Source organism: Lathamus discolor, chromosome 1, assembly GCF_037157495.1.
Source record: "Lathamus discolor isolate bLatDis1 chromosome 1, bLatDis1.hap1, whole genome shotgun sequence".
NCBI classification, from domain to species: Eukaryota; Metazoa; Chordata; class Aves; order Psittaciformes; family Psittacidae; genus Lathamus; species Lathamus discolor.
This window is the reverse complement of record NC_088884.1, coordinates 154,495,033-154,567,121: the sequence shown is the minus strand read 5'-3', so window position 1 is coordinate 154,567,121 and position 72,089 is coordinate 154,495,033. Positions and strand designations below refer to the sequence as shown.

At 40.6% G+C, this 72,089-nt stretch overlaps 1 protein-coding gene across 1 annotated transcript; it reads left to right on the top strand.

Moving 5' to 3' along the window:
- Window positions 1–36,573: 36,573 nt before the first annotated feature.
- LOC136006559 (uncharacterized) lies at window positions 36,574–62,959 on the top strand. The gene is given in 4 exon segments (XM_065664580.1): window positions 36,574–36,677; window positions 36,679–37,018; window positions 38,431–38,502; window positions 62,699–62,959. Coding segments are annotated over 4 exon segments (777 nt in total).
- The last annotated feature ends 9,130 nt before the right edge of the window (window positions 62,960–72,089 follow it).

Genomic DNA, 72,089 nt, shown 5'->3' with positions numbered 1-72,089 from the left:
CCAGATAAAGTTGAATTTCAATCAAGCAAGTGCCTAACCAAAGAGAAACACCAGGCGCTCTTACCCAGCATCGCCCTGGCAACGTGGGAAATGGGAAATAAAGCACATCGATTCCAGTGCCAGAGATCCAGGCAGAGCAGCAGGGAATGGATGGCTCTAACGGGAAGTGAACAAAATCTGATCACCCATATTTTTCTGTAGCTACACCATTCCTGCTCACTGCACTTTCAGAACACTTCTGACTGTTGCAGCAGCAGCTCTGTACTCTCTCAGTACACCCCTCTCAACCACTTTTGGACTTAGCAGGTTCTAAGTAATATTCCCTTTCCCATCAGCATGTGTGACAATGCTGAAGGTGCTTCTGGCTATGCAGCTGGTCAGGGCAGCTTGTGCTTGGACACGGAACTGTTCGAACAAGTCCAGAGAAGGGCCACGAAGATGATCAGGGGACTGAAGCACCTCTTGTATGAAGACAGACTGAGAAAGTTGGGGCTGTTCAGCCTGGAGAAGAGAAGGCTGAGTGGAGACCTCATAGCAGCCTTCCAGTATCTGAAGGGGGCCTATAAGGATGCTGTGGGTGGACTCTTTGTCCAGGACAAGGGGTAATGTGTTAAAACTTAAACAGGGGAAGTTTAGATTGGATGTAAGGAGGAAATTCTTTCCTGTTAGGGTGGTGGGGCACTGGAATGGGTTGCCCAAGGAAGTTGTGAATGCTCCATCCATGGCGGTGGTCAAGGCTGGGGTGGACAGAGCCTTGGGTGACATGGTTTAGTGTGAGGTGTCCCTGCCCATGGCAGGGGGTTGGAACTAGATGATCTTGAGGTCCTTTCCAACCCTAACTATTCTATGATTCTATGATCATCTGTTCCCTGTTATTTAGATCATTGCCTGATTTGTGCCAACTTTACATGCTGTGTTTCACCACTCACAGGTTGGGAGTCAACTAAAACACTTTGCAGGTCTATCACTTGGATTGCCCTAGACCCCGAGAGATAAAAAAGCTCCTACAAATAAAATGGTGTCTCCTATTTACCTAAATACATGGCTTAAAAAACCCCACAAGACAACAACTACCAAAAAAACCCAACCCCAAACCCACTAAGAATTAAAAGGAAAATAATGGTGTCTTGAGCATTTTGCATGCAAGTATGTTTGCTTCAAGGACCATTCCTCAGTTCTTTAATTTCACTTCCAGCAGTTCCATTTCACCTCCAACCTTTCATTGTAATTTCCTTTTCAATATTTTATAGCTTCAAGAAAGTAGAAATATCATTTATTTTCTCAGGTCTATTTGTGATCATTACGTCCCAACTTGAACTCCCCATTTGCAGTATGTACACTGATAAGGCTGGAGTTGCCCCTCACAGGGTCACCATAGAAATACGATTAATTTGCTCAAAATAAACTTCCTAAAATATATCCCTGGGAAGAGATGAGAACATTTTTCATGTTGAAAAAAAGATTGTATTTTTAGCCTGTTTCATGAAAATTGAGTTTAATCAGCTGTCACTGCAAACAGTTTCAACTCCAGTTAAACTGAAGGTGCTGGAATTACCCTGGTATGTGGTTTTCCATAAGCGTGATGCTAATTAGACCAAAATATATCTGCATTTCATAAAGTTATAGTATTTTGACTAATGACAGGTTGCATTAAAGTACTTGTGTGGTTTGATTTGCATTTACTCATTAATTTTGGATTCTAGGAGTAAGATTTTCAGGATGGCACCACTAGAGGGACTGGTTAGGTGAATGAGAAACTGCCTAGCAGGTTATACCTACCTCTGTGGGAAGAGGAGGGCTGGCCAGAGAGCCAAGGGACACTCACTTCTTTTCCTTTCTTTCTTTTTCTTTCTTTCTTTTTCTTTCTTTCTTTCTTTCTTTCTTTTTTAATGAAAGAAGCTAACAAACCTCCTCTGCAGTTATATGCAACACAGCAAAGAAATAAATGAGCTTGGTATTAAGGAATGGTAACACTGGAGGAGCATCCCCAAGCAGGGTGCTGTGAATAAATGGTTTCATCATTTCCTATCACTTCAGTAAAAAGTCAAGCCTTGTCTTTCCAGGTGTACAGGTAATGGAATATCTGATTCAGCAGGAAAGATTTGTATCAGTGATACTAAGAAATTTATTCCTATTTCCTTCTGCCAAGTATTTAATAGCTGAGTGAACTGCCCCAGTCTATGATGCTCGCAGAAACTTTGCCATTTATTATTCAGCAGCTTAAAATGGCAGTGAACAGAAAAGCTGTGTTACTGAAAGAGCAGGGCAGTTACTGTGTTACTGCCCTGAACTGACACAATGATCTGCTTGCCATGGCTCCATCCTACCAAACCACACTCCCAAGTCATTTTGGAAATTATTATTTTGATTCTGCATATTATACCTCACTGCATTTGGCAAAAAAATTTGGTGCCACAAAAAAAGACTCTATTCTTTATAACAGGAACGTAATTTCTGAGCACCAAGATGCATTTTCTTGGTTAAATTATTAAGTTATTGTATTCTAAATTATGAAGCTATTTTTCAAGTAGGCTAGATAAAGCAGTAGAGAACGATGTGCTTTAAGGAAGAATATTCCACCAACAGTACCAAGAACAAAATTTCTCCGGGTGTATTTTATCTGCAGAGATTTTAATAAGCTAGTAGTGAATCCTAATATTTGAGGTTGAAAAGGCCCAAAAGGCAGTGCTGCATAATATGCTTATTTAAAAAATAGTGGGACTGTAAGGTCCTTTGAGATCCTGACTGAAAGTCTTCTGAGTCCCAAAATATGTACATTTTAATTTGGTATGTTCTTTTAGCACTTCTGTTAAACATTTTCATTAAGTAAATTGCACACTAATTATTTTAATTGTAGCTGAAATCACTGAAAGGTGAAATTTCCACAACCCTTACAATTATTCACATTTTTAACTGTTATTTCTTTTTCACAGGATCACAAAATACAGACACAAAATACTGTTGCACAATTTAATTCATCAAGCTCCAATGAGAAATGAGACCAAATTTGTAAAAACAAATTAACAAGTATAGAGTTTGACAAGATCCTGGCAACGGTAAATAAATTCTTGTTATAAAAGCAGGCTCTGCACATAGTGGTAGAATGAGAGATAAGAGGCATTTTGGACAGAAGAATACACTTTTCATCCAAAAGGGCCATCCAGCAGTGGGAAAGACTAATTTTTCCACCCTCATGAGACATTGGGTTTCAAATTTGTACTAATATCAGGTATCACACACACAGTTTTCAGAACCTGATTGGATATGTATCTTGTGCACTAATTTACTGTCTTTACAACCTAACCTCTAAAATCCATCAGTTGGTTAGAGCTTCTTCTGACTTCCCTGGGCCTTGGCTCATGCACTTAAAAATCCCCCAAGCCTTGACCTGCAAAACTCTCCTACTCCTGCTTCAAATTCATGCCTGTAAGTTGTTTCGGTTAAATTACTGGGAAAATGTGTCTATGGTTAACAAGAAATTTGCTATACAAGACCTTTGGAATAGACTAGAGGCTGTCATTGTTTTTTGTTTTTGTACAGTACTTAGCATGTGCTTGGCACCAAATACAATATATTACTAGTATTAACCTGCATAGCTGTTTCTTAAGTATGAGAAGAACTATTAGAATAATGCATTTTCATAAATTTCTTTGTTGGTTCTACTTAAAACAAGAGAGAAAGGAAAGTGAGAGGTTATGATGTTTCCCATGGACAGAAACTGCTTCGCTTTAGGCATGGCCTGTATCACTTCAGAGTGCTTTATCTCAGTCATTCCCCTTAATGATGACTTGAGACAGCCAGCTGTGTGGACAAAAATGTACACTAGATAGTAAAACCAATGTAGAGTTTGGGGAAGAAGATATAGAGAATTCTTGAACTCTACAAAACACAAGTATTTGTAATTCTACCCAGTGAAACGCAGAACCAATTAGGGCACTATATGTGACAATTCCAATCTGTCCAAGTTTTGGCAATCCTGCCATAAAGGAGTAATGACAACTGCATGGCACATACTTGCTTTTGCCTGAGGACAAATGCCTTTTTCTTTTTAGACATGTTCTTTTAATCTAGTGAAACCTGCCTAGGCTTTGCCAGTCTGTGTGGCTTTGCTGTTGACTATGGCATTCTTGACTGAGGGTGCCAAAGCACAATAATTTGTTTTTTGATTTCCCTGCTGCACTACCAACACGTGTTACTTGGACTGATATAATCTTGCACCAACATGCAGCTGGAACAAGAACTTGGCCTAGACAACCAAGTAAAGGAAACCAAAGTCCTTGGCAAAGCAGCTAGAAGAGTTAGAGGTGCATTTCCTGGTTTCTAGCATCCAATCTTATTGTCTCCAGCATGCACCCAACGATTAGTAGAGATCATTCTTAGCCAGGTTTTGCACGAAATCACAATGGGTTCTAGACTTCAGAATCTAGACACTGAAAGGTGATCCTTAACCTATGTTTCTGATAGGACCATGACAAAACATGCGACGAGACAAGGCATCCAGGTTATATATTTGTCTTCATAATCATAGAACAGTTAGGGTTGAAAAAGACCGTAAGATATGGCTCCAACCCCCCTGCCATGAGCAGGGACACTTCACATTAAACCATGTCACCCAAGGCTTCATCCAACCTGGCCTTGAACACTGCCAGGGATGGAGCATTCAAAGCTTCTTTGGGCAACCCATTCCAGTGCCTCACCACCCTAACAGGAAAGAACTTCCTTATGTCCAATCTAAACTTCCCCTGTTTAAGTTTTAACCTGTTACCCCTTGTCCTGCCACTACAGTCCCTAATGAAGAGTCCCTGCTCAGCATCGTTATAGGCCCCCTTCAGATACTGGAAGGCTGCTATAAGGTCTCCACACAACCTTCTCTTCTCCAGGCTGAACAGCCCCGACTCTCTAAGCCTATCTTCATACAGGAGGTGCTCCAGTCCCCTGATCATCCTCATGGCCCTTCTCTGGACTTGTTCCAGCAGTCCCATGTCCTTTTTATGTTGAGGACACCAGAACTGCACACAATACTCCAAGTGAGGTCTCACAAGAGGAGCGTAGAGGGGCGGGATCACCTCCTTCGACCTGCTGGTCACGCTCCTTTTGATGCAGCCCAGGATACGGTTGGCTTTCTGGGCTGCGAGCGCACACTGCCGGCTCATGTTCATTTTCTCATCAACCGACACCCCAGGTCCTTTTCTGTAGAGCTGCTCTGAATCTCTTCTTTGCCCAGCCTGTAGCTGTGCCTGGGATTGCTCCAACCCAGGTGTGGGACCTTGCACTTGGCATGGTTAAACTTCATAAGGTTGGCATCAGCCCACCTCACAAGCACGTCGAGGTCCCTCTGGATGGCATCCCTTCCCTCCAGCATATCAACCGAACCACACAGCTTGGTGTCATCGGCAAACTTGCTGAGGGTGCACTTAATCCCACTGTCCATGTCAGCGATGAAGATGTAGAACAAGACAGGCCCCAACACCGATCCCTGAGGGACACCACTCACTACTGTTCTCCAGCTGGACATTGAGCCATTGACCACAACTCTTTGCATTAACTCTTTGGTTAATTCAGAAGCAACTCTCCTACTACCCAGCATTGCAGCCAGGCTTCCCCTGTTGCTCCCCCCTGCATTCCCAAGTGCAGTTACCAGGGTGCTGAACATGGATGTCACTGCACACATCCAGCCTACAGCCTCGTGATCAGGCAGAGCTCTATTCCTCACCCCCTCTCAGGGAAAGGTTTTTCGACTCCAAATTCATCAAATGAAAGGTAATGAGCCCTACCTCCATCACCAGAAGTGACATAGACTGGAAAGGCATTGCTTCTACTTGTATTTTATGTGGGTGAAAGAATACACCATCAAGTATCTAAATGCCAGTGTGAGTGAGGAGTTCAGACACAATTTGTACCTACTGCTTTCTGTTAGCTATCTGTAGGCAGACCTGAGCTTATAAGACCAAATTGGGTTAGACCAAAGAATCACCCATTAAAGACTAAAAAGCAACATCTATCAAGAACTGCATAAGCAGTGCATCAGTAATATGTTTGAGATCACTACATAGGCATTCTGAGTCACTCTGGTCCTTTGTGTCTCTGTACTGAGGACTTTGTGAAAAGGATCTGTACGTCAGCTATAGATATAGAAACAGTTGGCACTCCTATGTCTCTACACATCTTGGGTTTATCCTTGAAATACATAAACCACATGACTGTATATTTTGCTCACAAGAGTAAATACTCATTGTGCTCTACCAGCAAACAAAATAACGAGGCTTAGAGTAGCCCTAAGTCAATATGTCCTTGTTGCAAATGGGAAGGCTGGTGAACAAACGCCCATGTGTTGTTGGAGAGAAATGTTCAGCCAAGACCCCGTGGGTTGGAGGAACAATTTTAAAGAAATTGGTTCTACTCTCTCATCCTCTCTAAAAATACATGAAATTGTTCCTGCTGTTAAATTACCATTTGCTGGTACCTGGCAGACTCCTAATTGATTTGAGAAAACTAATTCAGTGCACTGAATTATTTGCAAGTGAAGTATCTGAAATACCTTTATTAATATTTTTGATTTAAAATGATTATTTTATTCAGATGTCTCTGATAAGAACTTGTTATAGTTCAGAAAAGTAACTTCAAGGAAGCCTGAATAAAACCAATCCCTAATGCAAAAGTGGCTCAGTGAGTTATCATGCCAATGATAAGCTTGTCCTAGTGTAACTCTGCTTATTTCATTGACACTGCTTAAACTTATCCTGACAGTTCAGAGTTATTTCCAGCTGGGGAAAAGAAAGTCACCAGGATTTGGAAGCAGCCTCTTTTTCCTGCTAAACCAACTTGACCTTTCCTAGGAAAGTTCAGAATTTGCCAGTTAGTGAAATTTTAATCAGACTTCCACCACTGATCTCTGCATGAATTCAGGTTTTGCTGCCTTCCCTCCCGAGCTGTGACCTTTTCTGCTGGCAGAGGCCAAATCTTACCCACCTTCACACCTTTCACACGCCATTTCAACCCAGCCTTTTCCCACTTGTCGCCATATATTATAAATAATATGTCCTGAGAAACAAGAACTAACATCTCACCAATGCATCAGACCCTGGCTTGTACTCAGTATTTCAGAACTCAAGTGTAATAAAATGATAAGAGATTATAAAATTGTGGATGGGGTGACTGGGGTGAGTCATACTATCCCCACACTATATGGTTTGTAAGGCTTATATAATTTATATTGCTTCCTATTTATAGCCTTTAGCAATGACTCATGAAGCATGAGAGCCCTAAGCTGCCTGAAGCCCTTTACTACCAACAGTCTGAGTACCATCCATTCTAACCTGAGGCAAGTCTGACATTCAGCCTCACACAGCAAGGGTTAAAAATAGCAACCTTCAGCTCCAGAGAGCAGTGTGATTTTGTAGCTTCAGCTGCTCCATGTAGGAGGAGTGAAACAGGAAATTAATATGCTACAGTCTTGACATGGCTTCTTTTCTGTCTTTTTATAAGCATCTTATGGACACTCCACCTGGGCCAGATTAATCTCTCCCTGACAAATAGTCTTCCTTCTCAGTTTCTCTCAACTGGATGATGTCTCACTAGACATATTTAAATAATTTAACAAAACAAACCAAAACACCCAAACAAACCAAATGCCAAAAATACCCACACCACCCCATTCTCCCCAGCTCTCAGATCTGCAAAATTTGGTTAATCCAAAGTCAATCCCCTCCAGCTGAGTATGTATGTGTATGATACATTTTGGGTCTGCATACGTAGGAGCCCCAAAGAGGAGTCTCTCAATATTATATATATATATAGAATATATCATTACCTTTGGCCGTAAAAAATCTGTTCTTGCTAGCCCAGATCTACCTGGGAAGATGAAATGAGACAGTCTTCCTGACACGTTCTGTGACTATGTGACACCTTTCCAACCTTGCATCAGCCTCTGCTGCCTCAGACATGGACACTTTTGTGTTTCCTGCAAAAAACCCTTCCCTCCTGCCACAAGACATTCTATCACCTCCAGCAGCAGCATAGACTGACGCCTTTGAATTAGCTGATGATGCCAGCCTGGTTTTCCAAAGTCGATTTTCAAACAAGCCCTTTTGTGTTTTCTCTTCATTTTGATCCACTTCCTTAGTGCTCTGTTACCGTCCTCTTAGTCCACCTGAGCACTCTCCTTAGCTGAATAGAAACAGATCAATAAATTAATCAGAGCAAGCTTGACACAAATGACATCTTTTAGATTTCTGTCAAAATTCTGTGTAGTTTTGTTGACTTTGAGATTAAGCTATAAGTGAAGATTCAATTATAGTACTTCTATGAGAATGCTGGTAATGAAAACCAACTGAACTTCTAATTTAACTAATATTGTGCTGGCGTAGAAAAAAACCCCACATAATTCTATTAAGCTGGAATAGGTAAGCATGTCACAGTTCAATGTCACAGTCTGTGGTACATTTACGTGTGGCATAAGCTAGCAAGTGGTGAAGCTTGAGCAATGAAATTTGCAGACTTGTCTCAAAACTAAGGGGATACCCGCCTTCAGTTCTTGCTGTTTCTGGAAGTTTTCCTCCATGTTTTTCGTTCATGCCCCACGTTCAATTGTAACACTAAATGATGTTAAAACACAGACTTCCACAAGAACACTGGTTATTGCCTTCTGCAGTTCACAGCATTGATGCATCAATCTGACTTTGGGTGAGGATCCCTCTCCTCCTATGCCTTTTTGTGAAAGGCCTTATAAGCTGATGTTACTATAACAGGAGAATGAGACTTGGTTTGTTGAAGACAGACACGTAGGAAGTGAAACTACAGGTCACAAGATGCAGTCCTTGATGTAAGGTCCTCCCATTAATCCAAAGGCTGTGTGAATGTGCACTATGGCTGAGAAAAGCAGGCAACAGTGGGAAGGAGGCTGGATACTCTTCAAGAAGGAGATCTCAGAGGTGCAGGAGCAGGTCATCCCCATGTGCCAAAGGATGAGCCTGTGGGGAAGCCTGTTTTGGTTGAACAGAGAGCTTTGTCTGGAACTCAGGAAAAAAAGGAGTGTTTATGATCTTTGGAAGAAGGGGCAGACAATTTAGGAGGACTACAAGAGTGACATGAGTTGTGCAGGGAGGAAATTCGAGAGAGGATCAAAACCCAACTACAATTTAATCTGGCTACTGCCATAAAAGGCAGTAAAAATATTTTTATAACTACATTAGCAACTAAAGGAGAGCTAAGGATGACCTACATCCTTTACTGGATGTGGGGGAAACACAGTGACAAAGGATGAAGAAAAGTCTGGAGAAGAGGAGGCTGAGGGGACGCCTTATTGATCTCTACGACTACCTGAAAGGACGTTGTAGTGAGGTGGATGTTGGTGTCTTCTGCCAAATAACAAGCAACAGGATCACAAGAAACAGCCTCAAGTTGCACCAGGAGAGGTTCAGACTGCATATTGGGAAAAAATGCTTCACCAAAAGGATTGTCAAGCACTGGAAGAGGCTGCTCAGGGAAGTGGTTGAGTCACTATCCCTGGAGGTATTTAAAAGACTTGTAGATATGGCACTTACTTACATGGCTTAGTGATGGACTTGACAGTGCTGGGTTAATAGTTGGACTCCATAAACTTAAAGGTCTTTTGCAACCTAGATGATTTTATGATTCTAAGAATTTGATGCACAGAGGGCCTGTTAAATGGAAGACAGTAATGAAGACTTCATATTAGAAATGGAATACGAAATAAGGAAATAACTTAAACGTTTGTCTTTGATCCTTTTTGTTGTATCTCAACCTGACAAGTTGAAAAGAGAAAAAAGCATACCTTAGAACATGGAGCAGAAGCCATAAAAGTTTTAAAACCCATCAGTAATCAAATACTTTTTGTAGATATGACATTTCAAAAGCAAAGAAATACCCCCATAGTCCAGGGCTGTCTCTGGTTTTTGTTCATCTATAGATCCATATCCCAACAGACCATGTCATTTATACAATTAGGAAATTCTCTTCCCCAACAAAATGCTGAAGTGTCTGATTTAGGAAACCTGTGACTGATGTGCAGTCCTTGTCAGGCATAACAAAATTGGTTTTTATTAGCTGTTGATTAAAGATAGTCTTTGAGAGAGGAACTTCCCCCTCTCATTTCAGTTATCTGTATTATCTGATTTTAATTACTGGCGTCAAGAACCGTTATATTTGCAGCCACTGTCCCACCTGGTCCTTAGCGTACACAGCTACTCACTGCCCCAAATTGCTGAAGATCATGTGGGAAACAGAATGGATGGACAGCAAAAAATAGCATTTTCTCATCTTAAAGTGTAATCCTGGGAAAAGGATGATATATCTGCATTCATGACAGGTGAGTTCTGCTATCAATATATTCCTTTGGTTTTCCACCAAAACTGTTTAATTCCACTTCCCAATACCAATCCCTGAGGAACACCACTCATCACTGGTCTACACTTGGACATTAGGTCATTGACTGCAGCTCTCTGAGACCATCCAGTCAATTCCTTATCCACTGAGTAGACCATCCATCAAATCCATCTCTCAGATTTAGAGAGAAGAATGTTGTGTGGGACAGTGTCAAATGCTTTGCACAAGTCCAGGTAGACGATATCAGTCACTCTTCCATCATTCACCTGTGTCGTAACCCCATCACAGTAGGCCACCATATTTTTCAGGCACCATTTGCCCAAGTGACAGGTAAATTCTGCCCTTATCTCTAGCTGACTGCAGGTACAGGCAGGTAATACTGTGTGGCACAACCCACAGCTGTTCACCCAGAATGAAAATAGGTGAAATTTTCTAAGCAGACAGCAATCTGCTATGCTATGGAAGAATTTTATATGGCTTTAGTAAGGCAGAGCCATGTTTTAAAAATTGGGGAAAGATAGGAGTAGAAAGCTGAAGAAGGAAAGCATCTCTAGAAAGAAAGCAGTTCTGGAAAGCAATCAATGGAGTAGATCAAATTTTCAACAGACTTTAAACCTGACATATTTTGTGAGTCTTTTAAAGAATATTTCCCTTCAGTCAACCAAAAGCCTGTTCTTGCAATCAACGGAGAAATCTATATTCCTGCAAACTGGCACCAACTAAGCAGCACAGATATGTTGAAAGACAGGGTAATTTTCACCAGTGTTTGAGCATTGAACCTCCCTACCTTTCCCAAAACACTCTCTGGTACATCGTGGATGCCAGACTGATTTATGGTGACTCCTGACAACTGGGTGGGTGGAAGAGGTTACTCCACATTCTTTTCGAGTTAATATTTCAGACATACCAGGGAAAAAAATGTGAAAAGGGAGGAACTAAAGAGTTTTGAACCAAGAGAAATCAGAGAATTGTCCTGAAGAAAGGTAACTGGTCATCTGTCTGGGACAAAATGCTCCTTGAAGCGAAGTGTCAAACCGTAGGAAGGCAGAGATATATTTTTGTCTGAACATGTGTATAGAAATATATATCTAAACATGTACAGACATATACACAGAACTGAACATGTATATTACAGAATCCACAGAATCACGGAATCCCAAGGGTTGGAAGGGACCTAAAAAGATCATCTAGTCCAACCCCCCTGCAAGAGCAGGGTAACCTACAGTACATCACACAGGAACTTGTCCAGGCGGGCCTTGAATATCTCCAGTGTAGGAGACTCCACAACCCCCCTGGGCAACCTGTTCCAGTGCTCTGTCACTCTTACAGTAAAGAAGTTCTTCCTGATGTTAACGTGGAACTTCCTATGCTCCAGTTTACACCCATTGCCCCTTGTCCTATCACTGGATATCACTGAAAAAAGCCTAGCTCCATCATCCTGACACCTACCCTTCACATATTGATGAAAACGCTTCACAGTATTATCTCGAATGAATGGAGTGACTTGAATGTCGTATGCAAGCCTACAAACCAGTCTCTATTAGACACAAGGAACTGAAACAACATTTTTACCTGATGTCTACAGATAGTTGATTTTTGTACCTTCCACTGAAATAGCTGATACCAGCCTCCATCTGACTGCTAGATCAGATGTCTCTTGGGTTCAATCTGCTGTGCAGTTCCTGTGCAAAGCAGAATGTTATTTAACAAAGCTAAGATGGAATGAAAGTCAGGGAGTAATGATGAAAACACAGGAAATGTTGATAATTATTGACCATTTAAACTAGCAAAACCCCTACAAAATTTAACTTCAGCTGATACCCATCTTTTCATATAAAGATGTATTTTATTACTTAGTAGACATCTGCAGTTAAGAGTGGAAGTAAAAAAAATATGTCACACACCTCAGGTGTGTGAAATGCTTCTTTAATGCATCCCTGTGGGATTACATTGGACAGAGCTGTAAAGTCCCAGGGAAGAAGTAGAGCTGATAGATAAACTACAGGGGATGAGGGGAGTCCTAAACCTTGTCTAGCACTTTCTCTGGCTCCTTACTCTGAAGGGTGTAAAGTAGGGTAATGCTTTTTGATTAGCTAGTTTTGAAATCCACTTCAGTCAGTCGCTAACATATTTGATACAGAAAATTTCAGCCTCTGTTTATAATACCTCCAGCTGCAACACAAAAATACCTAAAGCTGGGCAGTCTTTTAAAGGCTTTTATAAAGCTGAGAACATATCTTCAGAAGTCCAATTAGAAAAGAGCTACATCACTAAACAAGGTAATGTGTCAGCCCTTAGTATCTTCGAGTGGTGCAAGCATCTTCCCAGGCATCAGAGCACTGTGTTCCGTGAAAAGCCAGGAACTGCACGGAACAGGGTCAACTTCCCTGCAATTTGCTCTGCTGTATCCCACACCCCCTAGACATTGTTCAGGAGTGCTACAAATCTGGATGCAGCACTTAATATTGCTGTCTTCTCCTCTTGTACATCCAAGGGTACAGTGGTTAAACAAGCTCCCAGGAAGCGGGACAGCAAAGGCAGATGGAAGAACTTGTATCTTCTCACACAGCAACTGATTTCAGGTGCAAAAAGGTACACCATAGCCCTTGGGAGAGCTTAAGCAAGCTTATTTTTAGTGGAAGGGATGGTATTAATTGGGTTGTTTTTTTTTATTCCCACTATATCGAGACATTTATAAACCACTATAGTGTACAAACCAAACAAGTCACCCTCATGGACTGGCAGCAAAAAAGAAAACAAGGACTAAATAAGTGGTCTGTATTTCAGAAGCCAGGAATTGAGGAGAAGCTGCTGAGTGCTTTTCAAAGTGTTAAGTACATCTGCTTCTTAAAACTAGTTATTAGTGCAGACTGTCATCATTAACCAAGGAAACTCCAACGCACTTACACCTTACCCAAGTGCTGCAGCCTTATGTGCTTAACAAGGCTGCAAGTCCTACCCTTCATTAAAATGTAGAAGACAGCCAGGTTATTCTATGCTGCATCCATGTTTTTGTTGATTGCAGAAGATGCTGCTGAGTGCACAGCACTCTTACAAAGTCAGGACATCTATTTTTGTTCATAAATATTAATTCAAGGCACTCAACCTCAAATATTTGAAAGTCTTGGCTTTTTTTTATTGTTCATCATTGCACAATGATATTTTAATTGGAAATTGATAATTGCCAGAACATTAATTCTGTTTTACTGTCTTGGAATCAATATGAGTTTATCTGCATGCAAAGAAGAGCTGCAAGTGCTTGGCTGCATCTTAAAATGGGCAAATGTCTCATTATATTGTATGTAAACATTATACAAAATACATATTTTACATGTAGATATCTACTGTACTATATAGAGATGTTTCCATAGGGCTGGAGCTCTAAGAGTAACTGAATTTTCCCCTATCTCAGCCTTTTATAAAATCAAAGTAAAGCAGAGGCTCTAATTAGTTTCAAATGAGAATGAAAAGTCTGTCAGGCTTGACAAGAGCATTTTGCAAAAACCTGATGAAATCTGAAGGTGACTGATATTATGCTGACAACAAACTGTTTCAGTGGGATCACTTCATTTCTGAAGGATTAAATTATCCCTGTAAGAAAGCCCAGTTTTGACAAAAACAAAGCAGAAAAATCAACAAAGTTGAGTAGCTTCTAGCAAGGACTCCCTACTGAACCATCCTTTGAAGCCCTGCAGTTCTGGAGGAATTAGCAATGCCTGGGGTGTACCAGTGTATACAAATGTTTGCTAAAGCAAGGGGTCTAAGATAGGTGTCTTGCAAAACTGATCCAAAACATTTCATTGGCATTATTTCAGGCTTTGCGTCTGGGTGGAAAGAAAAACAGAGTTTAGATTTGGGTTGGTTTTTTTGTTTTTTTTTTTTCCACCAGGTTGCTTTTCTGAATCTCCTCCTATCCTAAAATATTCAGGTTTTCTTGTATTTAAATGCATGTGACTGCTAACATGTAAATAGACACAGCAACGGCTTCAAAAAGGAGGAGTTATTCCTCCCCCTCTCCAGTGCTGAACTTTTATCAACTAAGAAATGCTTTTTTCCTTTTGAAAGAGGGTATAGAACATTTCAGTGGGCCAAGGAGCTATGGCTGATGCATTCTCCTGACATTCTCTATCAAGTTCCTCGTCTTACTAGGCTAAGCAGTGGATTACCCCTACAAAAGTAGCAGCTTCTGGAGGGACAATCAGGAGAAAGATACTAAACTCTCCTGTCCCAGATGATTAAGACGTTCTCTTAAGAGACAGAGAAGAATCACTCCAAGTCTTTGCAGCACGACTAATGAAGACTGATTTCTTGCAGCTACAGTACAATTCCCCAGCTCCACACCCATCCCTCCTCCTCCCCTGCAGTAACCTCAGCTCCCCTTCATGTCCTCAGCTGCCTCTGCGGGGAAGGCAAAGACACATGCCATGTGCTGCTGGAGCTAGAGCTGGGTTAGCCAGCCAGCTGCCTGCTGCCAACATCATTTGTGAGATGAAGCCAACAACCCCATGTCTGCATGTGGAGGGGCTATCGGGAGAACCTGGAATCCAGAAACCTTTGACAATCCCCTTTCTATCAGATTTGATTGGAGCCAATCAATGAGTTAGGAATATTACTGCTGAGAGAGACATTTCTGAGGCAACACATGGGTAACTCTTCTTTCCTTACTAAAGTCAGTGGGAGAAATAAAACAACACATTATGCACAACCTTAATAAAATGCCTTCTGGAAGCTAGAAGAACCAGGATGTCTGTATAGCATTTCTGAGCAAAAGTTCAAGCATCAATCTGCTAGCACTGCTGCTCTCTTTCTCAATCTTATTCTCCCTCTGCAATAGTAATTTCTAGTAAAAGGCTTACAGGTCTTACTGATGCTGAGTGCTGCACAAGCTGAGCTTCAAATGCTGGACTCTTACTTATAAAACCGTAGAATAGTTAGGGTTGGAAAGGACCTTAAGATCATCCAGTTCCAACCCCTGTGCCATGGGCAGGGACACCTCACATTAGACCATGTCACCCAAGGCTCTGTCCAGCCTGGCTTTGAACATCGCCAGGGATGGAGCATTCACAACTTCTTTGGGCAACCTGTTCCAGTGTCAAGATGCTTAGATTTGAAAAACATATGTTTCAGCAGGCCATTCACATATGACAAAGAGGAAAGAAAAATCCATGCTGGCAGTGAATTAATCGTGCAATGAAGTATTTCTTGAGGAAAGGCAGCCATCGCTTTCATAACAAGTCAGACCTGATGCAAGTAAAGACGTGGACAAAATATACCTCCAGCTTCACTTCTAATTCCAAGTTCTCCTCTCTGTTTTTACAATGAAAAAGTAAAAAACACCAAGCCTGAAAGCAGAGCCGTACCATAGTTTACTCATGGAAAGAAAAAACAGTTGACTGCTTTCAGAAGTTCTTTCACAGCTGACATATGGACTACAACGTTTTAAGGAAATGCTAAAGAGTATACTTTGGGAAAAGTGTTGAGACTTTGGTTTTAGTAGTGAAAGCATAAAAGGACTCTGTTTCAGAGCAGCACTCTGAGAAAGTACAGCTCTTGCATAGATTGTATTCTAACTTCAATGCCCCTGAGATGCACTCTAAGGGGGTTATTGAGAAGTGCCAGGACACCAGCTTGTATGTAAGGAGCTGCCCAAATACGAAGTACAGTTCATAGTGCCAGGAAAGAGCGAAAGAGGCAGGGGTGAGGCCAGCAGGACCCTGCAGCCAGAGAAAGAACTAGGCTGATAAAATCCTGGTTCTGAGCCTTCTCTGGCACCCCTCACCTGCCCTGTAGAGTTACCCAACAGTCCTCTTGTCCTGGGTTCAGCTGTAGCAGTCATTTTTCTCCTTCTTAGTAGCTAGTGCAGTGCTGTGTTTTGATTTTTTTGGCCTGGGAACAGTGCTGATAACACCGATGTTTTCAGTTGCTGCTCAAATGTTTGGTCTGGCCAAGGACTTTCTGAGCCTCATGCTCTGCCAGGGAGGAGGGGAGACCAGGAGAAAGCAGAGACAGGACACCTGACCGAAACTGACCAAAGAGGCATTCCATACCACAGCACGTCATGCCCAGGATGTAATGGGGAGTTACCCAGAAGGGCAGGGACTGCAGGGTTGGATGGGGTATCGGTCAGGGCTCGGCTGGGGGGAGTGGAGCGAGTTATTAGTCGGCTGGTGCTGAGGTGTTGTATTCTTTCCTCTTGTTATTTCCTTTATCATTATTATCATTGGTGGTAGCAGCAGTGGTTTGTGTTATACCTTAGTTACTAAACTGTTTTTATCTCAACCCGTGGGAGTTGCATTCTTTTCGATTCTCCTCTCCGTCCCTCCGGGAGTAGAGGGAGGGAAAGAAGGTGGGGGATGAGCTGTGTGGATCGGTTTAAACCACGACACCTCTGCATCTTGAGCAAACTATAAGGAATGTGCTTTAAAGCAGCTTCATGCCCCCTGGGTAACAAATCGCACAGATTTCAAGCTACCATATAACTTTCAGTAACAGGTCACATTTTTAGTCCTAATAGTTCCTGATCTAGTAAATACTCATTTGGCCACAGGCTCACTAGTCACAGACTCACTAACCAAGCTGTAAAAAAGGCCACTGGACTAAATTACATGATCATTATTAACATAATTAACAATTAATTATTTAGTAACATGCAATTTAATTAGTTAATTGGGCAGAAACAACCCAGGAGCTCTGGAGTCAGACCTGGGAGTCACCATGAAAAAGCCCAAGTCAAAATGTAATGCGGGTAGGAACAGAGGTGCTTTTATGGGTGCTGTGGAAACATAAAAAAGAAGTATGAAATAACCTGCAGGTCGAGTTTTAACCTACCCCACTAAATTCAGGAGATTTACTTATTGTTATTTTGTGACTCATAACTCAATCCCAAGACCTAAATTTGAATTTTAACTGGAAACAGCCATTCAGAAAAATTGTATTGAAGTCCTGACAAATTCTCAGAGGTGAAAAGCTGGCCTTGCTTCTACAGGATGATTTCTTTATCACTTGTCAAGACCAGTTAATAAGATATGTTTAAAATACCTAAAACTAAGTCTTAAGTTAATGAGTGCAAGTAACATCACAAACCTTTATAAATTCATTAAAGTATTAAATATAGATTTTCTACAGATTACTAAATTATTAAAGTTCCCATTTGTAAATATTATTAAAAAATTTATACAAAAACTGATTTTCTATTTGGTTTTAGAAGAACAGATTTAAGTTTTCCCATGAAATAATCCTCATGTGAATTCTTCTGAGGAAAAAGAGCCTCATAATACCTATTTTCAGATGAGGGATGAGATAAGCTATTTGATATGCAAATATAACTGATTTCATTTAATTGTTCCTGAGGGAAGAAAATTTGTATGCAAACCACTTGCCAACTAGTAGTGAATTCTACCTTCTAGGTTTTTTCCTCTCAAAACATTATTTATAACTGCACTTTCCTAATAGAAGAGCTTTCAGTCCTACAGGGCACTGTACTGAACACGTCCTTTTCCCAGAGGAGTCAGCAGAAGCCAAGAGCAGAGAGACATGGTCATGGAAGTTGTCTGCTGCTCCATTGCAGAGAGAAGTGCTGGATACCATAGAAATTCAGTAAAGCAAAAGCAAATTTCCCCCCACATAGTGCTGTAAGAAGTATTTCATAGCCTACCATTAGAAAATTCTCTTCAAACTGGCATGCCATGACCAGAACAATCATGCTAATCTATCTATATGAAACATCCTTTCCTGATACTTAAGTTCCTTGTTGTTCCCGTGCCAAGTGGTAGAAACACATAACTCGCTGGCACAGCCAGGCACTCAAGCAAGACAAATAATCCATTATCAAGCAGCTTAAATTTCATCTCTACCTTTTACCCTGTGGGAAAAATCTGTAGGGTGTCTTGTAAGGGAAGGCATTTTAAAAATCACATTGTCACAAACACAAAAACCATACCATCTATTTTCAAAGAGGCTGGTCTCCAGCTAGCACAGCTGGGGTTTAAGCTACATCACAAAGAGCTTTTGCTGAGCTCTCTTGTCCTGTCATACATCTCTGTGATTTCTTTTTCAAACCAATGCATTCTTGTCTCTGGTTAGTTAATTTATCCATTTTATATTTATGTACGAATCTGCATCTCCTCTAATTATCTAATAACTTCATGCAATGTAAACACTTTACTAACCCCTCAAAAAGGCAGATTTACAGTATACTTTTACATAAACCTTAACCATTAGTTCAGAAAAGGGAGACATCTTAGTGTAGTCCAAGCTAGGGACACCCACTCAGCCTTCTGAACAGTTTGCCACAGAGCTTTGCTGCGTCACACGCTTTCATGCCAGGCGGCATGTAGACAGACAGCAAATGGCTTCTAAAGCTCAGAACAGAGAATTTAAGGAGCATGTTGTGCTTACCAGTCCTGTGGCTTTAATGACCTGTTCTCCTCAGGTGCATATTATGCTCTTCTGAAGAGGTGATTCATTTGCATTCAGCTGTTCACATGCCCACCCCAGGCACATCCAGGCCTGTTCCCACGCACCCTTCAACTAGCACTCACACTATGTTGTCTTGAAAGGCAATGGGGTTCAAGTATGACTCACAGCCTAATGGAGTAATTCTAGCTTCAAGAAAACCCTGATGTGTTTGGGGGTGTAGTGAATTTAATGCTAGAGAAACCACCCTAGCACATCCCTGACAAGTCCGTCCCTCCAACTGCTGACAGTGATGAAAGCATACACTTTTTGATGCTTTCTGGACTGAAGTCCTAGTACAAGTACAAGGGTGTACAAAATGTTATTCAATGACTTGTGATAAATTCAAGATCTGTTTTAAAATAAACTTTTAAAGAGGCTACAAGAGAACAGCTAATTAGGAGACTTATTTTTCTTTCATATTGTTACCCACAGTACCCTTCTAGAAAAAAAAGTGCTTTCTAGACAGGTAAGAGTAATAGTGCAACTAATTCAGTATTTTCTAAATAATAAATAACATCAAGCACCTCTACAAGACATCAATTGATAAAGGAGGGAGCGGGAATACAACTCAAGACGTCAACACTCCCAACTCAAATCATCACACTGCTGTTCTCAGCCAAACCCCCAGAAATTCTAGTACCAATAGAGTGATCTACGGATTAAAGTGCTTGTCAACAAAAACCATTATTATGCCAATAAATATTGCTGAATAAGAGACGGAAGTTGATATTCAGCTGTTAGTGGGAAAAACAAAACACCTGCATGTCTGTCTCAGGCTTTATCATCGATTTCAGGAGTGATTTTTGCATTATTTATCAGTTTTCCTTTCTATATGCAGAGGTTTGGAAACCAGTTGAAGACATTATATGAAGTTTAAAGTTTCATGAGGGGAACAGAACATACAAGAAGTACTGATGTAAAGAAACAGTGGAAATTACGTTAGCTAATGTTCAGCAAAACAAATCAAGGAACAAAAGCATAGCAGTTAGGTAGTTAAAACTGAAAGAAATAATTGAATCCTGTAGCTAAGAAAGAACTTATGTGTAAGATCAGCCTTCTACTTGAAGCCACTTCCTTGACTCTTAGGCTTTCTTCTAAAACAGTAGCTGTCAGGACATCATCACTTGAAGAAGGTACTTACTTGCTCATCAGACAATAATTATAACTCGCCAGCATTTTAGGGCTGTCCAGTTTAATGTGCCAGGTAACATTTCAATTCGTATATGCTAACTCAAAACAAGTTTCTCAAAATGGTTTTATATATTTTTAGCTTTCCACCGTGTTGCCAGTCTTTTGGTTCAGTCTAGTTAAAAACTATAAATATAACCTAAAAACCCACATGACCCAGTTACTGACCCAATCTTGAAGCTGACGAATCAACCTGATCTGAAAACCGACAATCATACTGACCAACTCACACAGTTTTGTGGAGATTATTGGTATGAGTTGTTACTAGGGCTAAATATTAATTACTTGTAAAGTGTTTTAAAAGTCAATAAAACATTTCTGAGCTCTATAGTTATAGGGTTTTCTAACTGTTCTTTCAGAACTATCGTATAACAAAACAGTACAAGTCTTGCAACTAAGTCTAAGCACTTTGATATTGCTAGATAAATATCAAATACGTCCTTGTTAGTCTGAGCCCACTACATTTTAAAAGGTATTTTGTTCCAGCAATAGCAAAGTAGTCAGTGGATTTTATCATGGATTTCACTATAAGCAATCGAAATGGAATTTGATACCTTACTTATGTGGGGGTTTCATTATTGGCAACAGCAAACTCTGCCTTTTGGTTGTACCCCATTACTTGTACTAAGTTATTTCACTTCCCATAGTTTCTGGGTCATCACTCCTGAGGCAGGAGCACAACCAGCAGGAATTTTGTCTAGAGCATTTGAATCTCTGTAGAATATTCAGGACCTGCAGACAAGTCTACAGCATTAGCCTAAGGGGCATCTGGGAGATATGGCCAAAAAAACAGAACTAAAGACAGATACTACTACAGTATAACTCAGGTCAGGGGCAGATCTGAGCTTAAATTGGGTTCCTGCATCCATGGTCAGTGATGAGGAGAGGTCCCAGGTGAGGATCACTAGGGCTATTAATACACATTCATGCTCTCAGGGTGTTCAGAGTGAGAAGCCAATGGATGAGGAGGCAGATTGGCTGTAGAGCTCAGGGCTTTGTGGAGAATTTGATGTGCCTGTGTAGTAAACCTAGAGCAAAAAGTCATACTATGCGGAGATTCCAAATGAGAAAGTAGGACTGGAACCTAGACAGCAGAGATGCCAAAACCCATGAAAGAAAGATGTTGTACTGCAGATCAAAAAAGGGATTTGAAAAACCCAATAGTACAGCTAAAAAAGTGAATGGAGTTTGATATGCAAAGTCCCCCAAGGGAAGAAGTAGGACTAAGGCTGAAATGCAGAGGTAAAGCTGCAGTACTCAGCAGAAGCTCAGACAGGAGTAAGTCTGGGCTGTGAAACTGTGCTCTCCCCCAAAGTATGGATGTTTCTTATCTCTTTGTGCTGTTAGGGGTCTAGTAATGTGTCATATTCTTTCTCCAGGGATGGTCCCCAGCCAAACTACCAAATCACCCCTCTCAGGTGACAGAGAGCAGAGTAATACATGCATAGACTGCACTTTATGATAAACGAGATGGTCAACATCATTTCACATTCTAAATTTTCACATTTTAGTATTTATTTTTTTTTTAGGCCAGACATCACCCTTTATCAAAACAAAGCAATGCAAGATATTCAATGGTTATGAAATTCCAAAACTGAAGTTGCCATACCTCTTATTCTGGTTATCTTCATCCCATGAGTTCCTGCTTTATGATACATGGATAATTAACACAGTGACACAAAACATCTTTTTACCCACTTTATGTTCCATCAAACACACAGATGGGACTTTTCTGCTGACTCTTCAGTATTGTTCATAATAGAAGGTATATGGCAAAAAATACAATAAGAAAGTTATACTCTAGACCAAATTGCAACTAAGGAAAAGCCAGGAAAGTAAACTTGTCCACTGCAGTAGTTTGCATATATGGGCTGAGCAACTCAGTCATGTCTATTTGTCTTCAGTTTGCCTTTACATCGTGTGCCTAAGATCCCTCTCTGTAAAACAGGAAATAAGGGAATGATATTATTGCAGATGTACAAGTGAATGCTTATCCAAATGCTTCTTTTACTTCCTAGTCTAGATTTAGTCATTAATGAGGAAAAATTGAAGCATACTGACTGAGCATTACCTGTCTTCTGCTCTGATTCAAGCAGGAACCTGGGGAAAAGGATCTTTATGTAACATATGTAGCTAAAGCACATAAAAGAAAACCTATTCACCAAGACCTGAACAGAGATTGCACAGGTAATTTTGTTCTCAGCATTTTCTGCCTCTGCGTGTTTGACTCCACTATCTGCATAATGTTCCTTTGGCCATTTCTTAGAGTGTATGATGTATCTAAAGTTAATATGCTCTTCTAGGTACTTAGATGCTTACAGCAGGATTAATGCAACTCCAGCTGAGGCTAGTGAGCCCTTCCCGCATGCATACTAAAGTTACAAGATGGCTTGTTTGAAGAAAAGTTTTACGAACACGTGAAAGCTATTTAGACCTCACTTTGTGTATATATATATAACTTATATAAATATATTTTATAATTTATAATCTATATTATATAAGAATATATTTAGATATATATGTATTCTTATATATTTTTGTATATGTAACAGTTACCATCTTCAAAATACTTTCAGAAAAGTAACTGTGAAACATTTTTGAAGTATCTTGCTGTTCCTAAGAACATGAAGAATTTTTTTAATTTGCAAATGGAGATTGAATTCAACAGACCTAGAATCATAGAATAGAATATTTGGGGTTGGAAAGGACCTTAAGATTATCCAGTTCCATCTCCCCTGCCATAGGCAGGGATCTGCTCATTTTAAAAAAGTAAGAATTATAAGTCTACAGTATTGAGAGCTAAATATTACTTCTTGCCTTGCAAAAACTTCCCACTAACTTCTGAGTCTGAGTAGCCTATCAAATTAATACACACTTCATATATAGGCTTCATTAATCTACACAGAATATGTTGTTCATCAATATTAAAAGTACCTTAAGAAGGAGAGAGGGCAGACACTGAGAGGGGTTGTGTCTCATCAATTGCTGTGCAGCAGGTCAACATCATTAAATGATTATGGCATGGAACAGACCATTTGTACAATGAAGCTATTCCTAATCCCTTCAATTTAGGGACTAAGAATGAAATGCAATTTTTATATTACTTATCCTTATCTCTACTGGGTTTAATTTTACATTCCTTCCTCCATCTATTTTCCTCTGCTCTCCTCAGCAGTTGTAATTTCTGGCTGGAAAATCATATCTGCAGGTGATTCAGCTTTTTTCATTTTCCTCTCTCTTTCTTGCCTCCCTGTTCCCTTTCCTTCACAATACTTTTCAGCTTTCCTTTTTGTTTGCTTGTTTTGTTTTTTTGCCCCTCTCTTTTCCAGCTTCTCAGACTCAATTTCTGCTAAAATATCCAATTCAGTCTCATGAAATACAGGTTATTTAATTATTTTTTAAAACACTGGATTGATTTAGAATTTCTGGCCGAGTTTTTTGGTTGTGGTAAATCAGCAAAGTTTTTTAATCCTGTTGAAATTCCCTAAGTTTGCAATTTTTTTGCTGGACCTATCCAATTCTGTCCAGATTTGTCCAAGAAAAATGAACTAGATTTTAATAAAAGTTTAACATTCTTTGGCCAATGTTGCTCTTGGCTGACCATTTGCAGAAGGAAAAAGATTTTCTCTTTATGTAGTGAGTAACTTTACAGATGACACTGTAGCAGCCCCGGGTAATCTGGAATGGAAATGTGACATGATAAATCTTGCATCAAAAACAGTTTGTCTGTAGGAAGAGCTGCTGTGAATCCACAAAGACTTAGAGAGGGGAAAGTGGAAGCTTGTTACAGGCACCTGCATGTTAATTCATCAGTCTCAATTGGGACTAACTTCTTTAGCCCTCTAGAGCTGTCATCAGAAGGGAAGGAAAAAAAGAATCCCCTGGGTGTTTGTCCTTTTTCTTTCTAGTAATTGCCCTGAAACTTTCATAGGGCAAAACTGGGCCTCCTGAAGCCAAATGATAAAGGCACTCACTCAGGTACTGACCATGGCAGGGAAGAGCATGATTAGTGCCTTGTTGGACTGAAAATACTTGAGATAATGTAAAAGGTGAGGAGGGGGGAAGGAAAGGAAGGTTTCTGAGGATGGTGTGCTAATACTAATTCAATTTTTTGTTATTTTCACAATGAAGTTGTCTTCTCACTATGCAAATGAGGAAGGTAAGGGCTAGCTCTCTAACACACCAGCAACCAAGTTGTCTAGCAAATATTACATCTGAAAACCAAGTCTTTTCATCTTGTTTATTTCACTTTATTTCTGGCACAAAGGAGAAATAATTGGGTGGTTTTGAGTTCAGAGTGCACCTATCTATATTTACAGTGTATCTATACCTGAAAAATATATTCCAATGAGCTTCAGCTTTCATCAGACTACATCAACAAACAGTAGTACTACTCTGTGTGTGTGTGTATGTGGGATGCAAGGTATCATTGTGGTGGCATTTTCTTAGATGATATAGTATGAGTTCTTCAACTTGGACAATACAAAAATCTCCCACAGCTGCATAGCATTATTTAAAAGAGTAAATTTTCATTTTTAGTTAATGTTGCCACAGTTAGACTCTTTGATTTGACAAGATCCATTTTAAACGAAGCTTTTTGTATATTCCATTCCTATGCAAAATGAATTATACTGAGATGACAGCTCTCTCTCCCTGCCTTCTACACCCACTGTCACAACAGATGGATGGGTGATGGGGTCTCTCCAGAGGAGATTGTGTCCTTCCTTCTGGCGTGGCTGTTGTACCCTGTCTTATCTGAGTGGGCAGTCAGCATCTGACCCCTTCCTGGGGTGTTTCTGTCACAAGATGATACTGATTACACATGGTTTATATCTTTGCTGTAATCTTGTTTACAAAACATGCATGTATGTATGAACGCAAGAGAAAAACACAAGGCTTCCTCCCTTACAGTTTTCTTGTGATCCATCTGAAGGCAAAGTGATGCAGGAAGGAAGCAAGGGAAGAGGAGAGGAGGGAAAGTCTTTTGGTTTTGCTTTGGGTAAGCTTCATCAGTAAGACAGGAACCTACAGTCACTCATAACCTGCTGCAACACCGTCAGCCCCATAGACTAGTCTGGACTTCTGCTCTGACAAAGGCAGATGGCCAGACTGCACAGGCTAACTCATTGCTCCATACAAGCTCTGGTTGGTACCCCCTTACCCTTTGAAAATAACAGGTACAACGTGATAGCTTAAAACCCAAGGCAGAGGATGACTTTCCCTACTGTGCGTCAGTCCGTAAGTGTGATGAAATGTGGCCAGCTAAATATGTCCAGATGGACATCTCTCCTTTGATGCAGAAATCACTAAAATGCAGCAACATGTGGTAGTCTAGGTTAGAATAAACTCTCACATAGAACATTAGTGCAGAGCAGAAAGTTGAAAAAATTATTCTCCATACTTGTAACTAAAATAAAGGAAGAAGCCATTAAAGAGACAGCGTAAAAGTTGCTACTTCATGGATCTTTAATACAAGGCATGTAAAACTCTGAAAACAAGGAGTTTTGTCATCTTTCATCCAATATGCTAGTGGTAACATATAAAATGCTTCCAACATAACAAAGTTCTCCTTTCAACTGAATTCTAAGGGAATGTTATTGATCAAATACTCTATCTAATATTATATGCTTATCATTTTCAGGCTAGACTACAGAGGGATTATACACTGCAGCAACTTGCACCAGTACAAGCCCTGAGATAAGCCAGGTCCCAGCAGCTAGCTAGTCCCCACTTGACGCCGCAGTTAAGCTGCAGTGGCTTTGAAGAGGCTATTGCATCTGTGTCGGGTATTTCCACTGGTGCAATGGCTGTGCTTCAGGCTTTCCCTGAATGCCATGGAAACACACCAGTTGGTCCCAGGAAAACTCCTGTATGTGGGAAGTTTTGAAAAATTATGGTCAGTTTGCTGAAAAACCATTAAAAAATAATAAATATAAAGAGAAGTACAGCTGAGGAATCTGGGAGATGTCTTCCTAACTGGGCTTTATTAATGTTAGTTTGCTGCTGTGGTTATTTGCATACATTTACTGAGCACACCAGAGCTATTTTCCTTGCTCTGTATTTGTCTTATAAAACTCCAAAGTATAGAACAGTCACTTGTGCTTGCCAGGGAAGAAATGGTGGTGTGATGTAATTTAAGGATAGGCAAGGTGGCTTAATAAATGCTTATGCTTTATCTTTAATAGGTGGGTTTAGGCTATTATATTATATTTATCCTATGCTTAGGCTAAGCATCTTTGTTTTGTAATAACTTTTTTATTTTACACCTTTCCTTTCCCAGTGTAGCAGTAATAGCTCATGTGGTGTTTACCTGTCATACAACTATGCAGCTCCACACGGGGACAGGGAAGTCTTTGTTCAAAATAGTCAATGCATTTGGGGGAAGAATAAACTGGAAGCCTGTTTTTCTAAGGCTGATTTATTCCAACAGGGAGATCCTCATACAGGGTGAAGCAGCACTGTGCTGATCACAGCACAGCTACTTTGGTGAGGGATAAAAATTCCCTCCAAAGTGTGTGTGATTTTCTCCTTGGGCTGATGCAATTATCACCACTGTGCCTGAGCAAGGGTTTGCTTCTGTCTCCTCTCTTTAGAGCCTAGCGACCCAACAGTGCACTGTTTATCTCTTTGCTTCTGTTGAAGGTGAGCCATGCTCATGTGGCAAGCTGGATTTGTGGCTGGGTGAATTTGTGCCATAGGATCATCAGATGACAGTGAGATCACAGTGGCCATGGCACTGCTGAAGCCTTGCTGCCTGCACCGTAGCCTCTGGGTTCACCCTGTTTGTCCAACCTCAGCCCACGATGTACTGCTGGCACTTAGGCTGCGAGCACCTCCAAGCCTGGGTTTGCCTCTGCATACCAGCAGCATGCTTTCCTCCCCACAGCACAGCATGTTGAGGAGGTAGGAGTTACGCTGACTTGTGTTTCCCTGCCAGCAGTGGCTTATTGTGCTGTATTGATCTGGCTTGCTTCTTACTCAGGGCAGCAGGAAAACCCAGTGCTGCAACTCCTGCTCAGTTTATCATTTAAAATACATGGTCCATTTGACTAGCACTGCGTTTGTGTTTGTAGGTTAGACACAGCTCCTCTGGGTCAGTTTTACATCTTCAGCTGTAAATGTAGGTCAACTGGCTCCTATGCAGTGTGTTCCTCATCCTTTAAAGCACAGGTCCTCACACGCAACTTCACAGTACATTGCATTTGCCCATCTTTTATAAAAGCTCATTTTGCTAGAGTAGTAAGTGGTTCAGCAGCTTATGACATTAGCTTATGACTAGCTTATGATATTAGCAGGCATACCAGCACAGCAGTAGTCTAGGTATTGCACACTCATAATGAGGGTGTTTTCTACTGTTTCACTTAAGGCTTTTCCTGCTAGTTTTTTGATAAGGAGACACTGATCTCAGCTCTACCAATGAAATTAATTATCAGGTGTGATGGTTGATGCCTATAAATCAAAGCAAGTCCTCCAGCTTTTGTGCTGTGCTCAGTCTCTCTTCTGAGATTTTTTCATTCCTGCAGACTCGAGACCATCAGAGGCTTGAAGTTTACATGTGAAAAGGATGCCCACAACCAGCCAGCTGGGTTCAGTTATACTGCTGAAGGACTTGCCATTTCCTGTATCATATGCATTTGCTACATTGTTTAAATAAGTCGGAAAGCAGTTTACATATCATAGAATCATAAAATCATAGAATAGTTAGGGTTAGAAAGGACCTTAAGATCATCCACTAAATCATGCCACCCACTAAACCATGTCACCCAAGGCTCTCTCCAATGAACACTGCCAGGGATGGAGCATTCACAACTTCCCTGGGCAACCCATTCCAGTGCCTCACCACCCTAACAGGATTCTTCCTTATATCCAATCTAAACTTCCCCTGTTTAAGTTTGAATCCATTACCCTTGTCCTGTCATTACAGTCCCTAATGAGGAGTCCCTCCCCAGCATTTTTGTAGGCCCCATTTAACCTTAGGTATGATGCTTAATATACAGTGATTTGTTCATTTTTTTTTCGCAATTCCTAAGAAACGGAGGTTTATGCAATCCTGATGTAAAACGTTTTCTATAAAAGACAGCATAAACCAGCCAATGGGTTCATAAATCAGAAACATTTGCCAGGGTTGTTGCCAGGAGCTTATGTGGCATCCGGGCCTCAGGTACTCAGGGAAACAGCTATCTTATAGGCTAGGGCTATCTTATCTGTCCTGTAGTGCGCTGACAGCTGTCCATCTCAGTGGTCAAGCAGGAAGAGGACAGGCACGTGCTATGGTTTGGTAACATCTTGGTTGGTGTCCAGCTGTAATAGGAGAATCAACAAAAAGAGCAGCCTTTCCTGTCATCATAAACAGCCCTTGCCTTCCTGCATGGAGCTCCCCCAGCATCACACCAAGCTGCACATCCATCATCTCCCTGCCAGCCAGGGACACCCATTCTCCATGACAACCATGTCACCAACCCCACTGTGTCTTGAGCCACCACTGGAGCTCTGAACACTGTGCAATTGTGATCACTGCGCCACCAGGGTTGTTGCCAGGAGCTCATGTGACACCCAGCCAATGGCTACCACCACTGCTCTGCACTCCTCTGGGGCCACCACGAGCACTGGGACACAGCCATGGCATCATGAGAGCTGGTTACCAGAGTTAGTGCTGCATCACTGTGACATGGCTATTATCTTCCACCATTTGAGAAAAAAACCAAACAATTTAATAAATAATAATTAAAGAAAAGAAAGGTAATGCTGGGGAGGGAAATACAGGAGCTGTAGCAGCACTTTAAAGAAAAGCATCTCAGGGAAGGTTAGAGGAGAGTTAAAAGCAGCAAATCCTATCCACTGCCCAATTTTACATATTTGTGAGATACGTGCTTTGAAGTTTGTGGGTTTGAGGGCTAAATTTGGGAAGAAAAATACTTGTTGTGTTGACTGACGGTAATGTTTCACACCTTTGAAGTTAAAGACATGTCCAGCGCCAAACCCTGCCTCAATGAGTGGCTGACAGTGCTGAGAATGTGTCAGGATGAGCTACAAGACTCATACCTTTCTTTTCCTGAAATGAGTGCAAGATTTCGTGAGTCTGTTCTGCACCACACACTTCATTTGGACACTAGGATGAAATACATCAATTAACTTCCACCTACTTGGCTCACTGCAGCTACTTCGTTCCTTAAAGACCAGAGGCAACAGACACAAGCAGAAGTTCCTTCTGAATATCAGGAAACACTTTCACTGTAAGGGTGACCGAGCCCTGGCACAGGCTGCCCAGAGAGGTTGTGGAGTCTCCATCCTTAGGGATACTCAAAAGCCATCTGGAAATGGTCCTGGGCAAGCGATTAGAGGTGGTCCTGCCTGAGCAGGAGGGTTGGACAAGATGAGCTACTGAGTTCCCTTTGAACCTCAACCACTTTGTGATTTTGAGATGGCTGATGTACAAACAGCGTTTCTAAAAGCAGACATTTAAAGAGAGCGACCAAGAAAATTATAAGGTATAAATGATTTTTTTGAAGCAACTTAGTAACCAGTTTTCATGGCATAAGCTGTGGTCAGGAATAAGTTTTATATTTATCATTGAAATTACCCCAGCTCTTCTCTTGAGATTATTGTCTCTTTCTGGAATGAAAACATGAGCAAGATTTCAGCACTGGAAACCACAAAATACTGCACAGATAGGGTAAAACCTGAATTCAAGGAGAAATAGTGTTGGGTTTGATCTCTGGCTGCTGCAAATATCCACGTTAACTCAGTCATTAATATTTGGGCTAAATTCTAGTAAGGTATTTAAGTAAAAAAAAAAAATATCTATAAGCAACAGAATTAGCAACTAGGGTCATGTACAAAGCAACAGTTTGTCTCTAAGGATCAAAAAAATATGGATGACAAAAATCCCTTTGGTATATATTTACTGTGGAAGTATACACAGAGATAGAAAAGACTGCAAATAATAAACCATATTCGTATCCAAGGCCACCCTTTCTCCCACTGACAGTGAAAAGAAACAGACTGTGGAGAGAAGGAATTACCAGAACTGGCTACTGCAAAAAATCTCTGTCTGAAAAAACTCTGTCAGGGCATAGAAAGCGAAACCCATTAGGCTAGCAGGAGTACTGGTCTGATCGAACATGCTAGCATGTACTCATTGTAAGGAATAGGTGATAGGACTTTTACTCTGCTTTCTCCCTGTAGTCTTTAATCTATTAGGAGCTACTTGAACTGGAGAAGACTGCAGTCTGATAACTTATATTGAATGATATCTTTGTGAATCCATAGTTTATCTAGAAGCTGGAGGATATCTTTTAGAAAGAGACAATTATGAAGCTACAGGGAGAGACAAATCCTCAGGTGATTTTCTTCAGTGCTTAACCACTACTCTGATTAAAAATGCACACGTTATTTCTAGTCTGAATGTATTTAGTGTCAGCTAGATCTGGTTGTCAGATACTGTTATACTTTTTCTTTCTTCTAAAACAGAAAGCCTTATTGTATCAGAACTCTCTTTTTCTCTCTGGAGAATTCTAGGCTGTGATCATATTAACCTTTCCTTTGCTGGACTGCTGCCTGAGCTCTTGTAGCCACTCACTGCAAGGTAGATAAGACTCACTCCTCAAACACTGGTTTGGGGCTATCCCTGGAATACTTACAAACAGCTTTACAAATGGCAAAGTGCTTATAAAGAGTGTTTTGGATATTCTTTTTCCCTTTCAGAGGTTTTCTTTTCCTCCTGCCACTATCCACATGTCCAATTCCTCTATCTTCGTTGCCCAGGCAACCTCTGCTGTCTGAGCCCTGGGTGCGGTGCTCTCCACCACAGAAGGAGGCTGATATGAAGGATGAAGGAACAGGTAATGAGCTTAAGCGGGTTAGGAGAGCCCAATTAGGTGACCGATGGCAGAAATGGGAGTTTTATTTAAAGGTTAACAGTGCTAATAAATGCATTTATGCAGATAATAAAAAAAATAAAAATCCTATGACTTGCAAGAAATAGGAGGGGGGGATTTTACATCAGTACATTTCTAATGTCAGCTGAAGTGTGATGGCTAACAGTAATACAAAGACATGAGTGACATTTACTAAGCATCTTACTTAAACTGAAACTGATACAGCTTGTGTTTCTTTATGTATACATGTCCTTGAAGTAGTAGAAACTACCATCCAGGCAAAATAAGAGCATTTAAGGTATTTTGAAAGGGTTTATATTGAGGCTTGAGTTAATAAATGAAATAAAATGAAAGATTATTAGCCATTTCTATCAAAACCACTTCAAGTAAATAATAGAGATTCATTTTTCAAACAGAATTGCATTTTCGTTGATGATCAGTAGCTGTGTTGCTTTACAGCTACAGGCACATTTGTTTCCTATTAAAGATACAGCAGGCCAGAACAGGAAACTCACTCCAACAGAGGGAAAGTTTTAACATTTCAAAAGTCCTAAAACGATATTTGCATCCTAAAACTTTCTTCTGGTGAGGATTTTGGTGTCTCTTTTGGTCCAACAAAGAGACGAATCATGTGTGAACATCTCATTTCTAAGTAGTTAGACTTGATCCTGGATCCAAATGGGGATTCAAATCAGTTCATACCACTGCATCACTGTTTTGAGGCTGGTGGCAATCCCTGTGAGCTTCAAAGGGTTGCAGGCTCTTGGCATGTAGGTAGAGTGTAGTCTTTGAACTCTACTTTCAAGAGCTTTTAAGCTTTTGAAAGCTTTTGACATTTTGCACCTCCCACTGACTGGCATGGGTATGGTACTTCAGAGATCTCTTGGCTTATTGATTGTCTTCATTTGCAAGTACAAGTGACTTATTCTAAGAGAGCAACCAAGAAAAAAAATCTCAAGGAAGTTAAAGTAATTTTAAAATATTAGAAATATAATAGAAGAGAAAACGATCACGTTATTGAAAGAAAGCTATATCAAAGGTCATAGTTTCTGTAACGTTAAAAAAATACTACCATCACTCAAAGAGGAGAAATACAGAATCGTCACATGGGACCTTGCTACCACTTGAATCAACACCTTCCTGCTATAAAAATATTCATCTTTCTCAATACAAAATAATCAAGGTTACTTCCACTTGTCTTGAAGGAGCTCACAGGCTCAGGGGGTTTTGAGGGATAAAGCATTAGGAAGATTCCAGCTGAGGTTAAGGAAAGCAAATGTTCAGACAAGTGGGTTTTTATTTAGAGCTGAATCTAAAATGCCTAACCACCAAAATTATGCTCTGTAATTATCCTCTCTTTTCTGGAAACGTTACTGTACTGCTATAGCTACCACTGCCAAATCAGACAGTGGTAAGGATAATGAAGCAAAAGAGTTTTCATTGAATAGTTAGTTCAGCCATCCCAGGCTTATAGCACAGACAGCTTCAGGCTTTCTTCAGACAGACAGGTGACAGTACTGTCACGGCCAAGGCTGGTTTAGGGACCATTCCCAGGAAAGACAGAGTATATCTTTCCCATTTCCACTGCATTTTTATTTGGAAGAAATACGATGGAGCATATTATGTGAAACTTTGGCTAGGAAAAAATCTTCCATAGGAATACTGCTTAGTGGAACAAGGAGGAATTCACCAATATTAATCTTTAATGGCTAAGTTTTTTTGGTTGAAATTTTTTTCTGATCAAACTGCTTTTTTTTTATGTTCCCTGAAGACTGCACAATTTCTTACTGTTCTGACACCCATGAAGGAATGAAAAACTGAGCTTCTGGAAGTTTCAATGATTATTATTATTTTTAAAAAAGCTGAAATTAAATTAGAAATGGTCATTAATGTGTAACTTGTGAAGTTTATCTACTATACAGATGTTTTGATCAAACAACAGTATAATACATTATACGTTTTGTTCAAACATGAACAAAATAAAAGTTAACTGAATTGTTTACACCTTCTTGCTATAACTTCTTAGACTAATAACTCTAGAAAAATCACAGCTTTAAATGAAGGTAATGAATTAATAAATAAAACTAAAGATTTTTTTGTCGTTTTCAGCAATAAGCTTTCAGTCCCAAATTTGGAGGCTGCAGGAGGAAAAGGTTTTTCTTTTTCTACTCTTCTCTTTCTCTTTCAGCTATCTTCATTGTGGTGGGGAAATTGAAAAAGTTATTTAAAGAGGGGACAGGGAGAAACAAAATGTAAAATGAAATTTGGAGACTGAATACCTCTGTAGTTTTATTTTTATTTTAATTTTAATTTTCAGTGAAAATTCATTTTAAGTGGAGAGTCACAGAAATTTCTAAAGCATTTTCAGGGTTTTAAATAAAATTTTAATTAATTTTCCTCTGTTAACAGAGAGGTTTAGATTTTATATTTACTTAATTCTGAATTGCTAGTCATCTGTTTCTAACTTTTTTAATTTGGGGGCTGCCAGAAAGATTTTGAAACATTTTATAGCACTAGAAACAGTGTAGTTGGTGAGCAGAGTGCAGGCGATGGGATCAAGCTTCAAGGAAGAGCTATTGCATGACTGTCAGGAGTAAAGAGATATATTTTGATGCCAGTCTAGAAAGAGTGGCATTTCCAGGTAAAAATAATGCAATAAGCATATTCTTATCAAGCAGCTCCAGTAATAACGTTTCCTAGTAGCCATTGTAGTCATGATAGTTTTTTTTTCCTTTTATGAATTTTTATGACTTTCAGTGTTTTTTCCCGTGGTTTGTAAACAAAAATTGGCCACCATAGAATTACAAACTGTTGATAAAGGGTATCAACAACCACCTCAAGACATGTTCCCATGGGAGTGTTATTTAGAGACCCAATTTTTTTTTAATCCTCTTGTCTCAAGACAGATTGAACATCTCCTATACAGAGTTAAAACATACCAGATACTTCTATGATAACTCTTGATCAGGATTAACAAAAACAGTGAAACATTGTGCTAATTAGATTGTTTCCTCTTCCCTTTATAATGATATATTTTGTATTTTATTTTCATTAAATATTCTTTTTTTTTTCCATTCCAGCAGGCAAAACAGTAACACATCCCCCAGACAAAGCTGTAGGTGTGTTGCCAAGGACAACAGTTTCAGACATAAATTACTTTTTGAACTGCAAACCCTTTTATTGCTCTTTATTGAAGGCCATCTGTATGTTGTTATGTAAATTTAAGGCTTTCAACTAACCCTTCTGAACACAGCAATTTGGTGTGTTAGCGAATGTCCAGTTTTCACAAGGCAATGATGACATTAAGTCACAGACTGCAAACAGCTATGCCCCAGCACAAGTTAAGTTTTAAAACAAATTGCATGAAGTAGAGGAAAATATTCTCGAAAGAGCAATTCCTAAAATGCAACTGAAAGAGAATTAAAGCAACCCTATGAAAAAAAAAAATCACAACTAAAGATTTCACTTTATTGATTATATATGTCCAAGGAAAAAAAAGCACAGTGCATTCCCCAGGATCTACCACTTTCCAAATTGCAATTTCATACTGGTTGCCTAGACTTAATCCTTCGTCCCGATCAGTTGGAGCATTGCTTTGTCCTGCTGAAGCTGGTGGAGTTTTAATAAGCTTTATATTTGCTGAAATGTGGGCTAATACCTTACAAAAAATTTTGCCTGATGGTATGAAGATTTCAGTCAATTAGAAAGAAGTTCTCAAGCCAGAAAGATCTTTTCGCCTTGGTATCAGATTCACTCTTTGACACTGACCAGGGATAAAGATGAGTCAGGTTCTCTGGGAAAGTGTGCAATTGATGGCTTTATGAAATTGCACTGAGTTATGCCAGTAGAAGACCTGGTTGTTGCTCTTTGTTTGTTTTGGTTTGTTTCTTTCCTTAATAATCCATAGATGCACTCTGTGTCTGGCTAGATCCAATTATAAAACTTTCAGGTACATAAACCACTTGGCTTTTGTGCCCTACGCCTTACCAAAGACCCCGTTGGGGCTGAATCAATTGTAAACATCGTTACATTAGTGGGTTAGCTTCAGAATGCTGAAGAGTTTTGAACACTGCCTTCTTAAAGACATCATTAATTCGTTTCATTCCTTAAAGACCTTCTGAGTCACAGAAATATTCAATATCATAGAAGGATAGCCCTCCAAAAAAAGCAAACCCCATCTTTAAAGATGGCAGAAGAGAGGAGGTGCTGCCAAGTTTTGCATCTGACACTGTTTCATATTTTATAAAAACTCCATGTAGTAGATTTGGAGCTTGGATGTCCCTGTTCTGTGGAACGTTTGAATGCAGTACTCCAGGTGGTGTCTCACAAGAGCAGAGCAGAAGGGCAGAATCACCTCTCTTGACCTGCTGTTCATACTTGTTCTGATACAGCCCAGCATGTGGTTGACTTTCTGGGCTACAAGTGCACATTGCCTTTGTTTTCAACAAAGATTTTATAATGTTCTTCATTTGTTGTCAAAACTGAGCAATGGAGTCACATAAAATATAGCCTAAAAATAGTTACAAAAAGTCTAGAAGAGCCATTGCATCTCTGAGAGCAATAAACAACAGAACAAAGATTCCTTGCTTATCTTGCAGGACTTTTCCAGATCAGAGACTGCAGAATATGTGTATGCCTCTGCTGATCATTCTCTTTCCTGCAGGATTTGGACCTTGAGCCCTTAGACCTCATGCATCCCAAAAGTGTCCAGGGCAGCACTTAGAGAGCCCTATGCTTTCTATTACTCTTTATTAACTGACACGTTACTACAGGGCCCTCTTCAGTGTGGGGTACTGAGACTCCCAAAGCCTTAATTTTCCATCTTGGCAACCAAGTCACTTGTGGGTTAAGTGCACCACTGTCCTGGGTTCAGCAGTAGCAGTCCTTTTTTCTCCTTCTTAGTAGCTGGTGCAGTGCTGTGGTTTTGACTTTCAGCCTGGGAACAGCGCTGATAACACCGATGGTTTTAGTTACTGCTCAAATGTTTTAGTCTGACCAAGGACTTTCTGAGCCTCATGCTCTGCCAGGGAGGAGGGGAAGCCGGGAGGAAACAGAAACAGGACACCTGACCCAAACTGACCAAAGGGGTATTCCACACCACAGCACGTCATGCCCAGGATGTAACAGGGAGTTACCCCGAAGGGGAGTTCTTTTCTGGGTCGGGCTGAGTATTGTTTGGTGGGTGGTATTGTATTCACTTCCCTTGTTATTTCCCTTATCATTATTATTATTGGTGGTAGCAGTAGTGGTATATGTTATGCCTTAGCTACTTACTTATCTCAACCTGTGTGAGTTACGTTCTTTCGATTCTCCTTCCCATCCCTTTGGGAGCGGGTGGAGGGAAGAAGGGGGAGAGTGAGCGAGCGAGACTGCATGGCTGACTGAGTTTAAACCACGACAGTTCTTTTTGGCGCCCAGCGTGGGGCTCAAAGGGTTGAGATAATGACAGATCTGACCAGAGTGTGTCTAATCGTATTTGTGATAAGCATTCATTGTTTTGGATTAATAGTCACTTGTCACAATGCTGATTTATTGGCTCTCAAAGCTGTTGCTCTTGATCTCACAGTTCCAGCGTGTCATACCTTACTTACAGCCAGTATTTGCTGTGTTAGTGTTTACCAGGTGGGGGGCTTGGGCTAAGGTTCTTGTTTCACTGTACTTTATGGCAATGACTTGTAATAGGGGCAGGCTCCGGCAGCAGGGCGGGATGGACGTGGCTGTGGACTTGTACCTGGCCGTCCCGCTGCTCTTCACCGTCCTGGCCCTTGTCCTCGCTTCCCTCTTCGTGAGGCTTTGGGGAGCCGAGGGGGAGCGGGGAGGGAGCAGCTGCCGGTGAAGAGGTCAGGGCGATCAAGGATGGGAAGGAGGTGGCTGCTGAGCAGCGGGAGGAGGCGGCAGAGGAACCAGGCCCCGCGGCCAAGCCCAGCCCCGCTGCAGCTGAGAGCAACCCCCGCCAGCTGCCTACCGAGCAACACCAGTCTGAGACCCAGGAGGATGCGGAGAGCAAGATACCACCTTTGGGAGCCCCAGCTGGGTCCAGCCTCGGGCACCTGGGACAAGTGGAGGATGCAGGAGACCACGCAGCACTTTCCAGCAAGGCAGAGGAGGAAGATCTAGACTCAGAAAAAGAGAAGCTGGTGATGAGAGAGCTGGCAAGCACAGCAGCTACACCAGCCCCAGGGACAAGTACAGCAGCATCATTAGAGAGTTCTGAAGGGTTTGAACGGCCTTTGGGTACCCTTGGGACCTGCCTGCTGATTGTGATGGGGATCAGCATGTTGGCACACACACAGAGTGTGTGCTACCCACGACCATTTTGTCTGATCTCAAAAGTTAAGCAGAGTCGGGTTTGGGTCTTGTCTAGGGTTAGACAACAATATAGGAGACCAAGAGATTTTCCCCAAGGCTGGACAGTCATGAGTGTCAGGGTGCCTGGAACAGTATGGGTGAGTATCTAGTGCACTGGGCCCCTCCAGTGCTTTGGAAGCATCGGAGATGGAAGGCAGCTGTATGGAGTCCCCAGCAACAAGCTGCAGAAACTGCTGAAGGGGACAGTGAATTATTTTGAGCCTAGTGGGCCCATAACACTTCAGGCCATCAGGGCAGAGATGCAACATAGAGATGGACTCATGATCAAGGGGTGGACTTAGCAATGGACACTATTGCCCAGGTTATTCACGAGTGTGAACACTGCACACAGCCTCTCCTGCTCTGAGAGACTGTTACAAGAGATGGAGCCTGACGTCATGGACCAGATGGACTCAGCAGCTTTAGAGGGACTGGTCCATGCACTAAGATAACAGTGCACTGAGACAAGACTGATGGTAAATTGAAAATAGTGGGATCTGAGCATGACTTGAATTGCATGGAATAAGGGGTGGATACTGTCCTGGGTTGAGCAGTAGCAGTCGTTTTTCTCCTTCTTAGTAGCTGGTGCAGTGCTGTGGTTTTGACTTTCAGCCTGGGAACAGTGCTGATAACACCGATGTTTTTAGTTACTGCTCAAATGTTTAGTCTGACCAAGGTCTTTCTGAGCCTCATGTTCTGCCAGGGAGGAGGGGAAGCCGGGAGGAAACAGAAACAGGACGCCTGACCCAAACTGACTAAAGAAGTATTCCATACCACAGCACATCGTGCCCAGGATATAAACTGGGAGTTACCCGGAAGGGGAGTTCTCTTTTGGGTCAGGCTGCGTATCGGTCGGCGGGTGGTGAGCAGTTATATTCTTTTCCCTTGTTATTTCCCTCATCATTATTATTATTGTTGGTAGCAGCAGTGGTTTGTGTTATACCTTAGCTACTGGGCTATTCTTATCTCAACCCATGGGAGTTACATTCTTTCGATTCTCCTCGCCATCCCTCCTTGAGCGGGTGGAGGGAGGAAGCGGGGGGGAATGAGAGAGCAAGACTGTATGGCTGACTGAGTTTAAACCACAATGATGACACATTAAGTTAAGAGACAAAATCTGCTTTAAAAAAGAGTTAGAACACATCCGTTTCAAGATCTCATTTAGGGCTCTGTTTAATGATTCGGTATTACTTTCTCTGTCTTTTCACTTTCTTAGAGCAAAACTCAGGGAACCCCAACGCTCAACTATGTATTCCCCACTGTCCCGCCAGGATACAGAGTACAACAGGTAATAAATGTTAGTGGAAGATAGCCCATGCGTCATACTTGGTACATTAGGGAAAATTACTGCCACAGGAAGGGTAAAAAAGAAGAAAATCAAAACATAACGTTAAGATTTTTATTATCAGCAATAAGTAAAAGAGATGGACAGGTAGGTTGTCGGCAGTGCATGTGCATCCAAATGTCTGTGGAAGTCAGTTTATGTGTCAAAAGGTGATTGAGAACATAAAGGAAAGAAGAGGCAGTGCCCAAAAGGGTTAGAAAAATAAAATGCATACATCGATGTAGAGCTGGAAATTGCAGAACACACCTCTTTTGGATAACATGATTAGTGAGGAAAGCATTGCAGAAAAATCATTTGGAAAGTGCTAGAAAGAATAAAAAATATAGCGAGAGATACAGTTACTTTGTGTTTCTGGAGTACTTTGGATAAACTCTTAAATGAAATACAATGCAGGGAAAGAGCCTTGGGTAACTTTCATGTGGGTTTTGACTGGACAGATCATACCTTTTATACGCATGCAGAGAAATCATTTTGAATTAGTTTTCAAATGAGCTGTTTGAACAGGAATTTCAAAATATGAAGAAAGGAAAATGTTAAAATTTAACTTGGCAGAGGCACAATTTGAGGGATTTGAGGGATTTCTCTAATTCACGCCATTAAAAAGGATCACCTACCAAGCCATGCTTAGCTCCATTTGATAAAGCAGAGCTCCCTAAATAAATGGCTCTGCAAATATAGCTGGGCAGACTTACACTATTTAAGCAAAGGGGATGAATCATTGATGATACAACGATAAGTAACAGAAGAAAGGAAACAGAGATGACTTTTAAGAAAAAAGTCATGGGGACATGGGCATTAGTCAGTCTGTCAGTCTCCCAAAGGAAGCAAAAGAATATTCAGGAAAAAATTAAACACTGCAGTACAATAAATGGTCTGAAAGCAAAATAGAGCACTTCTTCATTGGCAAGGAGTACAGCAGAAAAGTAATCTCTTTTCCAGCTCTGATGCTCTAGTTCTTTTGCTTCACTTGCGAGTCTTCTGGCAAACCAGTTTGCTAAAGACTGGCAAGTGAAGCATAAGGACTACAGCACTAGAGCCAATGAAGAAATGCAAAGCAACTATACATTCTTTGCCAGTCAACTAAAACAGCTAATGGAAACTAAACCATGTTTAATGTTTAATTTTTTCATGTCAGTTAGTTGAGGCTTATTCTGCTTTGAATTTCCTTTATGAAAATGCAAAAAAATAGAAGGTCATTTGGAAATGTATGGATGTACTCAAAGTGTTCAGTTTAATATTTTCCTGCGACATACCTCTGCCTAGTCAAAGCAATGTCAGTTTTAAGTAAGCCCATTTTCCTAGATTGTGATTTCACTTTTACAGCAGTGCAAATTTTCCTCCAGGAGAGGAAACAACCCACAGACTCCCACTTAACACATTTGCCAGTTTCTCACTCTGGCCCAGTGTCAGACCCTACCTCATGAGTCAGAAGTTCTTCAAACAGTGATTTGTTTGCCAATTGCCTGAAAACAAGACAGTAAAAACCAGGGCTTTAGAAGCAGACCCAAGGACAACAGGAACAGAATTCCTTCCTCTCTGCCAGGAGAACTGTGACTGATATTCCCTGGAGCTGCTATTTACCGTTTTTGGGACTTCTAACTAGAGCTGAATCTGAACCTTTTACGCATCACAAACTTTGTATATCAAAAAGAAAGCTTAGCAGCTAGCCCTCGTTTTGGCCTGTTTAAGGACCCGCTTGAAAGAGTGCCGTGGTGTACAAGGATGGACAGGCAAATGGGTCCAAAAAATTTGTGCTGCCGTTCAAAGGGACCTCATCGGGCTGTAGAAACAGGCAACAAGGATCTTCTAAAATTTAATAAATAGAAATGCAAACTCCTTTTCCTGGGGAGAAACAGCCCTATGCACCACTACAGGCTGGAGGCCAGCCAGCTGGAATGCTTTGCAGAAAAAGACCTGAGGGGCTGGGTTGGTGGGCACCAAGTTGGTCAGGAGCCAGCACTGCATCCTCACCCTTCTAGCCCATCATTCTGTATATTTTTGTCCTTGATGTCTTTTCATGTCTTTGTGAAACTTTTCATGTAATATTTTCCTCAATTTTAGCAAAAATTTATCACATGCTTCTTCTGTCAGCTGGCTGAGGGAAGAACATCCTCACCATCAGAAGGGACTTCCACTCATCCCCTTTCACCTGCTTTTAACTCAGCTGGTCTCACGCAAACCTATGATGCTTCCACCCTGGTTACTCTGTAATGCAGATCCTAAGCAATACAAGCATACGAATCGGAACATTTGTAAGTACAATAAGCCTGGCAGACAAGTTATAATGCTGCAGACTGATCAAAAGATGTCTTTCATTGTGAAGCTGGGAATACTGCAATTCAAGAGAAATTAAAGTCTTCAAAGTTGTGGCTGCGCAGCTCAACAGATGGGCTTCTTCAAAGATTCATTATTAGTCTAACAGAAGCTATAAATACCAGAGTGTGAACCCAACAACCAAAACACACACCTGCCAGTTTAAATCTGTCAGAAATATGGTCATCTCTCTGCAGCAAAGGCAACGGGAAAACATGTCTCTGTTGGCTAAAGAGAGCAACATTAAGCACCTTGTCTTGGTAGGTGAGACACGATTATTTTCACAATATAAATGATTAGACCAAATAGGATGCAACTCAATTTCATTACATATTTAGGAAAAGAACATGAATGCAAACACAATTTTATACAGAGGTCGTTCTGTGGAACAAGGAATCTTTTAAGACCTGGGATTATCCTACAGGAGAAAACTTCAGCTTCTTTTCAGTACAGCTCTTTGTCTTCCCTTCCCCACACAACTCCTGTCTCTGCTTCTGGTGCTCAGATTAGTTTTAGGTTGAGACCCATTAGACAATGGCGGGCTGTTTCAGGACTGGAAATGCAAAGCAGAGAAGGGAAACATAACAGAAGGAGTACGTAACAACATGGCATCTCTAGATCTGCCAGTAGACAGATGCCAACTAAAAGGAAAATTCAACACTGTAGGCTTCTTTGAAAGCTCCTCCTACACAAGGTTTAGAAAAGCCCATGCTGACAGCCATGCTGCTGTGGTTACACAGCTGTCAATACCCTCACCATCTCAATTAGCTCTAGCTTCAGCATTTGCATGTGTTGAAATCTCACCATCAATTGTGGTAGCAACATAACTCCACAAAAAAACCCTCCTATACTTAGGAACACAGAGTAAAAGCAGGGGAACAGCCATGTAGAATATTTATATTGGACCTTCCAGTGCATGGGCATGGTGGTTTTTGACACAGAACAGGCTTAGTGCTGATGGATGGGACTGCTCCCAAAGCAAAGGACAGTGATTTTAGCTCCCTGCTGGGCTCTTTGCCACTGCTCTGGACAAGGAATTGAAGGTCTGTTCTTCATCCTGGAAGAGAGTATCCCTTTGCAGAAACCCTGCTGAATGAGAAAGACAGTTTTAAAAATTACTCTTTTTTGTGTCCCTTGCAGTCTTGAGTTACCACCAGAGAAGATGTGGCCCTTGTTTGGTTGCTCACATATGGCTAGATACAATAATAATCTTCATCTTGGGCAGCAAATACAGAAGAAACCTCTCTCAATTTTGCTCAGCTCTCACCCCAAATGTCAGTTTCCGACTGCTGCACTATATCATAGAATCACAGAATTGTTTGGTTCAGAAAGGACCTTAAGATCATCTAGTTCCAACCCCCTGCCATGGTCAGGGATGCCTCACACTACACCATGATCCTCAAGGCTGTCAAACCTGTCCTTGAATCGCCTACTTGGATAAGGTTCTGTGCAGTGATTTGCTGCATCTCATCTTTTGGTGGCATGTTGGAGCTTATACTTAAATATTTTATCTGAGGTTTCGCTGGCTTCACTTGGTTTTCTCCTCACCACTTCTGTTTTTCCTTTCCCTCTTAAAGCTAGCTATACCATTGTGTTAAGCCTAACTCTTCTCTGAAACCGAAAGGGAGTTTGCCTAGAAAACGATGTCTTTCCTTGCCCAGAATGGGTTATCTCTCTTACTCCTGAAATTAAAAAAATCTGCACTCAGATACTTATTTTATGCTAAGAGGTCCAGCATCAGTGCCTTGTTTATACCAAACAGCAGCTCTGAGAGTCTCCCAGTGAGACTGGGGTCCCTTGTGTTCACCACACACAGAGTGGCTCTGTACTACCTGCATTTTAGAATACAGGAGGTGCAGACAGTGGGTTATGAAGATGCAGTCACAACTATTCCATATGATTCAGGTTAATTCCGTAACTGGAGTCTGGAGGAGCCTGGTATTACACAGATTTTCGGAGTCTGGGCACACAGAAGTTTACCCACAGCAACAGAGAGGTTCTGCATGCAAAACCAGCTCCTATTCTAACTCAGCTCGATACAGCAGCTTGATGCTGTGCTGGAGAGGTTCCCCCTTGCTGGGAGGCAAAATCATCCTGGTTAACTACATGGTTTCTGATCTGAGCTGTCTGCATCCGGGTGACTCAGCAAGCTTGCTCCTTGATGGCTGTGAAAGACCATGCAGGCATCCTCTGCTGCTTAGGACAAGAAGGCTTTGACTGTCCATCTGTATAACAGAAATAAATTGTCCTCTTATGTTTTGGAGGTCTTGTAAGGATTGCCACATTGAACAGTTTATACACTCAATTATTATGGTAATATAAATATGATTGATACAAGTAATATCTATAATAGTGGCAAAATTGCATTTAAATGCTGTCAGGCCTCACTGAGCTGCAGGTATTGAAAATTCAGAGATTTACATTTGATTTTGTAGTTGGCTGGGAATCAGTTGTCTCTAAAACCTGAGGTGCGGGACTCCAGCCATGGTAGGAGTGCTGCAACTTTATCCTCCTGTCACTGGCATGACTGTTTATGTTCACATTCATATACAGCACAACTCAGGTTATGCTTTTGTATGAATCCTGAAGGATTTGGCAGGGATGGAAAGGATGGTAAATTGTTAGATAAAAGATTTCCATCAAGACCTCTTGCATCACAGTCCCCATCCCCATGATGTGTTTTCTCTGGCCGACACAATCATTCTGCTCCTTTATGTAAAGGAAGCTGGCAACAAATAAGCATTAGTCAGATGTTTTTAGGTGGGCTTTTACTTAATCTTTGTTTGGAGCAGCTTTGTCACAGTTCTCTATGCTCATGCAGGGAGTCCCTATTAAGCTTACCACAAGTGTGGGGTCGAAAAAGAAAAGAAGCTTTGTGCAACCTGTGTAGGTGGGGAAAGCCACTGATGAAAGTGGTGATTTGAACTCAAGGCTGCTCATTTCCTTTGGAGAAGAAGAAAAATCGAGGCACATGAATTAAAAACCCAGAAATTCCTGAAGAATGCTGTATAAATATATCTTCCACAGTCTCCTACAGCAGGTGGTCGTATTTGGAAGGTGCGCACACATTGCTTTCACTGGAGAAGAAAGGCAACATAAAACATATAAATTAGCAACCAGCTGAAGTTAAAAGTTAACTTTTACAGAAAAAGGAAGATACATTTCTTTGCTCCACATGAAGATAGGCCTACGAACCTGAAGAGAACTAGTCTTCTGTCTAAACTGCTTGAGTCCTGGTAAGTTGAAAGCTATGACAGTGGTAGTGCTATTCTAGGAATGCACTTGTAAGATATATTCTCCACATTTTCTTCTGCTAGTGGATTTTCCACACAATGTATACAGTTTCTGGCAAAAAATACAGATGTAATTTTAAGTTAAGCTGAAATAAATGCTGTTTTCTTCCTATTATATTTTAGCTATTCTATTTAATAAAATAAATGTGATTTTTTAAGGCACTTTGTATATTCTGATTGTAGCATTCCCAGAGCAAGAAGGGGAAGAAAATCTGCTTTCTTCGTGAAGTATATATCAGTAGGATTCTCTGTTAATTTTCCTTGAGAAGTGGAAAGAGAGGAGGTTTGTTGATAAGAAAAAGAGCCTTCAACGGCTCTTAGAAATTAGAAAGTACATCCCAAGTGTGCCTAGTAATCTTTGGGAGTCACACCCAGTCAGTAATACTTGTCTGCACTCAGTGCATGCAGTTTACTGAAGAGGGTCACTTTAATTTCAGTATCCCTGGAGAACCTCTAAAATCTCATCTAAAGTTCATAATTCTTTAGGCTCTATGTGCTTCACAATATTCAACAACTGTGTATCCTATAAATCAGTCAGTCTTGATGTGAATTGAAAAGCCCTGGCTGGAGTGTTTAAGAGAGCCGGTTGTGGTTTTTTGGCTTTCATCCTTGTTTCCAGATGGTAACATGCATTTAAAGACATTGCATACATTTACACCCAAAAGGTAAACAAATAAACAAAAACTGTGCTACAAATGTTCCAGCGTTTACAAAATCAAGGACCAGAAGTTAAGAAACGTGAGAAGGCAGGGCCACTGTGAAGCCAATCCACAGAGTATGGAAAACTGCAATTAGAGCTTTAACCACTCTTTGCCCCACTTCTCTGAATTTCTTATGCATGAGTGATTAAATTTGCTTGCAGGTTTCACAAGGACCTGCAATACCTCTCACTGCTGTCCCTAATGGATGTATTTTTTTGCTGGGTCGACGCTAGCCTTTTCACAGCAACAGTGCAACAGTAGCTCTCAATCAACTTCAGCCAAAAATGCACAGACTCACAGAATCATAGAATAGTTAGGGTTGGAAAAGACCTTAAGATCACCCAGTTCCAACCCCCCTGCCATGGGCAGGGACACCTCGCACTAAACCATGTCGCCCAAGACTCTGTCCAACCTGGTCTTGAACTTGGCCTTGGCATCTGTATCTTCGTTTTGTTCCCAGTGGATGATTACTGCAAGGGTCTTGTTGCCAGCCCCATGACATCGTGTCCTCCATGAAGGATTGAAAGCCTCTTCCTATCTCCCCAGCCTGACAAGGCACCCTAGGCGGATACCTGAGTCCACCTCTGTGATTCTTTTGCCCAGAGTTTTGTTTCACCTACACAATGCCAGCCCAGTTTAGCTCTAAGCATCAGATGCACCAAGGACTTCTTTCCCACTAAGCTGATACAGCCTATTAGCAACTTTTCCTGGGGCAGTTCCTTGCCAGTCTGATATTACTTACGTATTAAAGGCTTATCCGTATTCTGTCCTGCAACCATACTCATAGCAGCCTCAGGGCAGGTCTGGGCAGGTTGAGCACACATATTTGTAGAACCAGTTTCTTCCACAATACCTCTACTTTTGGAAATTTGGGCTGATCTGCAGCATACACACACAAAATTTTTCTTCCTGGAATCCTTATACAGAAATATCCTCCCATTTTATATGGTTTAGCTTTTGTTTATGATGCTGAACACAAATTTCCATAATGGCATTGATATATCACTGTCTACAAGTCATTACCATGACTGAGTTATTTATGTCCCTAAATATTTACGTATTCAATTTCAACCACAAACTATTTATCAAACAAAAGCAATCACTGTGTAACAAAGTCAGCCTTTTGCTTGTGAAGAATGATCCAAGTATAAGCACTCTCTTCCTTCTGACTACACATTAATCTTCTACGAAATAAAAGTCTGTCCCTTCTTCCAGGCCAGGAACAGCAAAATGATTTCAAACTGCATTTTTGAACCATTCTGTAGAAAATTGTTCTTTTGAGAAATCCTGGTCAACATATTTAGTGCCATATGCATATTTCATATCATGATGGATCAGTATTAAATGTACACAACAGCAGAATGAGAAATACAGTGAAAAAACGGCAGTAGTCATTTATTTGATAACAATCTTTCTTTCAAATGGCAGTATTAGTTATTACTTTACATGCAAAACTCATCCTATTTCATTGGCCAAGTTGATGGTTTTTTATTTTTACAAAGGGATGAAAAGTTCACTAAGCTTTGCAAAGGACTAGAGAATAAGACTGAATTCAATGGAGCAGAGCCGAGCTTTTCTCTGGCTGAATAGTTTGCGCATCCTGCGCATCCTAAGCCAAGCTAGGCCCTCCAGGTTGATTTTACTACTAATAATTTCAACATGGTTTGCTTGGACCACTGCGCCCATTATTTGACCTGTTCTATACACATCTCTCTGCAGAGACACTCCCAGAAAATAGAGACCTCCCAGGTCCATGCCTCTGTGCTAAGGTGAGACGATCCGTATCTGAACTATTCCCCACAGGCTTTATCTAGCTAGTTCTTAAAAATCTTAGTAATAGGACTCCCATCAACTATAACACCAATAACGACACACTTGTTATTAACAGCAGTGTTAAACATTGCATTTCTAGCAAGTGCTGTTGTCATGTTGTCATGTAATCACTTAAAACTTAGGTGCATTATTTTAGACTTATTTCAAAAAGCAGTCTTGGCTCATAAATGTTCACTTAACAATTGCTGGGATTTCAGTGCATCTTTCTGGCAACTAGGTTTGATTCTCCAGCTACATCTATCTGCATCAGGCTCTACTAAAACTAACCCTTATCCCTTTATGAAAAGAATGCAAGGACCCGAGTCTGTAGTAAAAATCACAGTAACTGAGAATATTAAACATGCAAACAGTTCTGCACTGTACAGTTCATGGTCAGATCAATCTCTGAGTTGTTTATCCACATAAAATAACCCTTTTACTGATTTGCATATGAGAGGCGTACACATTTCCAGATTTTATTGTCATCATCTGCTTACTTGCAACTAGGAAACATAAAAGAGCTAAATTCAATGAATAAATTATTTGCTGTCAACAGTCCACCAAGCACTCATTTCTATTAAAATTAGAATACCGCTGGTTAGCTTCAAGGGATTTTTTTTGTCTATTTTTTTTTTTTTAATGGACCAAATTTCTAGAATAAATCAGCTGAAAGAAACAAAAAAGGCCACAGAAATATTTCTTCTGCCATGTCTTGGGTTAAACAATATGTGTCAGCCTAAAAGAAGCCATGGTTGGGGATGCTCCTTTGCCAGGCCCTGCTGTGGGCCATCCACTCCTCTCTGCAGACCCCTCCTAAACTGCACAACAGCACCAGTGAAGCTCAGGTTCTCCCACACTGACATTTCATGCAACAGAAAATTGAAAACAAAGCAGCTTTTTGCTGAGAACAACTGACATCAGTCCCTGGAGAGCTTCAGAAAGCAGCAGATAAAAAGAAACCAAGCAGGCAACGGGCTTTGAAATCCTGGAATCTGCTGCTGCCACTGCCTCGTAAAGACAGGATGATGTGTGTTTGTGGTGGGAAGTCACAGGTTGTTATGATGTGGAGCTAGAAAAAATCCTGCCTCTAGTGATACATGTGTATTCCAGCTCCGTATAAGTGTGACAATGCTCTATAGACACAACTCCTAAGAAATAGATTGTACCTTCCACCACCTCAGTAAGATGGTGAAATAAGTTAGGATTTTTGTCCAAGATGTCCTTAGAAAGGCAGGAATCCAGCAGGCAGTGGTGGATGAGGTATGGGACCCAGCAACAAGAAATAACACCTTTTCCAATTGCAGCAGCAACACTGATGTCTCTACCAGATTCAGAAAACCACATCCATCATAGGGCTTGGCTACTTAAGCTAGACTGAACTAGTTAGTTTTTAAGACACAGCCACATAGTCATAGTCAAGTAAGTTTTAATTAAAACCTAAATATATTAATGGATCACTTAATTGCTCTTCATCCACTGCAGTGCACAGGCAGTTGAGATATCTATTTCAGGGCTGTTTTAGCTTGGCTGTCTTTGTACAGAAATAGGTGAGCTAAAAATATGTGACCTACCCATGTGGCTTTGCCTTGAGATAGTTACCTTCAGAATGTAGTAGCTAAGGACAGTTTTCCTTAAACTGCTCACACTAGTTCTGTAAGGACCTGGATTCGCATATGGATTGGAGACATCTGAAAGTTTACATTATGGGCATGCCGCTTGTTAATGACTTTTTTCCCTAAATTTGGCTGGAAAAAGAAGATTTAGTAAGCTACACAGGAAGGAGTCCAGGCCACGCAATTTGAAGCCATGCCATGCAATGCAGACACATTGATTAGCACACTGATTAGCAACACCCAAACTCCAAAGGTCTTGATCAGACTCCTTGGCTCTGACTGATTAATAGTTACTGCTAACAAAGAGTTGAGTTTTACAATAACTCAGAGCAGGTCCCGTTTCTCTTGCAGTAACATGTTTTTAATACAGGGATTCCTACTTGTAGGAACCCATGCATTCTTTCTCAAGCACACAAAGCAATTTTGTTTGTTCTGGTAAAACAGCAAAGTATAAAGCAGGCTTATCTGTAAACAATTTCTTTTTCTTTTATCAGTTCCACATGTTTCAGAGATTGCTTGTCACAATATCAGAAAAGCTCCACTTAAAAAAAAGGAAAAAGGAGCCTGACTCACATATTGGACTGCTGAGATAACACTGCAGAATTAGGCTCAAGGGGAAAAAAGACAAGGTAATGTATCAGAAGCACAGCGTGCTGGGGCTGCAGCTGCTATTATTTTGTGATCCTAAAATACTTTATAATTAAAAAACAACTACCACAAATCCAACCAGAGTGTAATACTGGAGAAGAAGAGCATGCTAGCAGTACATCCCAGATGCTGTGAGAATTGACTCTGCTCAATTCATCGACTGTTAAACCTGTACTGTCAGTATAGTTCTCTAAAGTATACATGTGAATATATATGTGAAGATGAAATGCTTTTAACAATTACTCAGAGCAGAAACACTGACTCAGCCCCAGCTCAGCTCTTTTGCCAACCCATTTGCTGCTCTCCATGGGAGCGAATGGATCCATGCAGCGCGAGCCAAGCTTGTTCCTGTGGATGATGCTGGGGAGAGACTCTTCGTTAGGGACTATAATGATAGGACAAGGGGTAATGGGTTAAAACTTAAACAGGGGATGTTTAGACTGGATATAAGGAGGAAATTCTTTCCTGTTAGGGTGGTGAGGCACTGGAATCGGTTGCCCAGGGAGGTTGTGAGTGCTCCATCCCTGGCAGTGTTCAAGGCCAGGTTGGACAGAGCCTTGTGTGGGATGGTTTAGTGTGAGTTGTCCCTGTCCATGGCAGAGGGGTTGGAACTGGATGATCTTGAGGTTCTTTCCAACCCTAACTATTCTATGATTCTGTGACAGTGGCTCAGATGGCAGAAGTAGGGCAAGTATGCCCTAAATGCAATTAATTAGCTGGGTTGGTAAAGCTAATGTGTGCTGTTCGCAGTGCCGGACAGACCAGGTTTTCCTGATTTCTTGTATACCTGTCAAACATGCCTTTCCCAAGACCCAAAAAACATAGTTTAGTTGTACATTATACAGGCAGTCATAGTCTTTTACCTCTGTCACAAAGATAGCATGACAATCCACTACAGCAAAGTTTGCTCAAGAAGCAAAGTTGTCTGGTTTTAATTAGTAGCAGTAAATTACAGATGACTAAAACGATGGCTCTACTAAGTTTCAATGGAAATAAATTTAAATGTGTTTCTAACATTTTCAATATAACTATCAAAGTTGTTTAAGAGTACCATGAAACGTTTTACAAACATTAATGGGACAGTATCTTCCTTTTAGTGCTATATTTGTCCTGTGGCTTTTCCAGGTAACATTAAATTTACTTCTCACTTTCTGTTGTATGTTGAGGTAACATATATCACCTCTTGTTGGGATAGTTTTCTCGAAAAAAATGAGGAATAAACTATTACTTCAAACAATTATCTGAAATTATTAATTCACAGTATTTCATGTTGACGCTTTAATGGAATTATGATGAAAGGGGAAATAAAATTTCACCTCTTCAAGGCTAATCGCAATAACTGGAAGCAATCACCTTAGTTTACACATTTATGGAATTAATTCTCTTATACACAATTAGAAAATCATTTTAAAGCATTGAATTAAAAAGTAGAATAAGTTTAAACTGTTACACAGTAACATTATAAAAAGATATAATGCTATGTCATATAGTACATTTATAATGTAAAATACTGAGGTACTGACATTTAGAGACTTGAAACTGAAGCAAGTATGTTCCCATCCTCATAAATTCTTGCTGAATTTAGATTTCAGCATGGTTCAGTAGGTTCAAAACCAATAAATCATCCCTAGAAAAAAATGGAAGACTGTCTTAAAAGAACAGAAGAGACTATATGAACACACTTCTTGCTCTTCACATTGCTTCCTGACTTAAACTTTTATGGTGCAGTTCACCTGAGTGGATTACAGAGACTGCAGTTTAGCCCTTGACATTCTATAGTCTCTTCACAATGAAGGAACAAAACAGCCATCAAAGGGGAAAACACATCCTGCCATGGAAACCTCCAGTGCTGGTGGCTGATGAGCAGCCCTGGGTATGGCAGGAGCATCCATTAGCTAAACAAAGTAAAATGCATAGAGAAAAGGATTCTGGTTCAAAGCCTGCCCAGCACTTGCTTCAAGATGCTGAATAAAAAGAGCTATTCTTCCAACCGTTCCTGGAGACACACTGGTACCAAACTCTTTGTCCTACCAAATTCCCACTAGTTTTCAAATTTTAACATGCAGAAGTTTGAGCATTTTGTACTGAATCTGTTTTTTCTCTCCCTCTCTTCTTTCCAGCTTCTAATCTCTGCTTTTTATTTCAGCTGAAGGATCCGGATGCCTGCCCTGGAGCTCACCTGGGTGAAAAGGTCACACCCCCCTTCAGCAGTAGCTTCTCACCACCACCTCCCTGTGAAAAACTGCCACCCTTTCAAATTACCTGCTGCAAACTGCTCAGCCGATGGCTCCCTAACCTGATTCCATCAAACCCATCAGGTTCAGTTAAAACATGTTTATATTTGCTTAAGCAAAGTGCTCATCCAGGCCAGGGAGTCCTCAGCCCCAGCCCTCTCATTTCTCTCACCCTACCTTCCAACCAGAGACCAGCACCTCCCCAGGACTGCCCGTTAACTGCTGTTTGGTTTTAAATACCAAGCAGTTCAGAGTTTCGAGCATGCAGTACAGCTAAAGAAAGAAACTGGCCCAAATGGAAATGAGGGGAGGAGAATGACTTCTGGCCAAGGGTTGGAACCAGCATCCTCATAGGCAAGGGTGGGTGGCATCTGGAGCTACTTCACCTGGACCTGCCACGGCTTCAGCAGAGTTGCAGTATACATCTTCTATCTCAGACTGCTGTAAGGCAGCCTTGCTGCGGGTCAGCATGAGTGTAACAGGCTTTTTGATATCCCAAATTACCTGAACACAGCCCCCTCAAGAAGCAACTTGAAAGGTTTTATAGTTGCTTCCACAGAAGCAACATTTTCCTTCTCTCTTGTTCATCCAACACAATTGTAACTGCATTTTAATGATCACAGAACTCAGACTTCAGAGCAAGGAGCTGCTTTGAAGATGAATTTGCATATGTATATTTTTAACAGAACAGTCACCTTCCTTCTTAAATTATTGAAGGTCTCTTGGATGAACCTGTCAATATGACATTTTACCTGAGAAAAGAAAGAAAAACCGTAAGAGCTAATAATAATGACTGAAGGACCTCATATAACCTTGTTGCCCACTAAATACCTTATCGCCATTGCTAGTAACAGGCCACAGACTTCACATTAGCTTTGCAAGGTCAGAGGAGTGAGGCTTGCCAGGCTTCACCCAAGCTTGGCTTGGTCTGCCTTGAGCTTAGTTTTAGTTTGTTTAACCGTAACAGCATTTTCCCCTAATGACCAGGTAGTTAATTGCTAACTTGTCTGAATAATCTACTTGTATATTCATTGAGTATAACTGTACTTTTCATACGGCTAGGAGTAACAAGCAGCTATCTGGTGCAGACTGAAATATTCATGACCCCAACAGGATGATGGGGTCATGAATGTGATCAGTCATGGTGTGATCAGAGTGGGACCCAGGATGGGGTGCAGAGCAGTACAGGCAGGAGATGACAATGGAGCAGGCACAGGCCAGCACTGGATGACATTGCAGGCTATGAACTGCCCACAGTGGGCTGTTGAAGAAAGGAAGCATTTGGAGCTGTGCAAAACAGGTTCCATCTATAACAAAGCAAGCAAACAGGAGGTATCCAACACTGCACACAATATAAGGATATTGACATGTAACATGAAATTGCAGCCAGTGAAGACAGAAAAAAGGGTGAATCATGGTAGAAGATTTATAAAGATGTTTTTGATGATAGTCCCATGTAGGCTCTGGAGTGAGGCAGAACATGTCGCCAACATTATGTTACTGTTGGCAAAGTGGAGGAAGAATTCTTTCCCACCAGTGTCCCACTGTCCCCAGAAAGGACCTGGGATGTTATAACTCAGCACACAGCCACCATCCTCTGGGGCTGAAGCCATCAGCCTTGCACCCAGATGGTGTACTGGGGCAAGTGTAACAGCAAAGATGGGGTAGAGATTGGGAACTGTCAGTGTAACAATTTCACCTGTATTATTAATTAGACTTTAATACTGTTCATCTGTCTATTTCTCACTCAACCTATATCAATCAGATCTGGGCTAGTATAACTGTTCAATTAGACTGTTCAGATTTCAAGTACACTAGCAATAAATTCTTTCCATATAAGGTTTGTTTTTTATCTCTTCACCCATAAAAAGGGATTTTAAGTCTAACACTGAAGATGCAGTGACTATTTATAAGACAGCCAGGTCAACAGTGCAACAGCTATTTCTGTCTATATGGTAACTGGTATGTTGAGGCGATAAAGAAGGAAAGGACTATAGCTATTAAACAATCCCAGAGAAAAGGGATTCAGGCAAAGGAATTAATTTTCTCCCTGGAGTTCAATGACAAAATAAGATAGCCTTAAATCTTTAGACACGAAACCTATTTAAGAAGAGTTATAACTTTGTGCTTTTCCCTGGTTACATTTTATTTAGTGAGATGTATTTTTAGGTTTGTATTTTGTGTGTTTGCAGTCTGATTTGACATTGCACTCCCATTACAAAACCCAACACAACCAAAGGCAGTGTCCAGCAGCTGTCCTAACACTACTGCCCAACAAATCCTGCTCAGTCTGGGTTACAGTCTCTGTATGTTACAGGTCCACTTTTAGCACCTCCACTTCTGACAGCAACCCCTCAATATTGTCAGTCTGGGCTATACTTATTTAGCTGCTTGCCCTAGAAAAGAGGAATCAGACTGAAATCTTTACTTTAGGTTTCCTTGCAATTTAAGCCAACATACCAGTGGGGTATGCTTTTCTAATTAGGGCATCAATTTTAACAGGCAAATGCAATTCTTTCTGCTACGCTGTAAAACAGCTACAAGAAATAGGAAACGCTTAGCTGTGTGATCCATGTTTCTGTGCTTGACAGCCAAGAGGGAATTGCTCTCATACTTGCCATACCATTCCTGAGCTATTTGTTATTGCTAACTTCTGTAATGCTTTTTTCTTCTGCTGAAACCATGATATGGCAAAGCAAAACCAAGCTGTGCTGCCAGCACTGAGCAGGTAGAACACACACACGCACCAAAAACCATCCTGAGAAAAGATAAATCACATTTTCTTTAGGAAGTAGAAAATTTCAGTAGGGAAAAAAAGATAAAGGAAAACAAACTAACAAACATTTACAACAAACTTTACATGTGGCTCTGTTACAAAGACTGCTCAGCCCTGAAGTCTCGATGCAGCATCAAAACCTGTACTTGCATTTAGAGATCCCACAAATACAGCCCTTCTTTTTGACTGGTTGGTTTTGCTTCCAGGTATTCCAGAGATTTCCTTCTCCTGAATCAGTAAAGACCAACTCATAATCGCTAAAAAGAGCAGCTAGAAAAGTGAGGCAAGAGCCGAAAGCTTAATAAATCACACTGCTAAGCCAAGGGGAAAATGTTTGCTTCCTCTTACAAGCAGTGATGAAGAAAAAGCAGTACTCTCAGAAAAGGAGGCTTTGTCTATCCCTGCTTTGGCACTGGTCACTTTGTTTCTCTGCTGCTGAAAAGATGTATCTCTGATGTGTAAACGGGGAATTCTGAAGCTTCTGAAACAAATCGGCGCTGCAGCCCTTGCTGCTGTTGTAATACAAGAATAAGAAAAAAAAAAAAAGGCAATTCCAGAGAAACCAGCTAATTCTGTAAAAATGCAAAGAAATGTCCCCTTTGTTATAGTCAAATGTCAGCCTGATGTGTGACTGAAAAAGTCAAGGCTAACAGTGCTTATTGCCAAGCCACAAAAATGACTGAAATTGTGTTTTGTATCTAGTGTCGCCACAGACATTTACTTTAGTTTTATAAAAAGTGAGAAATTAGGGCAAAAGCTATAGTTGTATAGTCATCCAATGCTAAGTAAAATATTTTGTTAGTATGTCTATGCAGTAAGGTTCTGTTTAATGTAAATAAATGCATCAAAATTTGGCCGTTGCCAATAGCAGCAGCAACACATGAACGGGAAGCTTGGACTCCCTGATGCTTTACCAAGTCACTTTGCTGCTGCACTAGAATGAATCCTAATTAACACAGGTGTGACTGAGAAGAAAATTAGGCCTCATCCGTAGCATGGATCTAAACGTATTGCTGGTGCTTAACATATAAGATAAGTGTGGTTAAGAGAAATGAATGTTCTTCCTCTATACAACTGCTCTTACTAAATACATCCTTCTAAATGTCAGGCTCCCTGATGAAGTAAACACAGTGTGAGTCATAAACTTCTTTAAATGCAATGCCACTATACTGAAAAGAAAAGGAAATTACTTTTAATTTTCTCCTTAATGATACTGAAGAGTGCATATCTGCAAGATGACCAAGTCTGACACCTAAGGCAGAAGCACAGATGCAGTTTCTTATTGTCTGTAAATCATCGCCCATTCAGTATTTCTTATTCTAGTACCCTGCCTTAGCTTTTTCCTTCTCAGAATTCAATAAATCATATCATGAGATTTAATCATAGCCTTCTGTATGAGTTATGAAATAATCATTGTCTGGTACATTATTTCTCCTTGATAACTTTGTTTCATAGTGAAACTCCAATGTCCTTTGCATCAAATAGCTAATTCTTTATTAACAGAGAAACAACAGCAGCAGCCCATAATAATCCTTTTCATTATGCTCCAACACCCCACAAAGTCCTTGGTGTTTCTTGTATTGTGAGACTCAGACACAGAAGACGGAGAACTCTTATGAGATTGCCAAGAGAAGAAGAAAGGAGAGGGGGAGAGGCAGAAAAGGAAACATTTATTACTGGAGATTAAGCCTGAAATTCAGTATCATGAAGTAGAAAAATTATTCCCTTCCTGGGACCGATTACCAGAGCTGACCCAAAACACAGAGGCCTCCATATCTGAACAGGAAAACCAGATTACCCCAGTGCTGCTTGTTCACCTTTATCTTCTTCCATGACGAAGAGCAATCTCAGAGGTTGCTCCTCTCCCTGGCTGGAGTCTCACCACCTCCAAAACAGCCTGGACTCCTCAAAACAATGCAGGTTAAGTGGAGATGTTTGAGTGCAACTACACTACAGGCAGGCCTACTAAAGACAATAGAACAGAGGGTAAGCTCTAGTGCTTAGTGGGTCATTCACAGCACGTACAGTCCCTCTCACGGGCAGTGGCAGGACCTGAGCAGTCGCAAAACTTTGGACTCAAGTTTTGCATGAGATGCCCATGTATCACCCTGGATAAACATACTAACTGGTAAGGACAAAGCATTACTCAGTGCATCTATTGGGATGTTACTAAAGAAAGAAAGGAAAAGCAAGAACAGACTGCTAAATCTTATTTACACTCCCTTAGAATTCATCTCAATTTTCAAGCCATTTAGAACTTTGTTAATGTACTATGTCTCTCCAGCTTTGATTCTGGTATGTTTTGGCCTCACTTCTGTGTCTTTATGTTCCTCTTGTTCCTTTAATGGCTTATTGCTGCTGTTGCCATTTTTTCCTGTCAGCCTCCCAATATTCTGTGTATTTTGACCATTTGCCAGTGGATAACTATCTTCTGTGCAAGTCAGGCAATTTACAACATAAGAGTTTTCTGAAAAGTGCTTGAGTTTGTTTCCCCAGAGGTACCCAGGAAGCCCAAACTGTACACAGTCCTTCTGTTCTAGGGTAAAAGATGAGAAGCTTGAAACATCAAAAGACTATTAAAGGAAACATCGAAAAAAATTGGTTCATACAAATAGTCTTCAGTTGCGGACGGACAGGACAACTGAATGGATTCTCTTCCTTCTCCATTGCATCTCTCAAATGAAGCACAAAATTTACTTTTGGGCCTGAATTTTCCTCTACCACCACCACCTTAAAATTGTTTTCTGTGGTTGGAACTCCATTACCTTTAACTAAGCCCTGATTTATCCTGTACGGAAGAGGAGCAACCATGGAAGAGACGAAATGGTATCTAGTTTTAGCAGAAGTCATTGCCATTGACCTCATTTTGTGGTGACATCTCAAGCCAGCTGCAGTTACCCCTTGCATGCCGTCATGGGTTAAAATACTTTGATGTTTGGTAATAAAAGACATAACTTACACAGGTGCCCTTTCAAAAATCTATTTGCTAAATTGCTTTGAAAGGTTTTCCTTTCAAACTGAAAAGCCTTGAAAGAACTGGATGCCTCCTTATTTCACAGCTCCCAAGAGACAGATGGAGAATCAAATAAAAAGTGACCACAACGTACAGCATCATTAAACTCCAGTGCTTGTATATTTCAAACTAGATTTTCTGTAAGTTTTGTTGTAGAAATGCATATTTGCAAACTGCATTTTCATGGCCATGCTACTCTTACATCAAATTTGCTGGAGCAGCATATTATATGTGCATATTTTAATTCTGGAAACAGATGGGACTGAAAAAGGAGCCAGTAGCTTAAGTGTTGTCAGTAGAGCTGGGTGCCAGGTCCCCTGCTCTGTTTTGGGACTGCTTCTCTCCAAATTCAGCTCCCAGGCAATTCCAGGCTCCCTCCGTGACAGCGCAGAGAAAAGTCTGAATGCAGAAATTCATGGGGAGCTGTGTTTTCCTGGGACAGCCTGTCCCTTTCAACTACTATCTGACTGACAGTTGCGTGTTAGGGGAAACAGCCAATGCGAGGTATTTGTAATAACTTTTTCCTACAAAGAAAACAAAGGAATGAACAGACAATGAGAGTGATGAGACTGAAAGCTCATCTATTTGGGAGCAGCAAAGAAAGTCATTCTAAATTAGTGGAGGCTCTCAACACACAGGCGAGGTACAAGGGGGAGAAGCTGTGAATTTACAGCCTAACTTTAACCATTCCTGCAGCTGTGTCCATGCATCCTCCTGCTGCCCAGAAAATGGAAGATAATTTATCCCTCTCATTGGCTGTGTCATCCTTAGGCTGTGCACACAGGCAGTTGCCTCTGGTTAGAACTGCTTTGCAAACTCAGTCCCATTCACCGAGCAGTAATTAGTGCATGCGTCCATATGCTGGACACGGCGCACATCTGTGGCAGGAGAGATATCGTGCATTACAGTCCTGTGGCAGAAACTCTGTATTAATTGGGATTACAATGTTATTTCAATTTAGCACAATTAACATTCACAGTGACCTGACCAAAACCCACTTTAGCTCTGAATTTCAATGCTCATAGAAGGACTAAATGCTTTCTAATGCAATCAGCATTAGGTACCAGTGTTGAGGCTGGGGATCTGCTGCAGACCAGCTCTCAGAAACCAGGCGCTCATGAGTTCCCTCATGTTTCCTGCTAAATTATGGTGTCCTATTAAAACATTTGACCTTGTTTGACAGTTAACAGAGTTAGGTAAGAACTAGATTTGTGAGACACCCTAGTACTGACTTCTGCTTAAGCATTTAATTAAGTGCAAACTAGTATGAAGCTCTGGACTTCAAGATAAATAAAGGTTAAAGAAAGAAAAGTAAATATCAAATTAAAATTAAATGCAATAAAGGTCATTTTTATTCATTGTGGTATTTTCCCAGGTTAAGTTTTTATGAGTTTTGTAAATGGCATCATCTGTTAACTACTTAAGCCAGATAGCAACCTCTACAAAATAGCCCAATTTTACCAGAAGAACTATGAAAAATGAAGCAATACCAAAATGAAATGAAATTGTTCTCCTGCACTTAAGTAAAAGAATCCCTTCCTTATCTGCACACAGACAGAAAAATGGGCTTAGGTGCAGGTCTCCAGTGCAGCTAGCATTTCTTGAAGAATATAGGTATTTTAGAAGCGAAAGAATAATTGAAAATGCTTTCCTGATGGCTTCTTGAACCATATAAATACTACTGAAGAGCTCACCCTCAGAAAGTCAGACTCAGTTCTTCAATTCAAGGATGTCTGGAAAGCCATCTGCTCAGCACAGACTTGCACTATGTCTAATCAGGCACCAAGATGCAGAAGCCTTTTGGAAATCACAATTTCCCCACAGGGTGGCTTGTTAAGCCCGAGCCAGGGCACACTCACCTCGGTGAAACCACCAGCTGCTCCTCAGAGGATTGCTATGGCATGGTACAGAAGATACCCATAGTGAGAAAGCTGGTGTGTGCTGTCATTACTATCGCTGCCTGGGGATTTTCTAACAAAACAGTTTTGGCTTGGAGGAAGTCCACCTGTCAAAAGCCAAGCTGCCTACTGAAACAGAAACACCATTTAAACCAGAATGGCATTACCAAGGGACACATCCTTTGCTCTAGTATGGCTCAGGAAGAGTCCTGTGACAGGAACACCTGTCTCAGGTCTGGACAGACAAACTTCTTCCTTGCTCTTCTGAGCTTCTGTCTTGATTCACAGCACAGTCCCCACTGACAGTGATAGCAGTGAGTTTTCTCCTGGCTCCAGCATTGCTGGATGGAGGTTCATGCCCTGGAGTGCTCAGTGCTGCACTGTTGCTCAAGGAAGCAGCCTGTTCACCTCTGCCAGCTGAGCCAGTTGTGTGGTGGGGTCACTCAGAACTAAATGCTATTCAGATAACATTCTTCTTTTCCATTAAGGTTAAGAGGCAGCAACTCCACAAATACCTTGGTCAAGAGACCTCAGGCACCAGCAACATGTGGCTGAAGGTTAACTGGCAACAAACAAGATCTCCAGCAACAGCCGCCCTGCACAAGCTTCTTCCTAAGCTTTCCTACAGGAACTGTTTTACTTTACAGGAACAGTCAGTCCACCCTTAGTCCTTCTTCACTCCGACTGAAACTTTTTTCTATATGACAATATACATTTTCTGTCTGAATGAACACTGAGTTATGGAATATGAAGTGAAGCAGCTCAAAAAGTGGAAACAAGGGAGCAGCAAACGTAAATTTTAGTAATTATTATAATTATTTAAGGTTTTTCTAGGCCTTAGAAACCTATTTTTAATCCTTCTCAGGTTACAGTATGATCTGCAGCCTCAGTCAGTTATCTTGAGTTTCTGTAACCCAGGCAGGTACTAATTATGTAGGCAAATACACCATTTTACGGTTGCCATCCATTAATCCATTTGATTGCTCCATCGTTATTCCTCCCTGATGCTTGTCTCCCCCTTTCCTTCCCCAAAGTTAGATTCAACAGAGCTGATCTATAAAAGCCTTTCAGTTCTTATCTGTAGCAGACAAAATCCTTTAAAAAGCTAATCTCAGGTTTTGTTTCATTTGACACTAACACATTAAGCCTCCAAGAACTCTGTATTGTGCTGTCAGATTGCATTTCTCAGTGCTATAAGACTGAAAAGATGAAAATTAAATGGCAAGCCAGGGCTCTCTCCATCAGCATCAGTAGATAACTGGTTCAATCTCACCTCTTCAGTGCATTTTTAAAGGCAACTGAAGAGGTTTTCACCTGATACGTGCAAAACTTCCATTTTCTCTATAGCTGTAATACATCTCTGCTCTGAGGTCCTCTCAGCACTGCATGTAACTTGCAGGAACTACTCTGGCTCTTCAGTTCACGGTATGGCTACTAGTGCACATCGATGGCAGCCACATCCTTCCCATGCTGACTGAAACAGCAATTCTTAATGCTTCTGTCGTGTAGCAGCGCTGCTCACTACAAGCCAGACAAGGCAGCCAGGTATATTTGCTTTTGTCACTCATGACAACAGCCTGCGGCTGATAGAAGATTGCATTTTCAACTGGTTTTCTACTGTTCAGATTGCTTTAACAGCATGGACACTGTGTTCCTAGTTTCTCTGTGTGCAGTGCTCTCTACTACGCGAGGCAGGAGATGTTTCACACTGCCCAAGTACATTTTTGACCCTGATGGTTCATGGCCCAACATCACGCACCAGTGAAACAAAGCAAACACGTGCCAAACCCTTCCGCTGCAGAAGAAAGAATTTTGCAGCAACTCCGTGCTTGTGTAAACTGATTCTGAGCAAGATATGTTCAAAGTGTTTATGTTTCATGTTGTTTTCTTGTCAGGGTGGGCGGAAAGGAAGAGAGGGTTATTCTTTCTCTCTAATTTCAAAACCCATATTGGTTTCTCTGTGCCTTAGCAATCCCTGAGAGAGCAAAGGGACCCTGGTCTGTGTGAGCAGCCTACTCACAAACCTCACCCCCACTGCGGCAGAACGGCCTCACTGCTGAAATGCAATAGCTTCCTAAAGAGCTTTAGTTCTGGTGCAGCAGCTAATGGGCTTCTGTTAATAACTTGACTTTTTATCTCGATAGCAATTATAGTCTAACACCAGTCAATCGTTAGTCTCCTTAAAAAGATATCTGACCAGGCAACACAGCAAATACCTTGGCCTCTGCTTAGCACAAATAAAAAGCTCAGATCAGGTTCATTTAATCCATTTCATTTGTCTGTTCAAAACTTCACCCTTGAAAAGCTGCTTACAGAAACCTGGACCAGTATGCAGAAATATCAGAAACAGAGAAATTAGACAAATGTATTTAAATGGCACATTTGTTTAACGTATATGTCTGTATACATAATGTGCATACATCTGTATACATAATGCATACAGCAAATGTGTTTAAATGGCAAAGATGATCCTATAATCAGAATACAAATCAAGAATTTTTATGATGGATTGTTTTGTGATTGCTTGAAAATCAGGCAGGTAGCAACACGGAAATTAAGAACTCATTTAAAATGCATTTCTGAGTAAACTGCCTATATCTACCTACACATATATATATTCACACACATACATATAAAATGTCAAGAAAACTATGCATTAGAAACAGTCTGTGTAACAAGGTAACCCATTTTCAGATTTCAATAGGAAAAAAATCACACAGAGATAATAATCAGTAAGTGTATAATGCCTGTGTTATTTTCCCTTGAGACTTTCATTTGTAGGATTTTCAGACTTAGGAACACCGATTTCTTGATCAGTATTTATAATAAATAGGGAACAGAACTTTCTGCAAATATTTATGCTAGTGAAAAGAAAACATGAAGCACTTCTCGCAAGCTTTATAGTTCCTTAATGTACTGAGGGTTGTTTTAAGGAAAACAGACATTCAAAAAGCCGTGTTCCCTGCTGCATGGAAAAATGCAAGTATCTCCTGAAAATGGATCCCGGTATTATCTCCTAATCCAGAACAAATTCTGGTCTAGTCAAGCTACTGGGTAGTTTGCTTTAACTTGCAAGAAACTAACAACCCTTTTCCTACAATATCTCACGATGAAATGCTTACTCTGTGTAGGAATAAATGATACACAGTGGGTTTGAAATCGTATTTTAATGAAAACAGGATCTGCATCCTAAAGTTACTGTAAGTTTTATGGCATTCACATCAAGAAACAGAATAGCATTCTGACTAACTTTTTTGTTAGAATCACTCTTTTTGTTTACACAATTTAACATGAGTGGATGTATTCCAGCTATTAATGAGCTTGTAGAGGATATCTTACTGCAAGGCTTTGCAAGCATTTTCATTGAATGAACTTCACTCACTTTTGTCCCAAGGCTTTTTTAGCTTCTTTTCCTGTTCCTAAAGTCTACCTACAGGGAAGAAATATATATTTGTTGTTTCTCCAAAGAAGTTATAGAAATAAGGTCTAGTGTCCCCTGCGGTATGGGGGGACCTGAGCCAGGCACAATTTGCCTAATTTACAGTTAATGGAGAAAATCGGGCACTTCTGTCATACATTTCCTTTCATCCCATAGCAGACAGCTAAACCAGATTGCAGAAACCCCACTTGAAAGTGTTTGCTGCTCCCCATTTATTACAGAAGGAATTTAGGGGAGCTACCTCATATGTTAATCATTCCAAACAATGGTGAATCCCTGCCACTGCCGTCCAGTTTCATGAACCTGGCTGCCCATTTTCATTAGGTTCTTGTGCAGCAATAGAAAATTACACTTAGCAACATACTCTAAGCTGCTTTTCAGCATCTCTGTAATGAACAGGGCCAAGAAGAAGCCAACACCATCTGGGCAGGCAGCTCAGCACCAAGCCCCATCATGCACTCCACAGGATGTGCTTTGAGAGCCGCTGTTACACAACACGGCACTGACAATATTTTCATTGCATTCGTGTCTGGGGATGAATCCAGCAGAAACAATGCACAAAAGGCCTTTTACAAGCACACCGACGAGGGCTATTCTGGCAGACCTCGTGAAAACTGTTTGGATTACTGTGAAGGAGGAGGAAAGGCAAAGCAGCACTGAAAGCCACTGATGTCCAACAGCAAACAGACCTAAGGTTAGCCCTGGTTCATACCCAACCCACGAATTATTTGCATAAAGGCATGTTTACTTCTAGCATACATTTGGCCATTCAAATCTCTTGATGTTGTGCTAAAGATTTTGTATCTGGTACAACCAGGTCTCAAACTGCACAGAAGCCATTCACTGGTGCTTTTTAATATTCCTTAATAAATGCCACATGTCGAACAGTGCCAGCAATTTTGAATATTATGACTATCTGTGACATTTTCAAAGTGCTCCCTGCTAGGAAAGACTGAGGTCCCATCCACTCAAGCCAGCATGACTCCAGCAGAAGGGGAATCAACTTGAACCTCTGTATTTGGTTTGTAACATTTGGAAAGTAGGCTTGTCCTGACATGAACTTCCTTCAAATTGTAGAGCTCCTGATCCCATGTGAATTGGCTTTCATATTTAAGCAAATTCAGTTTTCAGAAGAGTTTATATGTGACTTGAGTAGACAAATCAAAATATTTTTCCCTCCATACATCCTTATTCATGCTGGCCAAAAATTTATTTTATTTGGCTATGGAGATATATTTAACTTCACTGAAGTGTATCAGGCAAAGAACTAGAACAGGAAGAGCACCTTTCCTTATTGTAGATATATGGCTTCATCTTGGACAGCAGGACCACAGTTTTGTCTGTGAGGGCAGAGATTTATGTTGATGCATAAACTTGAGCATCTTCACTTTGTTGACTCTCTGAGGTATATGACAGGTTTCAGAGTGGATAGGCACAAGCTGTACCCTAGAGTTTAAGACTCCAAGCGCTGTACCATAGATAATTTTATTTTTTGTGGCCTCCGAATTGCCAATTTACGCAACCTGCAATACAAATTCCCTCTCAAGTTTTCTTTCCATCACACCTCAGCACTTTGGATACATGAATGCTGTCTGCACCCGGAAAATGTAGTCCCAGAAGCCTCAGTGTCATAGTCTCACCACTTCATCACCACTACAGACAGGAGTACGTATTGTGATAACACTTTGTGCATCTGTCTGTTACTCATGATATTCAAATTCTACCTGATCTAGGACGTGACTCAATGAAGAGTGAACTACTTCCTGGCAGAAGGAAGCAGAAAAATCTAGGCCAAATTCATTCCCATCACTTCACTTGCATTTCTAATGAGGAAAGTGGCAGGTGTTGAGAGAGTGAAGCAAGAAAAGAAAATCCTGTATGTTTCCTTGAAGGAAGAGAAATTGAAATGAAGATTGTTGGATGCATTTTGCTTTAAATCCTGATAAAGGAGTCTGTAATCTCCATAAATTCTGTACCCCCTATAGTTAGTGGGTAAATCTACTAACTGTTAGAAAGCTATGGCTTTGGGACAGATTAGGATGTGTGCGGGACACAAGATAGAAAAGGGAAATACCTGCCTTGTTTATTGCTGTACTTCCCCAAGCATCCATTAGAACACAGTCTGAGCTAGACAGTTCTTTAGTCTGATACTCACTTTGTCCCTCTTAAATTCTGATCAAAAGCTCTACTAATTAACACCGCTGTGCTCTCAGACTTACATCTTGCAAAGATATCCTTAGATCCTGTGAAGCAATGTTAAGCATTTTTTCCCCAAGTGAAACCCACCTTAACTGCAGCTGTGAATAAGATGATTAAAATATTTAATTATTTAGAGACTAGACTTTATGGCCTAATTGTACAGATATGGGCCCATTTAAGTCATATTTTAATTAACAAGAGGTACTTGAATACATTGGTAAAAATAATTACTGCTCCTTTTTTCTTCCACTGAAGCAAATAGATTTTCTGTAGGGTCAGATCCGAGCCCCATAATTCTTTTATAGCTGAACAGAAGAATCTACAACAGATAGAGGTCACGCTGACTGCAGTCCTGAGAACGACACTATTTCTTATTGATTTTTTTCTTCCTCAAATAAAATGATAAATTTAAGTCCTAATCCAGTAGCCAAATGTTTGATCTGGCCAGAATACAGTACAATAGTTGAATAAATGACCCATAAATTTTCAGTAACTTACACTTGGTTTATGTTTAAAAGCCCTCATATAAAATTTCATTACCCCATAACTTTTCTGCAGTATGCTGGTTAATGTAAGGAGAGCTCTAGCCAAGAAAAATACAGTTACGTAGTTTTTATTATTCCCCTTCAAATAACCAGGCACAACTTCCAGCCCTGATGTAAGATGGCATATCTTAATTGCAGTCATTACAGTCTGTCTTTAGTTCTTGATGTTGAAAGCTAGGAAGATGAAACCTGTTAGATGAAAGAGAATGTCAGTGTTTGATGTATAACCTTCCTTCTCACTCCCATTCCTTGGCTATGAAATCTATATCCATGGAAAATCAGAACATTTTTCTACCACTATTATCAAGCTTTTATTTCCCCAAGCTTTCATTTCCCCAAGCTTTCACTTAAGAAATTATTAATTTAAAGTAAATGTAAATTAACCTCATATGTTAATTACTCTATTAAGTGTCTAACAGAATTAATGAGATAAAAAGAAAATACAACTCCCAACCTCTTTATGTGTATGTGAAACATCTACAAAAGTTGTTTTAATGAAATAAAACCCAGAATATTCTTAGAAGTGTTGGTTAATGTGTAAAGGTCTGAAGTCAGAAAATATAATTCCATGATTATTTTTATATAATAACATACATATATATTTCTCTGGATGAAAATTTAGACAGTCATGCACAGTGAGCCAGCAAAATAAACTCCAAATCACAAGTTATCAGTATCAATGAGGACACAGCTTCAGTAATGGTTCCATTTCCTGCATCCATTTCTGTTGAAGAAGAGACAAACATTCACGTTGACAATCAGCTACACAATCACCTAGCTGTGAGCTGTCAAATTCACATCTTTTAGGTACATATTTCAGCAGAAGGAGCATAAACCAGCTTTATTATTGATTTTATATACATGACAATTACAAATACACAGAGTACCTGCCATTCTGTCTTAGCTGCAGATCCAAATAAGCAGGCTCACCACTCTGTTTCTGAACACACACAAATGGATCCAACTGTTCTTTTATTCTCTCACCTTCTCTGCCCCAGTGGATAATTGTTTAATACAAAGTAGAATAGCTCCAAGACATGACCTTCAGACAAAGAACTCTTCTCCTTCCTCCAAAGTGAAAGCAGATGTAGGTTCAAATCTTTCTTTGAAATCAGTCAGCTCAGGAAGAAGCTGGACCCAGGTTTACTATACTTCTGGGAAGCTCTCCAAGTGGAGGGTTAATAGTCATTCTAAAAGGCCTTTCCTTTTCTCCTCATGGAAGGAAAACGAAGACTTAATCAGGAGAACTTAAGCAGAACTTTAGCCAAGCTAAAAAATGAATGAACCTATTGGTCTCTGTCCGGACATTTTAGATGTTTTTAAACAGCACTCCATCTGGCCTAAGTCAACTCAGTTAGCTCTGAGGCTACACCTGTAATAATAAAATATAATTTAAAGGCAGATCAAGGTTGCCATGACTGCCCATATTGCTAAATGGCTGGCTTCACTAGTACATATTTGTCTTATGCTAAGATCTCCCAGGCAATGTCCAGGTTGGGAAACAGATGAGGCTGCTCTGGGCAGGAGAAAAAGCCGGATGCAAACAGTGCCATGTCATTTGCTATTGAAGGCACAACGCAGGCTCTGGCACACTTGCTACTAGAATAAGCATAGCCAGCCTGTCTTTCCTTGGGTACTTTTACATATCTACTCTTTACCGGGCAACAAGTGATCTAGAAGTTCAGTCCAGCAAAAGATAAATATTGGTGTCAAAACAGTCTTTACTTTCTCTGTGCCTTTCTTCATTCTATGTACAGTGGGCCAAACTTTGATTATTTTTCCCTTTATTATATAAATAAGCAGATTACACTGTGATGCATATCTGACATCTGGCAATAGTCCAGTTATGCACAAAACCAGATGAAAATTTAGTCCCAGGAATCTGGGAATACATCTATTAAACTGAAGCCTTGGAAAGACAAGAGAACTATGCTCCACCATTTCCCCTAGATCCAAGGAAAGTTCCTTGATGAGCAATTATTTGCACACAAGAACAAACTGGTCAAATAACATGATGCTTTTATGTCGGCCTTTTGAGGCCCTGCACATAAAAATACGTTTGATAGATGAAACAAGTACTACTGATCATGACAGAAAAATAGCAATCCCCTGACATCCCTAAGTGGGACATTTGCCAGTGGTGTTACCTTGCTGTAGAAAAAAAGAATACTCGTGTGGAGAAAACAAGTTCTCTGGGAACACGCCAACAAGATGAAATTAAAGCAGGAAGAGAGTAGGAAGCTTTCAACAAGTCATAAAGGGAGAAAAGGCACCTTCTTATCTGTGAGGTTGCCGTCTGGGGAAAATCTTTATCAGGTTCCTTTGCCTTTCTTTAAATAAAACAAAACCCAAAAGATTTCAAAATGCTGACTGAAAGGCAAACAGGCAACAAGCACCCTCCTTACAAAATGCAGTGTTTGCCAAAGCATTGCCCAGGATTCTCCCTGCTGAGGGAGGTTTCTGAAGGGGAGGGACCAGCTTCTGGGCAAGGGAAATATACTATGGGGCAGCTCTGGGCTATTTCTACTGCAATTCAGGTCCTGAGCAGTGCCAGAGGGCACAAAGACAACCCTGTTTCACAAGTTGATCTCACCTGGAGTATTGTGTGCAGTTCTGGTGTCCTCAACATAAAAAGGACATGGAACTGCTGGAACAAGTCCAGAGAAGGGCCACGAGGATGGTCAGGGGACTGGAGCACCTCCCATATGAAGACAGGCTGAGGAAGTTGGGGCTGTTCAGCCTGGAAAAGAGAAGGCTGCGTGGGGACCTCATAGCAGCCTTCCAGTACCTGAAGGGGGCCTATAGAGATGCTGGGGAGGGACTCTTCGTCAGGGACTGTAGTGACAGGACAAGGGGTAACGGGTTAAAGCTTAAACAGGGGAAGTTTAGATTGGATCTAAGGAGGAAATTCTTTCCTGTTAGGGTGGTGAGGCACTGGAATGGGTTGCCCAGGGGGTTTGTGAGTGCTCCATCCCTGGCAGTGTTCAAGGCCAGGTTGGATGAAGCCTTGTGTGGGATGGTTTAGTGTGAGGTGTCCCTGCCCATGGCAGGGGGGTCGGAACTAGATGATCTTGAGATCCTTTCCAACCCTAACTATTCTATGATTCTATGAGTCTATAAGTTGTTCACTATGAGGCATTCCTTGTAATAGACTAGTCCTAAAGTATGACATCAAGTTCATCTCTACTATAAACACTGCAGAGAAAGGAGAGGGACCAAGGGATGGCATGGTATGTCAGGTGCAGTAGTAGATCCTGTCCTTTACAGTGACAAAAGGGTCCTAGCAAGAAGATGAAAGTGGGAATGAAAATTAATCGGCAATGAGGCTTTTAGTTTTTTAAGTTTTAATCAGTCTTTTGTGAGCCTTCTTACAAGTAGACCTAAAATAGAACAAATCAAATTTAGGTTTTGTGGGGGAAAAAAGAACAGCAGATGAATTCTTTTCTAATTCCTGAGAAATAAAGCACATTGAAAAGTAACTGCACATTTTTAAGACAAAGTAGAAAAGCACCTAAAAGAAGGACCGAAAGAAATAATTCCCATAGAAAGATGACTCAGACACCATACTTCCTGAAAAAAAGCAGATTTTAGTTAAGTTTCTGCTTCAAACTGGGCGTACCAGGTCACATCACTCATGTACCCAAAAGTGCGCTAGCCAGAAAGCCAGTGCCTCCTGTTGGATGAATGTTTTTTCCTGCTAACTCTGCAGCTGAAATCATGGCTACCTTGAAGTCAGTGGCAATGCTTTTACTGAAACTAAATAACAGTGAAACAGTGCTATTAGGCATATAAACCACCGTTACATTAGGCTTATGAATGGGAGATGTTGGGCGTTGAGCAATTTTTAAAACTCTAGTTTAGGTGCTAAGTAAGTACAAAATCTTCTTGGCAGAATTATTTTCCACCTCTTCTGCTAATTCTTGAGATGTTTTTCCCTTAGGTACTGAAAAAAGTCTGCCTGGTGTTGGTACTGTGATGTCCAGAATTGAAACCAAAAAGTCACAGAAAAACAAGGCAGATCTTAATTCAAGGTGCAGTATCCTCATGTCTTACTACTGGAAACATACAAAAAGATCTTTCTTCCCGTAAGTCACGGTCCTTTACAGTTATTTTATATTTTTTTTAGAGAGGCTGACCAGTTTTATGGGTAAAATTCATATCAGGACTAAAGTAACACAACTTCTTTTCCTGGTGTGCCAAGAGAGGACCTTTCTGTACTTCAGTCTGGAAGTACCATCATGGCTTCACTTGATGAATGCCTCTTGGAATAGCTTGTCTGGTTTAAGCCAGAAAATTGCTTCTCTTGAAAATGCTCTGCTCTCCGAAGAATTCATCTACAAGTATGCCAGCATCTCAGCTCTAAGATCTATAAAATAGTGCCATGGTGTTATAATACAATGTATTATACGGATAAGTTCTCTATCGGTTTGGAGTTGTGTGAGTAATAGGAAAATCATTACAGAAATCTAATAATGAAATAACTAAACTTATTACCCTGCCAGTCAGTATTTAGTGTAAATTTTTCCCTACCACTGAGTTTTGTGTTGTTTGGACTACTTATTTGTCCTCCTGTATTCGACCATGCGGAATCAATTCTTGGTTACCTTCTGCGGGTAATCTGAATTGCTCTCATTTTCCTGTTTGACTTATTTCCCCAGCTCTTTCAAAACTCTTAAATTTCATGTTAGCTGTAAATATTAATGTTGCAGATTTACTTTTTATTTGGAAAAATGTAGGATAGGAGTACATGTGAAGAGGAACATAGACTATAATAGCTTTCAGTGAAAAAAAAAATGCATCTATTTGCAATATATCACTGACCAAAATTCTCTGTGATACTGCATAGGAATACTGGACCTACATAAATTTCTGATAGGAGCACCACAGTCAGGTAGATTTCACAGGCCCATTTCTTACCTGGCAAGATCTGATCCAGTGGATTTAAGACAAGGCTAAATCTAATCTTGCACATCTTTGCTGACATCCACTGAAATTCTGGGATCATGCATGAGTCACCTGTTGAAATGGTTTCATGACGTAAGAATATCCAAAGAAATACATGAAATTTATCAGCACATATGTTCAAAGAATTTAAGGCCAGAAACCTTGTAAATATTGAAAGCACATTTATTTAGTTAATCCAACAGCATTTATTGTAGATCGGTCTTCTTTCAAAGCCAATAACTCTCAGATGCCAAAATAAGCAGAAAAAATCTTATTTATTTTGAAGTAGACTTAAGAGCCTCTGTCTGGTGTCACAAATTGGTAAGGCAAAACTAAGAGCACAATAAAAAAGGAAAAGCAAACCCTAGTTTCAAATATCTCTATGAAACCTCACCAATGTTCCCAAAATACCACTTTAGATTTCTGATTCGTGAAGTTTATCATTCATGTATAATTTGTGTGGTCATCTGAAGTCATAAGGCAAGTTGGAAGACACAAGGAAACAAGTTTGATTTTGGCTCAAATTAGAGACAAATTTGATTTTACTTCTATTTTCACAGGATTACCCTAGTTGCAGAAGTATATTTGCATAGTGCTGATTTTCATCTCCTGTTGTCAACTTGGTAAACATAATATAGTAACTGGGCTCATTTTGCAATGAAAGAGTCCAAAAATGTAAATTGGAATCTGTTCACAAAGCTGTACTGATCTTTGTGGATTGTGGGCGTATTTGACCTTTCTAGATGTTTGCGATATCCTATCATCCCCCTCTACACAATTACCCTTGAAGAAATTCTAGATACAATAACATATGATGGCAATTAAGTAAGATCAAACATTCAAAAAGTAATAGTGCACACAGATACCACGATAGCCCTTACAACATATTCAGTGCTGCCTAACAAGCAGTATAGAGAAAACAAAGAAAGATTCTGAGAGAAAATAGCTTGTTCTGACACTGATACTGCTGCTCATGTCCTCTGCTTGATGTCCTTTCTAAGTACTGGATTATCAATGCTTCAGGTTAAAAAAAAATGTTACTTTTTGTTATTTTCACAGCTATTTCAATTATGCTCAAACAGGATAGAAGTGAGTTTAATTGCTTTAATGCTTCAGGTTTTAGGAGATTAGCTCTGGAAACATCTAAATGCACATTCTTCCCTGCTTTCTCCTTGCTCCCTCTGAAGAGGGAGTTATCTGCCAGCAATAAATTCAGGTACCCCCCCCTACTGTCGCACCAGTTTTGCAGATTGCTTTCTTGCCATACTGCTCCAGAAAGAGAGTAAGCAGGTGCCTATATAACCTTCAATTACATGTATTATAGAGCACCACCTTTGTGTACCTTAGGGATGATGCTCAACAATCAGACAACATGACTCCCCAGCTCAGATGGAACTCCCTATAGCATTAGAGAGGCAAGGCTGTCCAAGAAGGGAGTTTACCCATCCTTAGGATTTTTTCCTCCTTTCCACATTGGGCAGAAGGTTGAGAATCTATGCATGTCTTCCAACCAACCACCTGAAACCCCTTTTGAGACATTCAGAATATTTCATATTTGTTCAACCCAAAACATTATCATTACGATGTCTGAGAAGAAATGAATCATTCTTCTGCAAAAAGTAAGATAAATCAAAGGAGCTGATTTCAGAAATCAAGTGAAACGGGGTATTTTGATGAATCATGAAAAGGTATCTATGTTTCTCAAGTTGGAAAATACTTTTTTTGAAGAATTTCCCACAGTTTTGGTGAACTGACACTTTGTGATGGAAGAATAAGAAGTTCAAAAAACATTTTCAAGTATCCTTAGTAGTAGGATCTTATCCTACGGCTCCCTCCACAAGCATACAGTTGAGGTAACTCTTTAATTCTGATTCTCGTGCTGTGTTTAAAACCAAATTTTGGTTGTAAAGTCTTCTCCTATCACTTCTAAAGCAAATGAAACATTAATTCCTAAATTGGGCACTGATGGAAAAACTTTTATCTAAAGTATAATGGTTAGCACAGCGTGGCAAGGGTCTCCATTTCAATTATGTGCCCCTAACTTCACAATGTTTCTAAATAAAATGGCAATTCTCCAGAATCATAGAATCATAGAATCATAG